Source organism: Mobula hypostoma, chromosome 24, assembly GCF_963921235.1.
Source record: "Mobula hypostoma chromosome 24, sMobHyp1.1, whole genome shotgun sequence".
Lineage (NCBI taxonomy): Eukaryota > Metazoa > Chordata > Chondrichthyes > Myliobatiformes > Myliobatidae > Mobula > Mobula hypostoma.
In genome coordinates this window covers 12,773,213-12,845,301 of record NC_086120.1, presented here as the reverse complement: position 1 = coordinate 12,845,301, position 72,089 = coordinate 12,773,213, and positions in this window count along the sequence as shown.

Sequence of the window (72,089 nt, the reverse complement as noted above, 5' to 3'; positions counted from 1 at the left end):
ATCAGTCAACGTTTATTCACTTAACCAAGACCTTTGTTAAAAACATTGTTTCAAGAATTGATTCATAGGATGAGATGGAGAAACGTCATTGATTTTATAGTCCCTGTTAAGGCACACCATGAAGCTTTCTGCTTCATGATAGTAGTTCTATCAGCCTGCTCGAATAACTGTTATTTACTATTGCTGCCTTTGTTTCAGTAAAATCATGCTGTATTGTTGCTTCAATGTGCATTTATAAAATCACACACTCCTCTAACTAGGAAATGACCAGCATTTTATGGAACCAACACACATCAAAGTTGCTGGTGAACGCAGCAGGCCAGGCAGCATCTCTAGGAAGAGGTACAGTCGATGTTTCAGGCCGAGACCCTTCGTCAGGACTAACTGAAGGAAGAGTTAGTAAGAGATTTGAAAGTGGGAGGGGGAGGGGGGAGGTGGAGATCCAAAATGATAGGAGAAGACAGGAGGGGTAGGGATGGAGCCAAGAGCTGGACAGGTGATTGGCAAAAGGAATATGAGAGGATCATGGGACAGGAGGTCCGGAGAGAAAGACAAGGGGGGGGGGAACCCAGAGGATGGGCAAGGGGTATAGTCAGAGGGACAGAGGGAGAAAAAGGAGAGAGAGAAAAAGAATGTGTGTATATAAATAAATACGGGATGGGGTGCGAGGGGAGGTGGGGCATTAGCGGAAGTTAGAGAAGTCAATGTTCATGCCATCAGGTTGGAGGCTATCCAGACAGAATATAAGGTGTTGTTCCTCCAACCTGAGTGTGGCTTCATCTTTACAGTAGAGGAGGCAGTGGATAGACATGTCAGAATGGGAATGGGATGTGGAATTAAAATGTGTGGCCACTGGGAGATCCTGCTTTCTTTGGCGGACAGAGCGTAGGTGTTCAGCAAAGTGGTCTCCCAGTCTGCGTCGGGTCTCGCCAATATATAGAAGGCCATATCGGGAGCACCGGACGCATTATATCACCCCAGCTCTTCCTTCAGTTAGTCCTGACGAAGGGTCTCGGCCCGAAACGTCGACTGTACTTCTTCCTAGAGATGCTGCCTGGCTTGCTGTGTTCACCAGCAACGTTGATGTGTGTTGCTTGAATTTCCAGCATCTGCAGAATTCCTGTTGTTAGCATTTTATGGAAATTTATAGTAACTTCACTAATGTTGCAATCATGCTATTGTTCATAAAACTCCCCAAAGCCACAGTTCATCTTAATAGTTTTATTTAATGGCACATACACACATTCAACATGCTAGTAAAATGCTTCAAGAGTTAAGCAAGTAACTGCAAAACGAAAAATAAATTTAAAGGAAAAGAACCAAAAACTAACCTCAGGACCAATGTAACAATTTACGCTGGGGTGTTAAAAATACATGTCACACTTTGAAGTTTCGCATGTGAACAGTGCCTCTGGAGATCTGCAATTACGGATAGACCTATATTACCTGATGTTTATGTAGCTGATAAAATGTTAATCTGAGAGAGAGAATTCTTTTTCACTGGAGTTCAATATCTATCTTTATTGTGAGTCAAGTCATACTATAGTGCAGTAAATTTTTGTCAAGATCATTGTCAGAAAACTGTGATTACAGGGCAGCCAGAAGGGCACATTTTATAGCTCTGTTACATTGAATCGCCAGAACTGCTTGAAATGGTTCTACGAATAGGAGTTTACTTTAATTAAGAGCCATGATTGCTAACGTGCAGTCCTCCCACAAACCAGAATACTTCAGAGTAAATGGACCCGTCTTCCGCAGTAGATGAGTGCAGTGCTCAGGGCTCTTCACATCTTCTGACACTTATTTCCATGGCTCATTAAAGGCTGAAAGCCATTTAGATTATCAACCTGTTCATACCCCAAGCTGGGGAAATTGAGCTGGGTGGAATACAAAACAAGAGTCGAAAAACTCACCCAATTTATGGTTCAGTGAAGTTTGAAGAGTGTCCTATGATCAAGAATATCATAGGATAAGAAGCATAATATGATCCTAAATACTACTCCTAATGCTGCATTGTTATTTGGTCTCACCCTATCAGATTTAGCTCCTTTGTTCTTTCTATCCCTCCATCATCTTCTCAGCTACTGAGGCTAAATAGCTTTCTCTCTTTTTGCTAGTCCTGAGGAAGGATTGATTCTCAACCCACAGGTGCTGCCTGTCTAGCATTTATTTTAGTTTTATATCAGGTTTCTTACATCTGCATTTTTCTTCTTTTTTTAAATTTTCATTTATCAAGATGGGATTCCTTGTAAAGGCAACTGAAAGGTGGTGTTCAGAACAGTTCACTGCCCATTCACTGCTGCTTTAAGTGAAGATAGACAAGAGTACTTCTTCATAGCTCTATAAGAGCATTCTGGAGAAAAGGTCAAGTGGGTCCACACAAAATAATATCAAGAAGATGCTGGATCATGTCCTGAGGTTTCATGAGTGAGGTTTCATTGTCTTTTTTGGGTATGCCTCATTACCAAAGCTTTCCATCAAACACATGAGCTGAAGCATCCAACACATCATTCTCTGCAGCTTCCATCACCTTCAAGAGGACTGTGCCACCAAATACAGCTTTATGTTCCCGCCCCACCCCCTGCTTTCCACAGGGATTGCTCCATCCATGATTTTGCTGTCTTCCCCACTAATCTCTTTTCGCTGCAAGTGACAGAAGTACCACACCTGCACATTCACCTCCTCCCTCACCTCCATTCAATGCCACACTTCAAGTGTGAATCTGCTGGAGTCATCTACTGTATCCAGTGCTCCCGATGTGGCATCCTCTACACTGGCGACACAGAACATAGAGACTGGGGGACCACTTTGTTGAGCATCTCAGCTCCATATGCAAAAGGTGCACTTCCCCAGTGGCCAACCATTTCAATTCCTATCCCCATTGTCATCCCAACATGTCAGACCATGGCCTCCTCTTCTGCCACAATGAGGCCGCTCTCAGATTGGAAGAGAAACACTTCACATTCCATTTAGGTAGCCTCAAAATGAAGATATGAACATTGATTTCTCCAACTTCTGGAAAAAATTTTTCTTCCATCTTCCCTCTTGTTCATTTCCTCACTCTGACCTCTTACTCTTCTCTTCACCTGCTTATCACCTCCTCCTGGTGTCCCTCCTCCTTCCCTTTCTTCCATGATTCACCCTCCTTTCCTATCTGGTTCCTTCTTCTACAGTTCTTTGCAATTTCCACATCACCTTCCAGCTTCTTACTTCATCACCTCTCCCCACCCACCTGGCTTCCCCTATCACCTTCCAGTTTGTCCTCCTTCCCCTCCCAATCCTGCTTATTCTGGCATCTTCCCCTTTCCTTTCTAGTCCTGATGAAGGGTCTGGGTAAGAAAAGTCAACCGTTTATTAATTTCTGTAGATGCTGCCTGACCTGCCGAATTCCACCAGCATTTTGGGTGAACTTACATGGGTTCATCATCCATTCAGGAATCTGATGGTGGGGAGAAAGTTATACCTGAAATGTTGAGTGTGTGACTTCACACTCCCGTATCTCCTCCTTGACAGTAACAAAGAGGAGATGGCATGCTCTGCGTGATGGAGGTCCTTAATGATGGATGCTGCCTTTTTTGAGGCATCACCATTTGAAGGTATGCTTGATGCTGGGGAAGCTGGTGGCCATGATGGAGCTGGCTGAGTTTACAACTTTCTTCAGCTGGTTCTGATCCTGTGCATTGGCCACTCCATGCCAGACAGTGATGCAACCAACTAGAATGTTCCCCACTGTAATCTGCAGAATTTTTTGAGAGTTTTGGTGAAATACCAAGTTTGCTCTGACTCCTAATGTATTCTGCCTTCTTTGTAATTGCATCAATTTGTTGAGCCTAGGATAGACCTTTGGTGGTATTGACACCCAGGAATGTGAAACTGCTCACCCTTTGCACAGCTCATCCCTTGCTGAGGTCTGATTTGTGTTCCCTTGACTTCCCCTTCCTGAAGTTCACTGTCAATTCCTTGGTCTTACTGACATTGAGTGCATGGTTGTTTTTGGGACACCACTCAACCAGCCGATCAGTCTCACTCCTATACGCTTCCTCATCTCCATCTGTGATTCTGCCAACAGCAGCTGTGTCATCGGCAAATTTGCAGATGGCATTTGAGCTGTGCCTAGCTACACACTTGTGGGTGTAGAGACATTAGAACAGTTGACTGCTCACATATCCTTGAGGTGAGCCAGAGTTGATTGTCAGAGAGGAAGAGATATTACTTTCAAGCTACACTGACTATGATCTCTGGAGGAGAAAGTCGAGGATTCAATTGCAGTGGGAGGTACAGAGGCCTGGGTTTTGGGGCTTGTAGGTTAGAACTGAAGGTGTGATGGTGTTGAACACTGAATTGTAATCAATAAACAGCAGCCTGATGTAGGTATTGCCATTATCCAGGTGATTCAAGGCTGAGTAGAGAGCCAGTGAAATTGCATCAGCTGTAGATCTATTGTGGCAAAAGGCAAATTGCATTGGATCCAGTTCCTTCCCTAGGTAGGAGTTGATTTTGTCCATGAGCAATCTTTCAAAACACTTCATCACAGTAGATAGACGGTGAAACGACAATACAGGGACAAGTTCCAGCCACAAATCTCCATCAACAACACACACTGCTTACGGCAAGGTCTGCACACCATCGCAGACATCAAAGCTAAATGCAGTTGTGTTTCCAACATCTCTGCCTCTCTCCCAGATGAGCTGAATCTTTTTTGCACGGTTCAATATCACCAACACTGAGGCCCCAAGAAAAGCCACCGAAGCAACCTACACCTTAGTCATCTCTGAGTCTGAGGTACGCAGTTGTTTCCAACAAGGGTAAAGGAAAACACCAAGGCATTCTTCAATTATGTGAAGAGAAAAAGGATGACAGGAGTGAAGGTAGGACCGATTAGAGATAAAGGTGGGAAGATGTGCCTGGAGGCTGTGGAAGTGAGCGAGGTCCTCAATGAATATTTCTCTTCAGTATTCACAAATGAGAGGGAACTTGATGATAGTGAGGATATATGAGTGAGATTGATGTTCCGGAGCATATTGTTATTAAGGGAGAGGAGGTGTTGGAGTTGTTAAAATACATTAGGACGGATAAGTCCCCGGGGCCTGACGGAATATTCCCCAGGCTGCTCCATGAGGCGAGAGGAGAGATTGCTGAGCCTCTGGCTAGGATCTTTATGTCCTCGTTGTCCACGGGAATGGTACCGGAAGATTGGAGGGAGGCGAATGTTGTCCCCTTGTTCAAAAAAGGTAGTAAGGATAGTCCAGGTAATTATAGACCAGTGAGCCTTACATCTGTGGTGGGAAAGCTGTTGGAAAAGATTCTTCGAGATAGGCTCTCTGGGCATTTAGAGAATCATGGTCTGATCAGGGACAGTCAGCATGGCTTTGTGAAGCACAGATTGTGTCTAACAAGCCTGATAGAGTTCTTTGAGGAGATGACCAGGCATATAGATGAGGGTAGTGCAGTGGATGTGATCTATATGGATTTTAGTAAGGCATTTGACAAGGTTCCACACAGTAGTCTTATTCAGAAAGTCAGAAGGCATGGGATCCAGGGAAGTTTGGCCAGGTGGATTCAGAATTGGCTTGCCTGCAGAAGGCAGAGGGTCGTGCTGGAGGGGGTACATTCAGATTGGAGGATTGTGACTAGTGGTGTCCCACAAGGATCTGTTCTGGGACCTCTACTTGTTGTGATTTTTATTAACGACCTGGATGTTGGGGTAGAAGGGTGGGTTGGCAAGTTTGCAGATGACACAAAGGTTTGTGGTGTTGTAGATAGTATAGAGGATTGTCAAAGATTGCAGAGAGACATTGATACGATGCAGAAGTGGGCTGAGAAGTGGCAGATGGAGTTCAACCTGGAGAAGTGTGAGGTGGTACACTTTGGAAGGACAAACTCCAAAGCAGAGTACAAAGTAAATGACAAGATACTTGGTAGTATGGAGGAGCAGAGGAATCTGGGGGTACATGTCCACAGATCCCTGAAAGTTGCCTCACAGGTGGATAGGGTAGTTAAGAAAGCTTATGGGGTGTTAGCTTTCATAAGTCGAGGGATAGAGTTTAAGAGTCGCGATGTAATGATGCAGCTCTATAACACTCTGGTTAGGCCACGTTTGGAGTACTGTGTCCAGTTCAGGTCGCCTCACTATAGGAAAGATGTGGAAGCATTGGAAAGGGTACAGGGGAGATTTACCAGGATGCTGCCTGGTTTAGAAAGTATGCATTATGATCAGAGATTAAGGGAGCTAGGGCTTTACTCTTTGGAGAGAAGGAGGATGAGAGGAGACATGACAGAGGTGTACAAGATAATAAGAGGAATAGATAGAGTGGATAGCCAGTGCCTCTTCCCCAGGGCACCACTGCTCAATACAAGAGGACATGGCTTTATGGTAAGGGGTGGGAAGTTCAAGGGGGATATTAGAGGAAGGTTTTTTACTCAGAGTGGTTGGTGCGTGGAATGCACTGCCTGAGTCAGTGGTGGAGGCAGATACACTAGTGAAGTTTAAGAGACTACTAGACAGGTATATGGAGGAATTTAAGGTGGGGGCTTATATGGGAGGCAGGGTTTGAGGGTCAGCACAACATTGTGGGCCGAAGGGCCTGTACTGTGCTTTACTGTTCTATGTTCTATGTTCTAAGGCTGCAGGACCAGACGGCATCCTAGGATGGATACTCAGGATGTGCACGGCACAATTTTTAATCTCTCCATCTCCCAGTGTAGAGTGCCGTCCTGCTTCAAGACATCCACTGTTGTCCCTGTATCTAAAAAGACCAAGATAGCATATCTGAATGACTGGCATCCAGTCGCACTCACCTCAATAACAAGAAAATGCTTTGAGAGGCTGGTCAAGGACTAGATCTGCAGCTTGCTACAACCCACACTGGACTCCTACAATCCACCTACCGACACAATCGATCGACAGATAATGCAATATCCACAGCTCCACACACCGTCCTTACACACCTGGAGAAGAAGGATGCTTACGTGAGGATGCTGTTCTTGGACTATAGTTCAGCATTCAACATCATATTTCCCTCCAGGCTTGACAAGAAGCTCAGAGACCTCAGCCTTCAACTTGACTTGTGCAGTTGATCCTGGACTTCCTGTCAGATTGCCGGCAGATATTAAGAGTGGGCTCCCTCACCTCCACCCCTCTGACTCTCAACACAGGTGCCCGTCAGGGCTGTGTCCTAAGCCCCCTCCTTTACTCTCTGTATACCCATGACTGTGTCTCCACCCACTGCTCCAATCTGCTAATCAAATTTGCTGATGATACTACATTGATTGGCCTAATCTCAAATAATAATAAGGCAGCCTACAGAAAAGTCATCACCCTGACACAGTGGTGTCAAGAAAACAACCTCTCTCTAAATGTCGCAAAAGCAAGGGAGCTGGTTGTAGAATACGGGTGGAATGAAGACTGGGTAACCCCATTGGCATCAATGGATATGAGGTTGAGAGAGTGAACAGCTTCAAGTTCCTCGGCATATACATCACCAAAGATCTCACATGGTCTGTACATACTGGCTGTGTGGTGAAAAAATCACAACACCACCCTTTTCACCTCAGATGGTTGAAGAAATTTGTTATGGACCCCCAAATCCTAAAGACTTTCTACAGGGACACAAATGAGAGCATCCTGACTGGCTGCCTCACTGTCTGGTACGGGAACTGTACTTCCCTCAATCACAGGACTCTGCAGAGAGTGGTGCGGACAGCCCAGTGCATCTGTAGATGTGAACTTCCCACTACTCAGGATATTTACAAAGACGGGTGTGAAAAGGGCCCATAGGATCATTGGGGACCTGAGTCACCCCAACCACAAACTTTTCCAGCTGCTACCATCTGGGAAACAGTACCTCAACATTAAAGCCAGGACCAACAGGCTTCAGGACAGCTTCTTCCACCAGGCCATCAGACTGATTAATTCACGCTGATATAACTGTATTTCTATGTTACATTGATTGTCCTGTTGTACATACTATTTATTACAAATTACTATAAATGTCACGTTGCTTATTTAGACAGAGATGTATTGTAAGGTTTTCACTCCTCACGTATATGAAGGATATAATAGTAAAGTCAATTCAATTCAATTCAAACATTTACTTGTTTCCATATCCTAAATCCCCATCCTTTCAGTTGTCCTTTAATGTCAGTCCATCAGATGCTGAAATGCTCTACATTTGGGAGATCTGGATATTATGGTTAGATTAATGGAACTTCCCCTCTGCCCAGCAGCTCCTTGTTACTCTCCTAAACCCCAAACAATGGATATAGCTTGGAACTTAACAATCGCTAAACCGAGACCAAGTCTTATTACATCTACATTCGTAATAATAGTTGATGACTAATTCTGGCAACAGATCTCTACCAAATTAACGAGTTTCCCATTCATCATACTTTCTTTGCCAGGTCAAGCAAAGCATGAAAGCTTCACTTATGACCTACTTGAAAAAGGCCCAGATCCTGGAAGACAAAACTAAAATTTCACAACTCCATGCAGAACCATTTTCAAGATCCTTGCACCCAACAATGATACTGAAGTGCAAGGGACAACATGGGAAACAGCAAAGAAATATCTAATTATTAATGCAGAAGTGGGCTGAGAAGTGGCAGGTGGAGTTCAACCCGGAGAAGTGTGAGGTGGTACACTTTGGAAGGACAAACTCCAAGGCAGAGTACAAAGTAAATGGCAGGATACTTGGTAGTGTGGAGGGATCTGGGGGTACATGTCCACAGATCCCTGAAAGTTGCCTCACAGGTAGGTAGGGTAGTTAAGAAAGCTTATGGGGTGTTAGCTTCATAAGTTGAGGGACAGAGTTTAAGAGTTGCGATGTGATGATGCAGCTCTATAAAACTCTGGTTAGGCCACACATGGAGTACTGTGCAACACACATCAAAGTTGCTGGTGAACGCAACAGGCCAGGCAGCACCTCTAGGAAGAGCTACAGTCAACGGTTCAGGCCAAGACCCTTCATCAGGACTGCATCTGCAGAATTCCTCGTGCTTGGAGTACTGTGTCCAGTTCTGGTCGCCTCACTGTAGGAGGGGTGTGGAAGCATTGGAAAAGGTACAGAGGAGATTTACCAGGATGCTGCCTGGTTTAGAGAGTATGGATTATGATCAGAGATTAAGGGAGCTAGGTCTTTACTCTTTGGAGAGAAAGAGGATGAGAGGAGACATGACAGAGGTACACAAGATTTTAAGAGGAATAGATAGAGTGGACAGCCAGCACCTCTTCCCCAGGGCACCATTGCTCAATACAAGAGGACATGGCTTTAAAGTAAGGGGTGGGAAGTTCAATGGGGATATTAGAGGAAGGTTTTTTACTCAGAGAGTGGTTGGTGCATGGAATGCACTGCCTGAGTCAGTGGTGGAGGCAGATACACTAGTGAAATTTAAGAGACTACTAGACAGGTATATGGAGGAATTTAAGGTGGGGGGTTATATGGGAGGCAGGGTTTGAGGGTCGGCACAACATTGTGGACCAAAGGGCCTGTACTGTGCTGTAATATTCTATGTCTATGTCTATGTCTATTGATCTTGTTGAAGATCTAATAAGCTTTGATCGCTGTCAGAATGGCTGGTGAAGATTAACCATATCAATATCTCACAGAAGAGAAGAACAAACTTCTCAAATCAAATAGAAATTGGGGGTCTTTTCTATGACCAATATCCCCATGAGATGTACTTATTATGCTTTTATTCTGAGAGAATACTTGAATTAATTCAAATAAAGAATGAGGCACCTACTTTTGACTGTGAACATCCAGCACGCCGATGCATTGTAGATCTTTCAGCAGTTAACAACTCACTGCTGCTGGCTACCTCACCCAGACACCGCTTTTTAAAGGTTTCTACAGCGACACAGATCACTATGCATCCAGAATGGAGCTGAGGAAACATCAGATTAGAGAGAGCTTTGGAAATTTTAAGCTTACTCTCACGTATTCATCCTGCAAAACTACTTAGAAAGAAGGTGTCAGTCTAAGTAAATTTATTATCAATGAACATACAAGCCACCATATACTACCTTGACATATATTTTCTTGCAGGCTTTCATAGTCAAGAATGGGATCCTAGCAGCTGGCAAAGTGAAGATTTCATGGGAGAAGCAGTAATTAACAGCAGAGTGAACCAAATCTTGCAGCAGTTCGAAGACCTATGGGCGAGAAAAGTATAATCGACCCTCTATAACCTTTATTGAGTGGACAATGGGAGAAAGGAAAGGAAGAGTGGTGCCAGGGGAGGTGATAAGCAGATGAGGGGAAGAGAAGAGGTAAGAGAGGTATTCAGAACCAACACTGAAATAAAATATGCCAGAACTATGAGTATATGGAAACTATACAAATTCTTGATAGCATGGGCACATTCTTTAGTTTACTATATCTGCTGAAAAGCTTCACATGAATAAGAATATCAAGGAATGCCAAATTGAAATCTATTCCAGTGTAAAAGTACTTATGATTTTCAGAGGGAAAGGTTGTGCTTGTATTTTGAAAGAATGCTAGAATTGATTTTCCCTTCTGTGTTCATAGACCACAGCTTGTCTCTGTAATTATTCTCTCTCAGGGGAAGAAGCTAGCTCATCTGCAGCTACCAACTAGTCATTCTGCTCAATGTATTTCTCAAACCACAGTATTCTATGTTCACAGACAGAACCCTCCCCCCCCCCTTAAAACCACTGGAGTTAATTTTCCTTGCTTACATTTGCTCACAAAGACACACAGATCCTTTGTTCCCATCTGTTAAAAGGACAGAACATATGAAGAACATTAGCCAAAATAGGTTGAAATGATTCATCTGTCTGCTTTCCCACCCACCCCACCCCCCATACAGTAATTATGTCTCACATGGCATTCAGGCAGAGGATAAACAAATACTCTTATTAAGGAGAGGAAGTCTAGAAACATCACCTCTGATATAGGCACCTGCCTCAAATATGGTGCAGTTCTGTTTCTGTTAGGAGAACTGGCCCACAACTCCTAATTAAAGATATCCATGACCCAGAAATTCATTCACTTCCAGTTGAGCATTAAAAAAATACAATGTGCTATACCTATAATGTGGTCTGATTTTTCATTGCAATCCCAATGTAAGAGTGTAATGTGCTTAGTCTTGGATATGCTTCCCAAAGTGGAGAAGCAACATGGTTGGTGATTGTTAATGAGCAAACTTATGGAAGCAGAAGACACTTTGTCAGGGAGCTAAAAATTCAGTGGTCTGGGTCTTAAAGGTACCCTCTTCACAAAGCCACTCCCCATGTTGTCTGACATCTGTGTGTATGTGCGTTTGGAGGAAGTGTGCATGTGTGCACGTGTGAGAGACAGACAGACAGACAGGTGAAAGCAAGGTGCATGAAGGTGCCATTTTATTCACCAGGATGTGGTGATCCCGGGGGATAAATCAATGTTATGAAGGAGGTCTTACGTGGCAAGGGCTCTGGCAACATTCAAGCACATAACCAAAGAAGGCTCAAGAAAGTGGCAGGAGAGTGGCCCAGAATTAAAGAGAAGCACTCTAAAGAAGAACCAAACCCCACACTATATAGAGGTTAGATATTGAATACTTTAAGCTAGATTTTGAGTTTTGATTTAATCTTCAGTATTCTCGGATACCTGTCTCTAAATATCCTCCCTCCTTCTCATTCCACATCTCTCTTCCTCTTTTCTTTGTCTTTCTCCTCTTCCTTCTTTCCTCCTCCATTCTCACTTCTTCCTTTTCCTCCTTTTCTTCCTCCTTTGATTCTTCACCTCTCGTCTTTTTGCACCTTTTCTTCCTTCCAAATTGCATGGTTTCAAACATGGCAATCAGCTCCCGGAATGTGAAGCTCTAAACCAGCAGATTGTAGGATAAGTGCCGTAGTGAAAGTCACCAACAACAAATGTGCTTTAAAACACTGGGGACTGATTTCCACCAATAACAGTCTAATGTAGTCTGACGAAGGAATGTTATGGGCCGAAGGGCCTGTACTGTACTATACTGTGCTGCGCTATTCAATGTTCTATGTTCTATGTAAATTCAGTATGGAAAATGACTCACCCACAACTTAAAACGGGAAAGGCTGGTTGAATTTCTAAAGTGATTCAAGTTGACCGAGATACATGGTAAGCATATGCTAATATAGTCACATTTAACATCTTTTTTCCTTAATAATGTGTTTGACTTTCAAAGAAGAAACACTTTGGCAGTTCTGCACCACATGCTACTATGAACATCAATAAAACAGATTACCTGGTCATTATCATACTGATGTTTGAAGATGTTGTGTCCCTGCAATTACACTGGTTACCAGATTATAAAAGAACTTCATTGCCCGCATGGTGCTTTAGATTCCCCCAAGGTTGTGAGAAATCCAACATAAATGCTTTCTAGTGTTGTGGCTTCAGACTATTTACACTGCGGGATGTTTCCACCACATTTCCCAGCATTAGAGAATAACATGATGAATTTTTGTGTTTTCAATCAACCTTGAGAATTACAGAGCAGCAGGAAAATAAAACATGTATTTTCATATTATAGGGAGATGAATGAATTTCAGAATGGTGGTTGTTACTACAAAGGAGGAGGATTTGCCAATGAACAATCAGTGTTCTATACTAAGGCAGATTCTGATTGGCCTGGCATTGAGTTTCGAGTTACTCCAGTTGGCCATGTTGCTTGTATGCCTGACAACAGAATTCCCAAATAAACAATCAATCCCGAGCTCTGCTGTGGAAGGAAATCATCAGGCAGACATAAAGGAAGGTACAAGAATTTGCTGAAAGCTTTCTTGAGCATTCCTACCAATTCCTGAGAATCTTTGGCCCATGATCACTCAAAATGGAAAAGTCAAAGTCAATGTCAAGTTGATCGCCACATACACAAGTACATCTATGCACAGGTGCAATGAAAAAAATACTTGCAGCAGCATCACAGCTACATGGGATCAGATACACAACATTAAAAGGGAAAACATAAATTAAACATCAATTTTATACCTTATTTTATAAGAAAGAACATAACTAATACACAAAAAAGCAAAGTGGTCATAGTGTTGCTGTACTGAGATAGTGATTAGGGTTGTGTAGGTCGATTTAAAAAAACAAATGGTTAAAGGGAAGCACTGCTCTAGAACTGATAGTTTGGGATTAATGTTCCTGTTCATGTGCCCACACATCTTTTGCTATAAGCGCTCAAAAGGTCATCACTCTTTACCTTTCTGGCATTGTTAAGTATATTTCATGGTTTCTGATGCAGACAGTGTTGACAACGTGGAATTTGTGTTGATTTTGTCTGCAAACTTTAGAACTGGTGTTATTTATACTGTTTTATTGAAGAAATTATTGACTACGCACATTTTGTTGCCACTGGGCAAAAAAGAAACTGCACAGCACAAGATTTTTCTGCCCACTGGCCATTACAAATTAGAGGGAACATTCTGTGGGACCTCTGGCTTCTGTATCTTCGATGGCAGCTATTAGGAGGTGGACTGACCTGGATGGTCTTTGATGAAGTAGAGTTTGGAGTGGAAATCCTCAAGCTCGCGCAGTGGGAGCACGCAGATGGAATGAGCCACCCATCTTAGCACTCACTCATCTGCCTCATTAGGCATCTCATTTGTGGAAAATCAGTGCTTCTCCCATCACATAGAAATGCTTACAATCACAATCATTTTGAGGATTCTGGAATGTTCCCTTATTCCCAGATATGAGAGATGTGGCTGCGTATTTTGACTGAAGAACACATTGAAGTTTAGTACTACATTATTCAAGGTCCCAACAACTATATTTCCCAGTCTGACATGCAATCTGTTGATGCCATTCATTAAATTCCAAAGAGTCTGGTTTGCCCTGTCATGCATCATAATTAGAACATGCAAAGAGACTCATGGCTTCTCTAGCAGAAAAACATCAGGACTGGTTTGATGAAAATAAGTATAAGGTCCAAAAACTATTTAATTGGAAACACAAGACTTTCACTAATTGAGAAGCTTGTCCTTCTTCAATGGAAAGCAAGGTGACACTAGATGCACCTGAAAACTGAGATCCAAGAGTAAGAACACAACTAAAGATCAGTTTCTAAGTGGAAAGAGTGCAGGATATCCGGTTGTTCATTCCTAAGTGATACAGCCACACTCTCATTATCTGTGGCCCTCATTATTTAAAAGGCATTCAAACAGGCAAAGTACTTGGATGGGGAAGGTTCAGAGGGATATGGGTCAAACGCAGGGAAATAGGACTAGTTCAAATAGACAACTTGTTCAGTGTAGACAGGTTGACTGAAGGGGCTTTTCCCATGCTGTACAATTCTATGACTCAATATATCTAAGGCCTACCCTGTTGAGAGCCAGAAACAGAGGAGACATTAACAAGAATAATGCCTTTTGGTGATGTACTTGGCAAAAATTTCCTCCCGTGTCTCTGTCATCAACTCATGTTCTTGACAAAAAGTTATATTGTAGCTCTCTGAAACTTTAGTTAGGCTACATAAGGAATTTTTGTGCATTTCTGGTCATCACCCTTTGGAAAGGATGTGAAGGCTTTGGAGAGGGTGCCGAAGAGTTTCACCAGGATATTGCCCGGATTGGAGTGTATTAACTATTAGGAGAGACTGGCCAAATGTGGATTTTTCTTTGGAGTGCTGGACTCTGTGGGCAATATGATAAAAGTGTATAAAATTACAAGAGGCATACGTAGGTCAGGTGGTAGGAGTCTATTTCCTTTGCTGAAAATACCAAATACAGGGGGGAGGGGAATAGGTTTAAGGTAAGAGGACCAAAGCTTACAGGAGTTGTGCAAGATAGATTTTTTTCCGTGTTTGGAACAAGCTGCCAGGAAATCTGGTAGAAGTAGATATGATAGCATGTGTATGAGGCATTCAAACAGGCACATGCACAGAGTGATATGGACCTAATGCAGGCAAATAAGATGAATATGGATTGTCATCCTGATCAGCCCAGAAATAGTGGCCTGTTCCTGCTGTACTGTTCTGTGTCCTATGTGGATCTCACAAATCCCACAGCAAGCCTTCTTGCTCTGTTTCACTCCACCTGAAGCGTGAATTGATTTAAGCATTGAGATCAGCAAGGTGAGGAGGTGCAATGTGATAGCCATGTTTAAAACACATTTAGGCAGACACATGAACAGATGGATCTGGACCTTGTGCAGACAGATTGGAAGAGTATAGACTGGCATCCTGGTCAGCACAGAAATGGTGAGATGCATTCACTTATTTCTTGAGTGGATGGGGAAAACTTATTTGAATGTTAAGTTGTTTCAATACTCCATCCTCAAACATAGTTACCCTTGCCTTAGTTACATTGTGATCTTGTGACAGCAGCATCTCTTGAGCAGGGGCTGATACATCCTTTTGTCCCCAGGTGGAGCATCAGTTACTTACTCCAGTGACCTCCTGATCCCAAGAACATTGTACAAAAACAGTCTCATTATTCCAGCCCAGAGCCCTGCCCTAATAAGAATATAAGAATGTAAGAAATAGGAGCAGGAGTAGGCCATCCGGCCCATTGAGCCTCCTCTGCCATTCAATAAGATCATAGCTGATCTAGGCATGGACTCATCTCTACCTACCTGCCTTTTTGTCATACCCCTTAATTTCCCTACTACGCCAAAATCTATCCAACCTTGTCTTAAATATATTTACTGAGGTAGCCTCCACTGCTTCAATGGGCAGAGAATTCCACAGATTCACTACCCCCTAGGAAAAACAGTTCTTCCTCATCTCCAACCTAAATCTACTGCCCCAGATCTTGAGGCTATGTTGCCTAGTTTTGGTCTCACCTACCAGTGAAAACAACTTTCCTGCCTCTGTCTTATCTACCCCTTTCATAATTTTATATGTCTCGAATCAACCACTCAAATCAACTGATGTGAATATCAGACATGAAGAAGATCAAGAAGATTGTAAGAAAGTTAGTAAAATGCAACCTCACTTGTTCATTCAATTCACCTATGTTTCTTTTTTCTCTATCCATTCATATTACTCAATATAGTTTCCACATCACCCCGTGCTCTTGGTAAATTCTTGCCTCCAGCACTCCGAATAGTCCATTCCCCTTGATACATTGCTTGTTTTCAATACACCATAGTGTGTATATATATCTTGTCATGCTCAGGCATATCTCCTGATTTTATTAATCTTTCTCCATGTATCTCACTTAGTTTCCTTTCAGTCAGCTAGATATCTGATTGCTACATAAACTCAATACATTTAAAACCAGCCCGATTACACAGTCCACACTGGAACATACTCCACTAGCTAAAGCCTAAAGAATTTGAGTAAATATTAGGGACATAAGGATTCTATAGACATTTCAATTAGCTAAAACTATGCATTACTGACACAGAACACTGCCTGGTTCCAGGCAGGTGGGCAGATTACGGAGTATTGTGAGAGGCTAGGGGCACTTTAATCCATAGGCATTAGGAGAGCATCTTGAGTTTCAATCACAGCAGTTTGTTCCTGGGTGGGCTCCTATTGCTTTCACTGTCATTGATACTGTGGCAACAGTCATCAGAAGCCTCACTGTGGTTAGGACACTGAGTGTGCAAGGCAATCTGGCCAGAATTTGCAGAAAGATCTTTGGGAATTCCTATTTGAATTTTGTACCAATTTCAGAGCTGGAAGTTTCAATCGGGCCACAGCCTGTAGAGTTGTGCAGCAGCACTACCTACTGCCGCCCTGTGCCACCTACTTGCAGAACTCTATCCTTTATTCAGGACAGACTCCCAGTAGTAACTACCCTATACTAATTGGTCCCCTCGCTTACCCACCATGTATGTGGAGTATCTTCTGACCTGCTGATGGACCAAGGACACCTCTTCAGCTCTCCTCCTCCCCTAAGGACTTCAGTTCCAATATCATTGCTCAAGACTCACTGAAAAGTGGGTATTGTTAGCAACGTAACTTACCTTTTGGAAAGTGGCAACGATTCACCATTTTGGCACATTGCAGTGTATGTGGTGAAACCACTCGCACAGTCTACTTGGGTCAGGAGTGTCACCAATGAGTGGGAGTGAATGTAAAAAAAATGCAACATCCAAGTCAGAATGGTGTGTACCGTAATTTTTTTTTATGCACTAGCTGCTCTTTCTTTCCTGGTACACATTTTGAAGCAGTCATCAAATATAAGATTTTTTTGTGTTACAGCCAAGTAGCATGTCGTTGGTACACTGCTATTATATTACGATTAAATAGTTCCCTAATACAATAAATTGGATTCAGCCTCACAATTTACCTCATTATGATCTTGCACCTTATTGTTCACCTGCACTGCATTTTCTCCATAGCTTTTGCACATTATCTGAATCGCTATTGTTTTGCCTTGTTCTAGCTCAATGCACTGTGTAATGATCTGATTTCATATGAACAGTATGCAGAACAACACACACAAAATCCTGAAGGAACTCAGCAGGTCAGGCAGCATCTATGGAAAAGCATAAACAGTTAATGTTTGGGGCAGAGACCCTTTTTCAGTATGCCAAACAATCTTTTTTTTAAACAGTATCTTAGTACATATGACAATAGTAGAACAATTCTAATCCCAGTTTCAACATTACGATCAGGTTGATGACTGAGTGGTTATGGTGTTGGGTGGAGGGTCAATTGGTTTGCCTTGACTGGTATCAAACTCTCAGAGTTTAGTGTTTGACTTGTCTACTTCCAGTTTGCATCTTGCTAGTGGGGTAAAGTTTTGGGAGGTCAGAAAATATTTGGAATGTTAGAAAATAGGAAGACTGGCGGACTGAAGATGCAGCTCAGCATTTGCACTTAATCCACTATCTTCCTCCAGCAGGTGAATGAGTGCTTCCTAAAAACATGACCTCTTACTTAAATATCAACAAATCTGCAAGTCATTGATCATCCTATTAAATCGTCCATGTTGTGAAGGGGGATTTGTCCTTCTGCTGAGCCCAGGTTTTCTTCATGTGATTAAACAGAGCATCAGCTGGATTGTCACAGCCCAGTGTGGGACAGCTGGCATCAGTTCAGGATTGCACAAAGATCAACAGCACTGACTGTCTGGCCACTTAATTTCAATAGACTGACACTCTAAGCTTCGAGGGCTCTATCCAATTCGCTAAGGAATGTGTGTGGCAAAAATAAACTGATTAAAGCAGTAAATTGGAAGAGAATGGCACCTGCACACTGAAATAAAACACTATGCAGCCAGGTTTTGTAACCAATGGGAGCTTCTTAAGTTGATGTTGCAGGTTATGTATATAGAAACTCTGCTGAACCTGGAAATACTGGAGTTTTAAAGTAGAGTTGAAATATTGATTGTTTCATGAGCCTTGTCTCTAGTAACTAAATTTGCCAATCCTGTGTTCCCAGCACGGATTTGCAGAATGACTTGTTTTAGAGATAGATCTTTCATCAATTGCATGGCCAAGAGTTCACACCATTACGCCTAATCCATTGGAATGGCATTGAGTAAATATAAAACCAGAAGACGTAGAACTGTAATTAAGCCATTGGACACTTTGAGTCTATCCACCTGTTCCTTCATGGCTGATTTATTATCCCCATCAACCCCATTCCCCTGAATTCACCCTGTAACCTTCAATGCCCTTACTAATCAAGAACCATCAACCTTTGCTTTAAATATAAGACCATAAGATATAGAAGCAGAATAGTGCAGCCCTGTCACAAGTAGTTCCAAATGGCCAGACTTCAGAAACAAGGTCGGAATGTGGATGCACCACATTATTCCCCCAATGAGTGCTCCAGCCTTAGGCAGCATCTTCACTATGCCTTTCTATCTCTCCTTAATATTCAATATGAAAACAATCCATAAACTGAAGAGAAAGAGATGATGTTAGATAGAGGTCTGGATTACCAGCTAAAGGACTAAAAGTGCAGGCTGTCTGAAGAAACCATTCAAGAGGGAGAAATAACCATAGCACTCAAATCTTCCTCCTGTTCTGCGCACAGGCACAGAGACAAATAACTTAATACTGCAACACTATACAAAAAGGAACCTTACACTGAAAGAAACATTGAACACACTCCCCCTCCCCCCTCTGTAGGAAAATACGTCATTACCTTCATCCATTTAATGAATTATTTATGATGCCCAATCTCAAGAGGCAAGAACGAAGAGAATGTGAAGTGTTTATGCATGCAAACCTTGACATTTTTGAAATTGAATTGAAAAAGAAAGAATGAAGTATAAATAAAAATAAAAAAGTTCCTGCATTTGATATGAACTCCAAACGGTACATCTTTTTGATGTTAATGTTTACTGTCTGTGCTCGCCTGGATTCCGGAGATAAGACGAGATATTTGCAAGTGTCACCGTGCAGAATGTGAATTGAAGCAGGGGGGCAAATGGCATCATTAGTGCAAAATATTACACTTTAGTGACTAAATTGAGCTGAAGATCAAAGGAAACTATTCACAAAAAAGGAGGATTTGAAGGAGGATTTGTAAATCAGTAGACAATTTGGCTAAAATAATTCCTTCAGTGCCTGGCAATACCTCAGAATGTTGATTTGTTCCAATCTGTTGTCATGTGGTGTAGATGAAGATGATACAATCTGCTCAAATAATCAGATGGGTTGTTGTAAATTGCTTGACGTGATAACTCTGCCGCAGTTTGCTTTTTGACTGTCCTTTCTACTGAACGAGGATGCACCAGGGTTTGTTAAAAATTTTGCAGAACCAATCATAAGCTACCCCGAAGCCCATGAAGACAGATGGTGAAGGGAAAGATACTGTAACTCCTCACTGAGGATATAAAGGGCTACTTTACCACCAGGAAGCCTGACAGTGAGCCTCATTCAATACAATTAATTTACCTCCTTTGGTGTTGAGCTATCATTAAAGCTGATTATAATAGCGGATCATGTGTTTCTCGGTGGGCAATCCATTGGAAAATGTGGTATTAAACCTCGAAAAAACTCATAGGTTACATTTCTTGCTTCAGCTGAAACTAGCTGAGTTGACATGGATTGACTACACTATAAATTCAATACTATCTTGCAATTCCAGTCAATATTCAGCCTTCAGAGACACAGGAGATCCTACAGATGCTCGAAATCTTGAGCCACACAAACAGAGTGCTAGAAGAACTTAGCAAGTCAAGCAGCACCTATGGACAGAAAGAAACAGACAGCTTTGCGGGCCAAGGCCCTTCATCAGGATCTTGGCCTGAAATGTCGACAGTTTATTTCCCTCAACACACACAAAATGCTGGTGGAACGCAGCAGGCTAGGCAGCATCTATAGCAGCATTTTGTGTGTGTTGCTTGAACTTCCAGCATCCGCAGATTTTCTCGTGTTTGCATGTTTATTTCCTTCCTTAGGTACTGCTTGACCTGCTGAGTTCCTCCAGCATTTTGTGCATGTTGCTCAGTATTCAGCCACAGTGTGCTGCTGAGGAGTTAATGCTTGGAACTCATGGCTGCAAAAATATTGGGGTATACCCTTCATTAACATGCTGAGATTCGAAGTTCCCTCCATTGGCAGTGTCCATCCCTCACTCTGAGGTACAATTGCCAGACCGGAAACCATGGTCTGGATAGCCAATGCACAGAGTCACTGATCCAAATATCACCATAAATAATCACAGTTAGCCTATACCTCCTTCACTTGCAGTGACAGGATTATACCACTACCAGCTCCTGTGATCCAAGCGATGCCTCACATTAGCACAGACTCTACACTTACCATTTACAAATATGTGTTTGCTTAAAGCAAGAAATTTCCCAGAGTGTCCCAGTCCCCCCAGTTCCTGCCTCTTTCAGCCATTGACACCACTCACCCCCCGCCCCCCCCCCCAATTGCTGCAGCTTGTGGCGCTCCCATTAGTCTTCAGTTGCAATTATACAAAAAGTGCACTGGTAGTCTTAACCCTACCCAAGAGGGTTTGTGCTTAAGTATCTAGGACTCAGTCTTAGCTACAGTTACGGTCAGTTTAGACATAAGGAATCAATATCAAGGATAACCCATCTACATCTTTTGGCTGCTGTAACATTAAATAAGACCATCTACAAAGTCTCTGAACTCCTTAGTGCTTAAAAATTCTGAATGTAGTCTATGATGACCCTTGATTCTACTTCTGAGGTACAGAGTTCAAATGATTTAAAACCATAACTAAATAAATTTCATCTAATCTTAATGCTAAGTGGCCAATTCATTCTTTCCATGACTAAGCTCCATAATTTTTGACTTTCCAACTGGAGAAAAAGGAAAATTTCTGAGTATAAGTCTGTTTTTCCCCAAACACTCGGTATAGGTCAACCTCCTCTTCATTGTAGTGAATCTACTATAAACCAACTCTTAGGAAAGTGCAAACACGAGAAAATCTGCAGATGCTGGGAATTCAAGCAACACACACAAAATGCTGGTGGAACGCAGCAGGCCAGGCAGCATCTATTGGAAGAGGTACAGTCGACATTTCGCGCCGAGACCCTTCGTCAGGACTAACTGAAAGAAGAGATAATAAGAGGTTTGAAAGTGGGAGGGAGAAGGGGAGATCGGAAATGATAGGAGAAGACAGGAGGGGGAGGGAAGAAGTTGAGAGCTGGATAGTTGATTGGCAAAAGGGATACAGAGCTGGAGAGGGTGTGGATCATGGGACAGGAGGCCTAGGGAGAAAGAAAGGGGGAGGGGAGCCCAGAGGACGATGGAGAGCAGGCAAGGAGTGATTGTGAGAGGGACAGAGAGAGAAGAAAAAAAAGGGGGGAATAAAAATAAATAGGGAATGGAGTAAGGAGGGAAGGAGGGGAGGAGGGGCATTAACAGAAGCTAGAGAAATCAATGCCCATGCCATCAGGTTGGAGGCTACCCAGACAGAATACAAGGTGTTGTTCCTCCAACCTGAGTGTGGCTTTATCTTGACAGTAGAGGAGACCATGGATTGACATATCAGAATGGGAATGGGACATGGAATTAAAATGTGTAGCCACTGGGAGATCCTGCTTTCTCTGGCAGACAGAACATAGGTGTTCAGTGAAATGGTCTCCCAGTCAGCGTCGGGTCTCACCAATATATAGAAGGCCGCACTGGGCGCAGTATATCACAGCAGCTGACTCATGAGTGAAGTGTCACCTCACCTGGAAGGACTGTCTGGGGCCCTGAGTGGTGGTGAGGGAGGAAGTGTAAGGGCAGGTGTAGCACTTGTTCCACTTACAAGGATAAGTGCCGGGAGGGAGATTGGTGGGAAGGGATGGGGGGGGGGAGTAGGATGAATGGACAAGGGAGTCGTGTAGGGAGCAGAAAGCAGAAAGTGGTGGGGGGGGGGGAAGGGAAGGATATGCTTGGCGGTGGGATCCCGTTGGAGGTGACGGAAGTTACGGAAAATTATATGTTGGACCCGGAAGTTGGTGGGGTGGTAGGTGAGGACAAGAGGAACCCTATCTGGGAAGATGGGATGAGAGCAGATGTACGTGAAATGGGAGAGATGTGTTTGAGAGCAGAGTTGATGGTTGAAGAAGGGAAGCTCCTTTCTTTAAAAAAGGAAGACATCTCCTTCGTCTTGGGATGAAAAGCCTCATCCTGAGAGCAGATGCAGCGGAGACGGAGGAATTGCAAGAAGGGGATGGCATTTTTCAAGAGTCGGGGGGAAAAGGAATAGTCCAGGTAGCTGTGAGAGCCCGTAGGCTTATAGTAGACATCAGTAGATAAGCTGTCTCCAGAGACAGAGAAAGAAAGATCAAGAAATGGAAGGGAGGTATCAGAAATGGACCAGTTAAATTTGAGGGCAGGGTGAAAGTTGGAGGCAAAGTTAATGAAGTTAACAAGCTCAGCATGCGTGCAGGAAGCAGCGCCAATGCAGTCGTCGATGTTACGAAGGAAAAGTGGGGGACGGATACCAGTATCGGCTTGGAACATGTACTGTTCCACAAAGCCAACAAAAAGGCAGGCATAGCTGGGGCCCATGCGGGTGCCCATGGCTACACCTTTAGTATGGAGGAAGTGGGAGGAGCCAAAGGAGAAATTATTAAGAGTAAGGACCAATTCCACTAGAGAGAGGAGAGTGGTGGTACAGGGGAGCCGGTTAGGTCTGGAAGATGTATAGTTTGTCAAGGATGTCCAGTAAAACTACACTCAGTATTACAAATGATGTCATATCAAAGCCTTGTCCAAACTCAATACTTTATGCCAAAATACAATTTGCCATCCTAATTGCTTGTTGTGCCTGAATGTTTCCTCTTGCTCTCTCATGAACAAGTGCATTTGTTCATCTTATGCAAAGAATTATGAGAAACCAACTAGTTAACTACTTGCAATGCACACCTGGGTCTATTGTTTTCATGAATTCCAGACATTTCACTGCATTTCAAAGCCGAGGAATTCATTTTCACACGTAGTCCTTGTTATATGAAATGCAAAGCCAATTTTTGAAGGGAAAGTACTTTGAAAACCAAATCATTGCTGCTGGTGCAGTCCAGTAAAGCATAAACATTTCCTCTTCAGGACATTGTTTACATTCAAAGCATTCAGAGGTTAGGCAGTATCTGTGGAAAGAGAAACGGAGTTAAATCATGAAGTCAGATATCTTTGGTCATTAAACCAAAGTTAAGCCGAGACTTTTCTACCTGAAACATTATCTCTGTTTCTCTTCGCACAGATGCTGCCTGACCTGCTAAGGGCTTCCAATTTTTTTGTTGTTTTATTTTAGATTTCCATTATCTGCAGATTTTCTTTTTACTTTTAAATTCATCTGAGAAGACACAAGAGGTGTTGTTTTATCATTTTGTTCAAGAATACTATCTGGTAATACGGCAGCCTTCAATGCTGTATCCTTGTATCAGACTGGATTAAGGATCTCACAGCCCTGGAATGGTGGAAAAACCCCAGAAAATAAATTGCTGGCTGTATCTGATATTTAGGATTACATCAGAATTCAATAGCTGTCTCCTTTAAACATATGAAGGAGATGGTCCAATCATACATAACTTTAAACTTCTCTTTTGTCGTTGCTTGTCTTGTAACCCACTTTTGATCTTAATCTCTAGAGACATTCCAATCCCCCAGAGTGTTCAATCGGTGTTGAAAGCTGGACTAAGCCAGGTCCAGCCTCGGTGATATTTAAATAGTATTAAATTCCAACTCAATCCATGTCGGAAATTCACCATCAAACATTTAGAATGGATTGTTATCAACATTACATTTTAGCAATGAAATAAGTAAGGTGAGGTGAAGGGAGAAGAACCCTTGTGAAAACTTACTGATTTAAGAGACTTATACATTGATCTCACCAAGCAAAGGGATCAAGGTTGCAAAAAGATCTTCAGTGTGTGCAACAGAGCGTGAAGAAAATACCAACTTCAGTCTGTTTACTTAAATCATACAACCAGTGGTTCTTCTGGATTGTTCAAAGTCATTATGTTTGCAACCACAGAGGGATAGTTGCTTCAAGTTTTAATTTTTCATGTTCTCCCAATCAGCAAGAGTACACATTTGAGCCAACAAACCCAGCTAACTGTGTCCGGACTTGGTCATGTGTACATTCCTTCAAAACACGTGGCTTCAAGTTGGATTGTGCGGACCCAGCTTAGCACCTAGATCAGTCTGACTTGGTGTCAGTAGATCACTGGTGTGTTAGTTATAGAGCAGAGCAGTGTCAATAGTTCAATGGTTCAATTTAATATCAGAGGATGTATACAACATACAACCTGAAATTCCTACTTTTTGCAGACATCCATAAAACAGCGGAAGTCTCCATAGAATGAATGACAGAAAATGTTAGAATCTCAGAGCCCCTGTTCTTCCTCCCATGCACAAGAAGCAGCAAAAGCATCAACTCTGCCCCCTCCTCTGCCCCCATCTCTCTCCAGCAACAACCCCCACCACCAACCATGCAAGCAATAGCAAAGCCTCCACAGGCCATGATCTAGAGTCCATCAAAACTATTGTCCATTCTAAATCTTCAAGATTTCAAGTAGACTTTCTCTGTCACTAGTGAGGGAAGGAGAGAGAGAGAGAGATATCGCTCCTGCAACAGTGAAAGGGAAGACCTACAGCTTGCTGTTTCGATGTTGCAATCTGCCGCATTGCTTATCTGAGTTCCCCAAATCGAGGACCAGACTCTCACTCAATATCGGGGGGGGGGGTGGTAGAGGGAGGGAGGGAGGGAGAGAGGGAGAGAGAGAGAGAGAGAAAGAGAGAGAGAGAGAGAGAGAGAGATCACTTGAATGCAAGGGCCTTCTTTTGACAGCAGTGTGCACTGCCTGCGATCTAGATGTTTCAATCTCCCGCGACGCTTCAGTGAGCGATACTGGTGAGGAATTGAGTCGCCATTCCGAAGGCACACATCTTCCAGGCCACACCTGGAGATATCAAAATGCCAGGCTGCTCAGTGGGTGTAAGAGCGAGAACCCACTGCCTGCCGTCTTCACCCAAAATCGGAGAGCTATTCAGGTGATTTCAAGTGTGATAGTAAGAAATGCTGCCTGGTTTCGGTGAGTGCTTTCCTGAGTATGCCTCAGAATACAGTTAGTGATGTCTGGCCATGGGCGTTGAATGAAGGACTTAATCTCAGCTCAGGATAACCTTTATCAGTCAAATCTGACAGCACCGATGTCCAGGTGGAATTCTGCTGATGCCTCTGTCCCAGGTCAGCAGCATCAAGTAAAGAGAAAGATAAGACAACTACTTGGACAGGACTGTTTAGCCAGCCCCCTGCTCTACTTGCTCTACTCCTATGACTAAGCACAGCTCCAATGCCACTTTCAAGTTCACTGATGACCCCAGAGTTGTGGGCCGAATCCACATACAGGAGGGAGAATGAAAATTTGGCTGAGTGACGTCAAAACAACATCTCATTCAATGTCAGCAAGACCAGGGAACTGATTATAGACCGGGAGAGGTAAACCAGAGGTACATGAGCCAGTCCACATCAGAGGATTAGAGGTGGGGAGGGTTAGCAACTTTAAATTCCTGGGTGTTATTATTTCAGAGGACTTGTCCTGGACGAGCATGTAATTGCAATTGCGAAGAAAGCACAGTAGCGCCTCTACTTCCTAAGGACTCAGTGGAGATTCGGCAAGATATCTAAAACTTTAACAAACATCTATAAAAGTGTAGGGCAGAGTGTAGTGACTGGCTGCATCTCAGCCTGGTATAAAACCACCAGTGCTTTTGAACAGAAAATCCTACAAAATGTAGTGGATTTGGCCCAGTACGTCATGGGTAAAGCCCTCCCAACCATTGAGAACATCTACATGAAACACTGTCGTAGGAAAGCAGCATCCATCATCAGAGATTCCTACCACCCATGTCATGTTCTCTTCTCACTGCTGCCTTCAGGTAAAAGGTACAAGATCCTCAGGACCTGCACTACCTATTTCAAGAACAATTACTACCCCGAAGCCATCAAACTCTTAAATAAAAGGGGGTAATTACACTCACTTACCCCATCATTGAAATGCTCCCACAATCAATGATCTCACTTCAAGGATTCTTTATCTCATTATCTCATGTTTTTGTTATTTACTGCTATTTATTTATATTTGCATTTACACAGTTTGTTGCCTTCTGCACTCTGGTTGATCTTTCATTGATCCTGTTATAGCTACTATCCTATAGATTTGCTGTGTATGCCCACAGGAAAATAAATCTCAAGGTTGTATAAGGTGACATATATGTACTTTGAATATAAAATTTACTTGGACTTTTGACTTTGACTCGATTGGGCTTTGAATTGGATGTGGTTGAGCCCAGTTCAATTCAGGCTTTAATTTTATACCTGAGCTGACTTCGAGGAAAATGAATGCTAGCTATCATGTTTTATCCTGTCAATGCCATTTCCAATGACTGTGACTGCAACATCTTCTGTTATAGGAATTTCTTTACATTGATGATCAAGTCCTATTTAATACAATATTGTCTGAATCACTGCCAAGCTTGAACTTCTTTTAGACTTTTTTGTTCCGTTGTAATCAATTATGTTGACGTATAATCAACCGATGTGCAGTATATAAGCTAACTTATGTATTTATATTTATGCATTCTTACTTATAGTGATTTTATTATTATTATTGTGTTCTTTATCTTATTGTGTATTTTTTGTGCTGCATCAGATCTGGAGTCACAAATATTTTGTTGTCCTTTTCACTTATGTATTGGAAATGACATTGAACAATCTTGAACTTGAACAACTTGAACTTCTCAATTCCTGTGTTGTCTGCAGAAAACACAAGGGAGTTCCTTCCTCCCCTCTTCACTCTGTTTCTTTCCTCTTTCTTTCTCTGGAAACGAAAGGGTTAACATATAAAGAATGTTTGATGGCCTTGGGCCTGTACTCGCTTGAGTTGAGAAGAATGAGTGGGGATCTCATTGAAGCCGACCTAGTGTTAAGGGGCCTAGATGGAGTGCATGTTGAGAGGATGTTTCCAGAGGTGGGAGTGTCTGAGACTGGAGGACAAAAAAATCAGAATGGAGGGATGCCCCTTCAGGGCAGAGATGGGATGGAGTTTCTTTTACCAGGGCTGGTGAGTGTGTGGAGTTAATTGCACAGAGAGCTGTGGAGGCCAGGTCATTGGGTGTATTTGAAGTGGAGGTTGATCGGATATTGATTGGTAGAGACAACAAAGGCTACAGAGAGGGACAGGAGGGTGGGGTTGAGAGGGATAGTACATCAGCCATGCTGGAATGATGGAGCAGATTCAATGGGTTGTATGGCCTAGTTCTGCTCCTGTGTCTTATGATCTTGCAGATCCTAACCCTGGCTTGCTACATTCAGTAATATCCTGAAAGAACCTGTTTGAAACTCTATTTTGGTATTCCTATGACTAATTCCTCCCTGGAAGATCTTCTCCCACATGGTTCCCAGTTTCTCTATCCTCTCTTGTTGCATTCCTCTTTTAACTTGGCATTTCTCAAGACTTCTGAACAGTTTTTCATTGACATTAGACATCTAAGTTTGATGACATCTAGTTATATCTTGTGTTCTCATTCAGTTGTGGTTCACCATAAACATTGCAATAAACAAAGTTACTTTTTAAAAACCTAAATTTGAAATAGAAACTTCCCCATTTCATCAGTATTGAGTTAATTATCGCTGATATGTGCGTAATGCCCTGGCTCACATCTTTTCTGTTATGCTGTAGGTATTTCATTTAGCAGCTCTGTAAGAGCTGTTTGTTCTGTTTTCTGCCTGTTTGGGTTATTGTTGAAGATAAAGGATGATGTGCCATCCAATTAGCGGGAGGTTTTTCTTGGTGAGGGACAATAAGGTTGGTCTTGGGCTTTTGTTCCAGAGGAAATGAAGAGAGAAGATGCTGGGGAGAACTGGTCGTAGCATACAATCCGGTGGGAGGCCCATTTGTTCAAGATGGATTGCGAGTGACATTCGGAGGGTGGTGTGTGCTTTCATGTTGATCGACGGCCCAATGCGTGAGTGATGGAGAAGTTCAAGATGAGCTCCAACATGTGCACATTTGACTGTTTAATTAGGATGGGTCCTTTTCTTTTCGTTATTCTTTACTAACCCTTTAGTTAAGATTCATAACACAGCATCCACACAGACAAGGGGTTTGGGGTTGGGGGGGGGCTCGAGCCTCAATCCCACGTTTGTTGGGGCTGCAGATTGTCTTCCCTACACTTACATAGCCTAGGAAACCAGAGTGTTTCATGTAACCTGATTTTTTTTGTGACAGCAGTGCAATGCAAGCCATAAAAATTACTATAAGCCACAAAAATAAATAAATAGTGCAAAAGAGAAATAATACGGTAATATTCATAGGTTTGTGGCTTGTCATGAATCTGGAGGGGAGGAAACTGTTCCTAAAATGTTGGGTATGGGTCTTCGGGCTTCTGTGCCTCCTCCCCGATGGTGGTGGTGGGAAGAAGGTGTGTCCTCAATGGTGGGAGTCCTTTGTGATGAATACTGCCGTCTTGAAGCAATGCCTGTCGAGGAAGTCCTCAGAAGAGAAGATAGTGCCCTTGATAGAGCTGGCTGGGTCTACACTGCTGTACAGTCTCTCTTGATCTTGCACATTGGAGTCTTCACAGTAGCTGGTCAGAAATTTACATGAGTCATCGGTAACATACCAAACCTTCTCAAACTCCTAATCAAGTAGAGCTGCAGGAATACCCTCTTAGTGTTTGCATTGATGTGTCTGGCCCAGGTCCTCTGGGATGTTGACACTAATGGGCTTGAAGTTGCTCACCTTTCCCACTACCAGTCAACGAAGACTGGTATGTTTTCTCATTTCTTCCCCTTTGTGAAGCCCATAATCAGTTCCTTGGTCCTGCTGATGTTGAGTGTGAGGTTGTTGTTGTGACAGCACTCAGTCAATGGTGGAGCACCTGTGGAGTTTGTTGCTCTGAGTGGCTGTGGATGCATATATTTTAATCAGAGGTTGATAGTTCTTGATTAGAAAGGGCATCAAAGGTTAAGGAGAGAAGGAATGAGAATGGGACTGAGAAGGATAATAAATTAGCTATAATGAAATGACAGATCAGACTTAATGTGCTGAATGGCCTAATTCTGCTCCTGTGTCTTATGCTAAATGTACTTTGCCATGTGGAACAGATCCATCACAAACTGGTTCAGGAAGGTCCCATGTGTTGTATTCGGTTTATTTTTATTTAGTTAACCTCAGGAGCCCAATTATTTTTAACAACATTCGTTCACTTTGGCTTAGAATGGTAGGAGTGTGTTTTCTATTTCTGGGGTATATTGTCTACCTCCTAATTCTGCCCAGATCACAACTGGCTGGCTACATTCCAATAGAATGGACTATAGGATTTGGGATTTTAAAACACAATATTCTGCAAACAATCAGCATGTAGAGAGAGGTAGAATTAACATTTCACATCCAAGACTTCTTGGAGAATATGACTAATCACCTAGGCTAGGCCTACTTTCTCTTCCATCCATCCTTTTCATTGTTCCCCAGGGTGCTGAGGTGAAAAGTGGTGTCTGTCTGGGCTAACAACACAATAACCAAGTGTTGGGCTGAATTTGAATCTTCCTTTCCCTTACAATTTAGTGTTACCCCTTCATAGAACTCCTCATACCCATGACACCACCAACAATCATTAGGCCCCTGTTTCAAATACCATCACAGATCCCACCCTTTTCCATAACCTCCATCCTGATAGTTCACCAAACTCATGTTTCGCTTCTATCACCAGCCCAAGCTGCACAAACAAGATGCCACGTTAGACTCATTGCTTCTTGTTCTTGCTCCACTGAACTTGTTACCCCCTTGCCTAGTCCCTTCTCACCTATTTTGGAGATATCTTGCATGCTGTCCGTCACTTTAACAACACCCAATTCTCTGGCCCACACCATCTGACCAGGCACTCTCATACAAACACTTCCTTCCTACCACAACCTGAATCTCAATTTGTATTTTCTGCACCAATTCCCCTAGCTTCCTATCACCCACACTCTGAGACCCATTCCTGCCTTATTTGATTTCTCGTCACCTTCCTTTAATATCAACTTCCATTCCAATGTAATACTAACATTCCAATGTCATTTTCCAGTGGTCCAATATCCATTGGTTCTGGAAGAAAATGGCACCAGAGAACAATGCTATCAAGGGTGACATCTTCAAGATGGGTCATGGAGCAACTCCTTCCATTTCTTTTATATCTCCTTTTTATTTCAGCTGTGGTTCAGCCACAATTGGAGCCTGTTATCTGCATTCTAGCGGTGTGATTTCAGGCTGATCGGGTGATCTGGTACATTGCTGTCTCTGAGAGGGTACCATGAGGCTGCAAGCAAAGCATGCAGCATGGAGTCCAAGAAGCCTGGAGTTGGGGCATGAGCTCATGAATGATTCCATTTCTTGCCAACCTTGCCGATTAAAGCACTGAGGAAGGTTGAAACAATCGAGGCGTGCACAAAGGTGAGCGAATGTTTAAAGCTATCTACTGGCCTCTTGCTTGCTGCTGATGGAGGAGGGTGTCTGCGTGCGATGGTCTCTCTCTCTCTCTTCGCTCAGTGTTCCTTGCATTTGACTGATTTCTCTCTTTCCCTTGACGCCTTGAGGATGGTGCCAGAACAACATTTCATTGACTCTTTTTGTGGATTGTGGACTCTAATTCACATTTATGATGTGTTCTGTTTTCTGGTTACTCCTTTTTTGGTTGCTAGTTTGGGCGATTTTGAATCGGGATAGCCTGCAGATAATAGACACAGAGCTGAACTGCAATATCCCTTTTGATTTTTGTGCTTCATAGCTTGTGTTTTTGCTTGGTTTTTTTTGGTGCTGTGAGCACAATTTTTTTTTGCACGTGGGAGGGAGGGGGGTTGATTTTTTTTCTTTGATGGGTTTCATGGTTCTTTGTTTCGTGGCTGGCTGTTGGGAAGATGAATCTCAGAGTTCTATATTGCAAAATACTTTGATAAGAAATGTACTTTGAATCCTTTAAATCAACTCGTGCCTCTCTTTTCCTCGGTATATAACTGATAAAACTGTTGGTATCTTCCTTGATATCATTGGCAAGCTTACCTTCATAATTCATAGAAACATAGAAAACCTATAGCAAAATACAGGCCCTTCGGCCCACAAAGCTGTGCTGAACATGTCCTTACCTTAGAACTACCTAGGCTTGCCCATAGCCCTCTATTTTTCTCAGCTCCATGTACCAATCCAGGAGTCTCTTAAAAGACCTTATCGTTTCCACCTCCACCGCTGCTGACGGCAGCCCATTCCATGCACTCACCACTCTCTGTGTGTAAAAAAAACACTTACTCTTGCGATCTCCTCTTCATCTTTTACCACCTTATGGCATTTTTAGTTGCTTTCTGTTGGTTTTTAAAAGCTTCCCAATCCTCTAACTTCACAAAAATTTTTGCTCTATTATATGCCCTGTCTTTTGATTTATGTTCTTTTTGAGTCATCCTGCCTTTCGAATATTACTTCTTCTTCGGGATGCATCTATCCTGCATCTTCCAAATTTGTCCCAGAAACACTAGACATGGCTGTTCTGCTGTCATCTCTGCTAGTGTCCACTTCCAGTCAATTGTGGCCAGCTTCCTTTTCATACCTCTATAATTCCCATTACTCCACTGTAATGCTGATATATCAATTTTGGCTTCTCCCTCTCAAATTGCAGGATGAAGTCTATCGTACTTTGATCACTGTCTTCTGAGTGTTCCTTTACCTTAAGCTCCCTAATCCAATGCCATTCAGTACACAATCCCCAATCCAGAATAGCCTTTCCCTTAGTGGGCTCAACCACAATCTGCTCAAAAAAAAAGCCATCCTGTAAGCATTCTACAAATTCTCTCTCATGGGATCCAGAACCAATTTGATTTTCCCAATCTACTTGCACATTGAAATCCCCCATGACTATTATAACATTTCCCTTTTGACACATCTTTTCTATCTCCCATTGTAATTTGTAGCCCACATGCTTGCTACTGTTCAGAGGCCTGTATATAAACTCCCATCAAAGTCTTTCTAACCTAACAGTTTCTTAACTCTACCCACAATGATTCTACATCTTCTGATCCTATGTCACCACTTCTCAAGGATTTAATCTAATTTTTGCCAACAGAGCTACACAATTCCTTCTGCCTACCCGCCTGTCTTTCTATATAATGTGTATCCTTGGATGTTAAGCTTACAGCTATGATCTTCTTTCAGCCACGACTCAGTGATCCCCACAATGTCATACCTACCAATCTCTAATTGTGCTGTAAAACCATCTACCTTATTCCATGTCTGCATACATTAAAATATAACATCTTCAGTCCTGTATTCGACACTCTTTTCAATTTTGTCCCCACATAACTGCAAATCATCCCACTGACTGCAATTTTGCCCTATCATTTGCCTGTCCTTCCTGACACAACCAGACAAAGAATGAAAAAGAAGAAACTTACCAGAAATTTATTTTGCTCAAGCCTGTTGAGTCAAAGCTTCCCCACTCTGACCTTGGCCCATTCCAACAGTGGCTGCTCTGCTTGTCTCGACCTTATTTTTATTTGCCCTTGAATCGTGATTCGATTGGGCTGTCAGATAAAGCCAAAAGCCCACAAATGCTCCTTTTTAAATCTTTCATCCTGACCCATGTGTAGCCTTCTATCCTGATCTTGACTATCTCCCAATCTCCATCACTATCTCCAAGCCTCCTCACCTGGATCTATCTATCACTTTTCTGTCCTACTCAACTCTTTATACTGCCTATCTCCCTTTTATCTTTAACCTGGAACATGAACTGTCCATTTCCCTCCTCAGTTGCTCCCTGACCTGCTGACTTCCCCCAATAGATCATTTTCACTGCAGATTTCTGCATCGGCTGTCTTGTATCTCAACATTAGCATTTATATAGCACTTGTAACAAAAAGGTTTAAGCAGCATCACAGGAGTGTTATCAGATGAAGTTTAACACTCACTCTCATTAAGAGTAATTAAGAAAGCAGTCAACAAGGTTGACCAAGCTTGATTTTGGGAGGAATTCTAGATTGGGGGATACTTATTTCTGCTTGAAGTCTGAATTCACAGAAGCATCTTGGTCAATTCCCAATCAAGAGTGACAGACTCAGAAAGGCTAGTGGACTGGAGCTATGTGGATGGCAGTGTAGCGGCTTTGACAAGTATGGGTTTCACAGAGGAGGAGTTACTCTTTTCATTCTGCTTTCTGTTGCTAAGGTTGGCCCTTTGTGAGCTTAACCAGATGTGTCTGATAATTGGCTGTTAACTATGGAAAGCAAATGGAAAGAAAATCAATACTTATATTTCCTCTCAATATAGCACCAGCTGAAAGAAAGTAGATCTACATGAAAGTTGTGAAATAATATTTATCAAATCTTGATTATTTTCATATTTTCTTGTTACAGGAGAAGCCATTTCAGCTCATAAAGCCAATGCTGGCTCACAGTGCAACCTCCTCCACTCTTTTCCCTGGAAAACTATTCCATTTCACAAGCCCAGCAACCCCTCCCTGATTCTCCTATGATCCACCTGTTTGAGAGGTGACTTGAAATCAGGATGCAGCAGGAATTCAGAAGAAACTACAGGAGTAGTGGGCTCAGTCCAATACGGAACAGGCGCATCCCTCTCCACCATCGAAAGCTTCTACATGAGGTACTGCCTCAAGGAGGCAACATCTATCATCATACATCCCCAACATCCCGACCAAACCGTCACCTCACAGCTCTTATTGGCAAGAGATAAAGCCTGATGTCCAACACCACCAGGTTGAAGAAGAGCTAGTTCTCTTCAACCATTGTGTTCTTGAACAAACCAGCACAACCCTTCTCATAACCTCAGTATAGCAACGCTATGATCACTTTGCACTACAATGGATACTTTTTTGTTCCAATTCTGTTCCTTCTTGTATAATTTTGTATAATTTATGTTTAACCTATGCTTTTCTTGCAAATATTGATTTTCTAGTGCTATCTGCCTGTGATCTGCTGCAACTATTTTTTTCTTTGTACCTGTGCATATATAGACTTGTTTATAGGACAATAAATTTGACTTTTACATTTCATATTTGAATCTGAGAACCCAAAGGAAAGACCTACAACCATAGGGAGAACATGCAAGCGCTACATGTACAGTACTGCAGCTTGTGGTTGAACCCAGGTCACTGGAAATATGGGCTGGGAGGCACCCACACCACCTGCTGCGCTTTTTTGAGCTTTCCAAATTATTAACAATTTGTATTTCAGGAAAGATACCAGTTTATGAGTTTACTCATAGCTGAACAAAACGTATTCGCACTGAATGTCGAAAAGATGAGAAATCATCACATCAAGAGAGTGAATAATATACCTTAAGTCATACCATTGAGCCAAGACACCAAGCCAGCAGTAAGCACAAATCTCTTCTTAGGTTACAAGAGCCTAGCAAAACTCTTTCCTCTTTATATGTGTTGCAAAACAACTCTTCACTCTATAAGCATCGTTTGGCATGCTTTATTTGGTATCCATAAATCTTTTATGGGGTTCTTATTAAAGAAAATATTTCCCTTTGGTCATTCTGCCTTTAGTGGAAAAGAAGTCAGTTGTGTTGAACATTTTCACCAAAAAGACCATTGTAATACTATCAAGGTGATTATTAATAAGGTTGTAAGTCCGGTCTTCAGATTTTCAATTTGTAAAGCTAATACGCTTTCAGTGTAAGGTAAGGGTGACCTTGTTACAGTTTGATTTTTACTAAGCACAACTTTAGTTCCAATTTCCATTCAGCAACCATTCTTTCAAGGTATGGTCTTTTTTGGTTGTAATTGCCTGATTCTGATTTCTCTTCATATTGCTGTCCTCCAAGATTGCTTCCTTCTGTGATTACATGAGTGTCATCCCATTCCTGTCCAATTGATTGAAACTTCAAAGCCTTCAAAGGTACTTTTAACGTCAGAGAAATATACATCCTGAAATGTTTTTTCTTCGCAACCACCTACGAAAACGGAGGAGTGCCCCCAAAGAATGAACGACAATTAAATGTTAGAACCTCATAGTGCCCCCCCCAGCTCCCCTCCCTCCCATGCGTAAGCGGCAGCAAGCAACAATCCCTCCTCCCCCCACCCGCAAAAAAAAACATCGGCACCCGCCACCGAGCACTCAAGCATGAGCAAGGCAATAGCAAAGACACAGAATTGCAGTACTCAAAAGACTACATTGATCACCCGACATTCGACATACCACAAGCTCTCTGTCTGTCTCTCTCTCTCTCTCTCTCTCTCTCTCTCTCTCTCTAATAAGGGAGAAAGAGATGTCTCAGTTTCACAGCGAGAGGGGAGACATAACAAACAACTCGCTGGTTTATGATGTTAGAAGTCCGTTGTGTTGCTTTTTCTGAGCTCTGCATCCAAAGATCTCGGGTCTCTAGGCACACAGCCTTAGATCTTCCATCTCCCCCGACACACCGGTCTTCTTCTCGGACACTGATTTCCGAACCCCCCCCCCATCTCTAGAGCATTGAAAACTCAGTCCTCTGAAGGTGAACAGAGCTCTTAGGCCGAGCCCTTGGTGTGTCGAACAATGGCCAGTTGTGAAACCCCGACAGAGGGTCCCATTCCCACAAAGAACCATAGTCAGCGTGTAACTCCAGGTCAGGATCTTCAAAAGAACCCTAAAAGGGGAAAACAGAGACATTAAAGATAGAAATAGTGCTGTTTCCAAAGATGCAAGCAGAGGAGTCGCTGTTAGTTGCCATCAACCCTCCTCGGCTCCGCCTTCTTTGACATAAAAGTGAATAAATCATGCCATTAACCTATTTTCTTGAAAATTCAATTTACCACAAATGTATAAAGCCACTGTTTCTAGTATTTTGAATGTGTTGACTTTGTAATTGCTGGTATTCTGTTCCTGATGAGGGAAGGCCTGCCCAATCCTTGTGATCTTGTCTGGTATCTGCCTTGTACACCATCTCATCTACAATGGGACTGGGCTTGTATAATGTTAGCAGTCCTGCACACAGCTTGTATTTTGAAAGGATAGTAGAAGCAGAAGATAGTAGGAGTAGAACTTGCAGCCATTCAAGTCTGATCTGAATTTCAGAAGGATTATGGCGTCACTGATTTTCATCCCTGCTTCATGCTCCTGCCTGATCCCCATCATTCTTAATCCTATATAGTCCAAGGATTTTCAGACCTCAGTCATGCAGTCATAGTCATAGAGCAATATAGCATCCGTATAGGCCCTTTGGCCCAACCAGTCCATACCAACAACAATGCTCCCAGATAGTCCCAGTTTCCTTTGCTTAGCCCATATCCCTCTGAGCTCTGCCCCCCATTTGCTATCCAAGACCTTCTTAAATGGTACTATTTTTCCTGCCTTAGTGACGTCCTCTGTCAGTGCATTCCAAATATTCACCACCCCGTTCATGAAAATGTTGGTGCTCAAATCGCTATTAAGCCTTTCTGCACTCACCATAAAACTGTGTCCTCCAGTGTTGGACTCCCCTACCCTGTGGAAAGGTTATCATCCAAGTTATCAATGCCTCTCATAATTTTAAATAGTTATACAAGTCCTAAGTGTATTGACTCAACCTGGACAGCCCCCTGGAAGAGAATTCCAAGATTCTGTCTGCTAACAAGTGAACTATACCTTACTTGGATACTTGATGACTGTGTGGACCCTATTGTCCAAAGGTGCTTGTTTCTGTGTTCAGTTCTGGTTGTCCCATTATAGGAAGACTGTGGAAGCTTTAGAGAGGGTACAGAGGAGACTTACCAGGATGGTTTCTGGATTACAGACCATGTTTTATGAGAAAAAGTTGAGCAACCTAGGGCTTTTCTCTTTGTAGTGAAGGAGGATGAGAATCAACTTGATAGAAGTGTATAAAATGATAAGAGGCATAGATAGACTGAACATCCAGCGCCTTATTCCTAGGGCATAAATGACCAATACAAGACACTCAAAGCTACTGCGCAGGTTGACAGTGTTGTTAAGAAGGCGTATGGTATGTTGGCATTAATCATCTGTGGGATTGAGTTCAACAACCAAGAGGTAATGTTACAGCTATATAAGATCTTGGTCAGTCCCCAGTTCGAGTACGATGTTCAGCTCTGGTCACCTCAGTACAGGAAGGATCTGGATACTATCGAGAGAGTGCAGAGGAAATTTACAAGGATGTTGCCTGGATTGGAGGGCGTACCTAATGAGAATAGGTTGAGTGAATTTGGCCTTTTCTCCTTGGAGCGATGGATGAGAGGTGACCTGATAGAGGTGTATAAGATGATGAGGGGCATTGATTGTGTGGATAGCCAGAGGCCTTTTCCCAGGACTGAAATGACTAACATGACGGGGCATAGTTTTAAGGTGCTTGGAAATAGGTACCGAGGGGATGTCAGGGATAGGGTTTTCACAGAGAGTGGTGGGTGTGTGGTATGCACTGCTGGCAGCAGTGGTGGAGGTGGATACAATAGGGTCTTTTAACAGCCTCTTAGATAGGTACATGGAGCTTAGTAAAATAGAGGGCTATGCGCTAGGGAAATTCTAGGCAGTTTCTAGAGTAGGTTACATGGTCGGCACAACACTGTGGGCCGAAGAGCCTGTAATGTGCTGCAGATTTCTATGTTCTATGTTCCAAGACAGCGTGCCTTTAAGGTGATTGGAGGAATGTCAGAGGTAGGTTTTTTACACAAAGTAGTGAGTGCATGGAATGCAGTGGTAGCAGTGGTGGTAGAGTCAGATACCTCAGGAACACTGAAGGGATTCTTAGATCATGGATGAAAGAAAAAGGAAGGACTATGTGGGAAGAAAGTGTTAGATTGAAAGGTTGGCACAATATTGTGGGTTGAAGAGTCTGTGTTGTGCTGTAATGTTCCATGTTCTATGCTTGTCAATGGTTTCCTCCCTCAGTTGAAAGAAGCCATTCCCCGGGCATTTATTCTCCAGATTATATGTTTTAATAAAATTAAAATTTAGTCTTCTATACATTCTTTTGAATCACTCAGGGTAAGATTTTTTGGTCAAACTTTTATTTAATTTTGCCATTTCCAGTTACAAGATCCTGAAATTCCATATATTCATTTGAGTCATCATGATATCATGAAAGGTTTAAATGAATGAGGTTAAAACGATCTCAGAGGACAGTCCAAGAACCACACTGGATGCAACCATTTTTATTAGCTGATCAATTAGTAAATCTGTTTTTAAATTCTCTAAATAACTCTCAGACCTTTATCCCAGTAATAGAACATGAGAGGTGACACCAGGCAAAATCCAAAAGAGGAAGACATTCTCATCAGCATGGTTAATCCTAGTCACTTTTGAATGATGAATTTGTTCTTTGAATTCCAGGTTATAAACGTTTTTGGAACAAACTGGGGACCATTCCAACACTTCCAAGCCAAAAAAAGAACCTTGAAAATCTTGCTGATCAATTCAAACTTGCACCAGTGTTGTAATATATAGTCCCATGAATTATGATCTCAAGAACAGCTACCCAGGAGAAGGGATTTATCTCCAGAAGCCATCAGTTAAGGTGATTTCTTTCCCTCAATAAATACTGAAAATTGATGGATGATATCACTGTGGAAAGTTTCACCAAGTGATATCATACTGACCTATTTTAATGGAGTTGAATATCCAACAGAAACAAAATAAAACAAGGAGTCAGCATTGTAAGAGAAATAACCAAGTGCGGTCCTTGAGAAACAGCTATCTTCATTTTCCACTCATGAATCAATGGCAACACCCTCACTATGACTATTAGTACTGGCACTCCACAAATTTGTGTCACCACACCCCCTTCACTCTACTCCCTGTACCCTGATGACTGTGTGGCCAAGTTCTGCTCCAACTCCATCTACAAGTTTGCAGATAATAGCACTTTAGTGGGCTGCACTTTGAATAATGGATCGAAGTGCAGGAGGGAGATGGTGAGCTTAATGTCATGGTCATATCGAAAAGCTTTCCCTCAATGTCACCAAAATGAAAAAAGCTGCTTATTAACTTCAGAAAAAGGATTGGTGCTCATTTTCCTGTCTACATCAACAGTGCTGAGGTTGAGAGCTTGAAGTACCTATATGTGAAAGGCTGTCCTGGTTGAATTCTACTTCATTGGGAGGCTGAAGAAATTTGGCATGTCTCCGTCGACTCTTCCCAGTTTTTATCAATGCACCACAGAAAGCATTCTCTCTGGATGCATAATGGTTTGGTATAGCAACTGCACTGCATGTGACTACAAGAAAATGCAGAGAGTTTGGGCACAGTCCTGCACATCACAGGAACCAGTCTTCCCTCTATGGACTCTGTCCATACTTCTTGCTGCCTCAATAAAACAGCCAGCATAATCAAAGATCCCAGCCACTCTCCTTTCCCCTTTTCCATTGGGCAGAAGATACAAAAGCCTGAAAGCACATACCACCAGGTACAAGGACAGCTTCAACCCCACTGTTATCAGACTCTTAAATGGATCTCTTGTATGTTAAGATGGACTCCTGGCCTCGCAATCTACCTCGTAATGATCTTGCACTTTATCGTTTACCTGCACTGCACTTTTCTAGTAGCTTTTACACTCTACTCTGCATGTTATTGTTTTATGTTATTCAAGTTCAAAGCACTGTGTAATGATTTGATTTGTATAAACAATGTGCAAGACAAGCTTTTCATTGTAAACACAAAATATTCTGCAGATGCTGGGGCCAAAGCAACACTCACAACATGCTGGAGGAACTCAGCAGGTCGGGCAGCATCCTTGGAAACGATCAGTCAACGTTTCGGGCCGGAACCCTTCGTCAGGACTGAGAAAGGAAGAGGCAGAGGCCCTATAAAGAAGGTGGGGTGAGGGTGGGAAGGAGAAGGCTGGTAGGTTCCAGGTGAAAAACCAGTAAGGGGAAAGATAAATGGGTGGGGGAGGGGAAGCAGGGAGGTGATAGGCAGGAAAGGTGAAGAAGGAATAGGGGAAAACACAATGGGTAGTAGAAGGAGGCGGAACTATCTCTGAAAGCAAACTGTCCACTGACATCTTCTATAAGCCCACTAACTCTCATAACTACCTCGACTATACCTCTTCCCACCCCGCCACATACAAAAATGCCTTTCCCTATTCCCAGTTCCTCCATCTCCACCGCATCTGCTCCTAGGATGAGGCTTTCCGTTCCAGGGCATCTCAAATGTCCTCTTTCTTTAAGGATCGTGGTTTCCCTTCTGCTGTCATCAATGATGCCCTCACCCGTATCTCCTCCATTTCCCGCACTTCGGCCCTCACCCCATCCTCCCGTCACCACAACAGGGGCAGAGTTCCCCTTGTCCTCACCTACCACCTCACCAGCCTCCGGATCCAGCACATTATCCTCCGCAACTTCCGCCACCTTCAACAGGACCCCACCACTAAACACATCTTTCCCTCTTCACCCCTCTCCGCTTTCTGCAGGGGTCGGTCACTCCGCGACTCCCTGATCCACACGTCCCTCCCCACGGATCTCCCACCCGGCACTTATCCCTGTAAGTGTAAGTGCTACACCTGAGCTTACACCTCCTTTCTTGCCACTGTTCAGGGCCTCAAACAGTCCTTCCAAGTGAGGCAACACTTCACTTGTGAGTCTGTTGGGGTCATCTATTGCATCCGGTGCTCCCAGTGCGGCCTCCTCTACATCGGTGAAACCCGACGCAGATTGGGGGACCGCTTCGTCGAGCACCTCCGCTCCGTCCGCCACAACAGACAGGATCTCCCCGTTACCACCCACTTCAACTCTGCTTCCCACTCCCATTTGGATATGTTCATACATGGCCTCCTCTACTGCCATGATGAGGCTAAACTCAGGTTGGAGGAGCAGTACCTCATATACCGTCTAGGTGGTCTCCAGCCCCTTGGTATGAACATAGAATTCTCCAACTTCTGGTAATTCCCTCCCCCTCCCGTCCCCTATCCCTATTTCACTCTGCCTCCTCCCCCAGCTGCCTATCACCTCCCTCATAGTTCCGCCTCCTTCTACTACCCATTGTGTTTTCCCTTATTCATTCTTCACCTTTCCTGCCTATCACTTCCCTGCTTCCCCTCCCCGACCCCTTTATCTTTCCCCTTACTGGTTTTTCACCTGGAACCTACCAGCCTTCTCCTTCCCACCCTCCACCCACCTTCTCTATAGGGCCTCTGCCCCTTCCCTCTTCAGTCATGACGAAGGGTTCCGGCCTGAAACATCGACTGATCGTTTCCATGGATGCTGCCCGACCTGCTGAGTTTTTCATTGTATCTTGGTAAATGTGACAATAATAAACCAACACCAACACAAACTCTACACAGAGAGCTAATGGCACAACATTATTCCATTTCTTTTCAATAGATTCGAATGATGATTTACATTTAGTATATGTATAAAACAGCAAAATTTTCCAATACATTTTCCTATTTGCTGTCTATCTGACTCTGGAAGATTTTCTACTCATTAAGAATAACAGTGGTTGTTCAGGTTTTCATAAATAAAATGATGTGAGGCATTTTATGTTTAAGAAAAAAATCATACCTTATTTATTGTACTCCAGACACTGAGCACTAAAAAGCACAGTAACAGAACTTCAAGTAATAAGTCATTACATCCGACCAGCCTCTTCAAGTCAACCATGACTCAATGTCGGTGGTTGTGAATTAAGCATGTTTTAATTAATTACATTACCCTGCAGTTGTTTGTGTTGGAACATCAGCGGTGGATAATAACATTTCATTTCAGGATATATATCCTCGTTCAATATAAAGATTTCATTAAGTGAAAAGTTTGTAAATCTGTATCACAGATGATACAGTCTGCTCCTTCATATTCTAAATGTTAGATACCTCCAACCAATCAGATATGGTTGTTGATCTAAAAATATCAAAAAAGGTTCGTGTTTCACTTCAATCACCTGTGCTTTCACTTAACACATCCCTTTCAGCAATTATTTCCCCAGGTCAGTATAAATGAGAGAAACATAGAAAACCTGTAGCACAATACAGGCCCATTGGCCCACAAAGCTGTGTCAAACATGTCCTTACCTTAGAAATTACCTAGGGTTATCCAAAACTCTCTACTTTTCTGAGCTCCATATACCTATCCAGGGGTCTCTTAAAAGACGCTATCATATCCGCCTCCACCACCATCACCAGCAGCCCTTTCCACACACTCACCACTCTCTGCGTAAAAAACTTACCCCCAACATCTCCTCTGTACCTATTTCCAAGCATATTAAAACTGTGCCCTCTTGTGCTAGCCATTTCAGCCCTGGAAAAAAAGCCTCTGATTATTGACACATTCAATGCCTCTCATCATCTTATACACATCTATCAGATCACCTCTCATCCTCTGTCGCTCTAAGGAAAGAAGGCCAAGTTCACTCAACCTATTCTCATAAGGCATGCTCCCCAATCCAGGCAACATCCTTGTAAATATCTTCTGCACCCTTTCTATGGTTTATACACCCTTCCAATAGTGAGGCGACCAGAACTGAGCACAGTACTCCAAGTGGGGTCTGACCAGGGTCCTACATAGATGCAACATTATCTCTCAGCTCATAAACTCAATCCCATGATTGATGAAAGCCTATACACTGTATGCCTTCTTAACCACACAGTCAACCTGCGCAGGATCTTTGAGTGTCCTGTAGACTCGGACCCCAAGGTCTCTCTGATCCTCCACACTGCCAAGAGTCTTACCATTAATACTATATTCTGCCATCATATTTGACCTACCAAAATGAACCACCTCACACTTACCTGGGTTGAACTCCATCTTCCACTTCTCAGCCCAGTTTTGCATCCTATCAATGTCCCACTGTAACCTCTGACAGCCCTCCACACAATCCACAACACCTCCAACCTTTGTGTCATCAGCAAATTTACTAACCTATCCCTCCACTTCCTCATCCAGGTCATTTATAAAAATCACAAAGTGTAGCGGTCCCAGAACAGATCCCTGAGGCACACCATTGGTGATTGACCTCCATGCAGAATATGACCCGTCTACAACCCATCTTTGCCTTCTGTGGGCAAGCCAGTTCTGGATTTCACAGACCAATGTCCTCTTGGATCCCATGCTTCCTTACTTTTTCAATAAACCTTGTATGGGGTACTTTGTCAAATGCCTTGCTGAAATCCATATACTCTACATCTACTACTCAACCTTCATCAATGAGTTTAGTCACATCCTCAAAAAATTCAATCAGGCTCGTAAGGCACGACCTGCCTTTCACAAAGCCATGCTGACTATTCCTGATCATATTATACCTCTCCAAATGTTCATAAATCATTCCTGCCAGGATATTCTCCATCAACTTACCAACCACTGAAGTAAGACTCATTGGTCTATAATTTCCTGGGCTATCTCTAGTCCCTTTCTTGAATAAGGGAACAACATCCACAACCCTCCAACCCTCCAATCCTAGGGTTTTCCTTAATGCTGTCTGCCGAGGCCTTCTCACGGCCCCTTCTGGCTCTCGTAATTTCATCCTTAAGCTCCTTCCCGCAAGCCTTATAGTCTTCTAGATCTCTATTATTTCCTAGTTTTTTGGACCTTTCGTAAGCTCTTCTTTTCTTCTTGACTAGATTTACAACAGCCTCTGAACACCATGCTTCCTGTACCCTTTCATCCTTTCCCTGTCTCATTGGAATGTACTTATGCAGAACTCCACTTAAATATCCCCTGAACATTTGCCACATTTCTTCAGTACATTTCCCTGAGAACATCTGTTCCCAATTTATGCTTCCAAGTTCTTGACTGATAGCCGCATGTTTCCCCTTACTCCAATTAAGAGCTTTCCTAACTTTTCTGTTCCTGTCCCTGTCCAATGCTATGATAAAGAAGATAGAATTGTGAACACTGTCTCCAAAATGCTCTCCCACTGAGAGATCTGACAACTGCCCAGGTTCATTTCCCACTACCAGATCAAATACAGCCTCTCCTGATGGTGGATAACTTTTTGGGTTTCACTGTATCATTTAACAGTGTTGTTAAAACTCTTGCTCCTGAATCACTCATAGTCCAGCACCCGTGTCAAGATCTATTGACACGCTCTGCTTCATTGCGGAAGAGAAAGCATGGACCACTTGGACCAAAGGATACTTTTCAATGCTGTCTGACTCTACGACCCTATGCTACTGCTACGTCAACTCTATGACCTTATGACAAAATCCAACTGCTCTTTAATACTTTTAAGGATCTTACCATTCATGATATATACCCTAGTATTTAACACTGCAAAATACAGCCCCATCTTCCCCTTCTTTAGCTTACCTGCTCTCCATCTCAGATATTAGCTATTTCATCCACTTCATTTATACATGTCTTTCACATTTCTTCTGAAAAGCTTTTGTACTGCTCAGAGGTCAATTAAAGTTAAAGTCTGTCCTGAGCCTTATGGCCTGTCAGGCCAGTGCTTATGCCAGTTTCTGTGATGTGAAGTGATTAAGAGTATGAGACTCTCCCCCCACCCCCGGATAGGACACCAGTCTATCACAAGGTTAACCCCCAGCATTTGCCGGTACCCATTTTCAGCTGGGTGGACTGGAGCAGTATGTGGTGAAGTGCCTTGCTCAAAGACACAACACGCTGCCTTGGCTGAGACTCGAACCCACGACCTTCAGATCGTGAGCCCAACGTCCTAACCACTTGGCCACGCGCCACACGCTCAGAGGACAATACTTGAAACATTCTTGTTTTATTTCAAACAAATTATTGCTAAACAACCCTTGCTACCACATTATGATAGATAGTGTCAGCACTGGCAAAACAATAAGGTCATCCCTTTAGGTAGTTCTTCCTTTTTCCTATAGATGCCATAGTGGCGTGCCCCAACTTTGACTCTCAGACCTCTCTAAATGACCATTCCTCACTTATTTGAGAACTGCCTTCAATGTCAGAATTATGTCATGTATTTGGTAAAAAATCAACTTATTTTTATTGAGCAACCGTCTCTTAATACACAGATCTCAGATTTCATGAACTATGTGATCCCAGCACTATCTTTTCTAAAAGCATCATTCTCAAGGTATTTAAAATTCCAACTTAGGCCTTCAATATTAGAACTGGTCGAACTGTCACCACTGAAAAGCTGTGATGCCAAATGCAGGGAAGGAGTCGACTCCTGCAAGCTTTAGTGAGTTGAAGAATATCAGCTATAACTGTAGATCAGGCCCAGTGATGTGCCTAATATTGAGTACTATAGGCATCTGCATAACCACAGAGAAATCAAGATAATTGATTGAGGTCTATATGCCTTGGAGCTAGACTATCATGTTGCCTCTCTGGGAAACCACACTCTTCATCCATCTTCTCAAGCAGCTTGCATGTTCTGTGAATGCCTTTGTTTTGGTCTATGCTGTGATTCCTTCCTTTCTAAGATAATGGGACGATGCAGAAGGTAAGTGGACTGTTACATAATGAGTCATCCATACAAAATGCTGAAGGAACTCAACAAGCCAGGCAGCATCTCTGGAAAAGAATAAACAGTCGACGTTTTGGGCCGTGACCCTTCATCAGGACTGGGAAAAACAGGTGAGAAGTCAGAGCATTTTGTGTGCATTACTTTCATTGTCAGCATCTGCTGATCTTTTCATGTTGTGATGTCACATAAGGAGTGATGCACTGGCTGCATGCATTGTGCCTCAGATTTCCATACCTATGCAAATCATGAATGAACAAATTGCACTGGAGGACAGATGTGGAAGCATCGAAGTTCTATCTCCATTCTAGATCCACCATTGAGAATGTAAGGGCATCCTACAATGTGCTGAGCTGTGGGACCAGGTATCTGACCCCTCACCCATAATCCTATCAGAATTGTGGACCCAGCATGACCTGTTCATTTGAATGGGGTTGCTAACCTTCATTAAGAAAATACTTCTGAGTGTTATTTATAAAACATTGCAACACACACACAAAATGCTAGAGGAACTCAGTAGGCTAGGCAGTATCTATGGAAAAAAGTACAGTTGATGTTTCAGGCCAAGAGCCTTTGACAGGACGGAAGGGTCTTGACCCGAATCGTCAGCTGTACATTTTTCCATAGATGCTGCCTAGCCTGCTGAGTTCCTCCAGCATTTTGAATGTGTTGCTTGGATTTCCAGCATCTGTAAATTTTCTCTTGTTTGTGACATAAAATATTATTTGAATTAATATATATTTTTTTGGCATCCGTTAGTCTTGCGAGACCATGGATCTGTGCCTGGAAAGTCTTCACTCTCCAGGGCGCAGGCCTGGGCAAGGTGGTATGGAAGACCAGCAGTTGCCCATGCTGCAGGTCTCCCCTCTCCATGACACTGATGCTGTCTAAGGGAAGGACGTTAGGACCCATACAGCTTGGCACCAGTGTCATCGCAGAACACTGTGTGATTAAGTGCCTTGCTCAAAGACACAACGCGTTGCCTCGGCTGGGGCTAGAACTCTCGACCTTCATATCGTTAGTCGAATGCCTTAACCATTTGGCCACGTGCCCACAGTAATTAATATTACTGGTTTCATTTATTAATACATTATTGTTTCTGAGTAATTTTAGATTTAAAAATTAATATTTTTATTATATATAACAATATTATATGGGCCATCGGTTAATTGGAGCAGCCATTTATTTGGGACAACTCTTAAAGAACATAAACTAATTGAGAAAGTAGCTGGGATTCCCTTCATTTATTTTGAGACACAGTGCCACTTGAATGGGGCAGGAGACTGTTGCCAGTTTCTAACTAGCACCAGTCACATTCACGTGTAAGGCTGTTGGACACCACACCTTATGTAGAGTGAACAATTTTTAAGTAGCATCAGTTGCATGTGTCTGTGTTCAAAAAGCAGTGATTTTTGTCACGGGTAGTGGCGAGAAATAAGCAGAAAGACAATTCAGAAGGGTTGTGCTCTCTGTGGTTTGAAGCATTCAGGCATGGAGATGCCAGATACTGCTGGAAGTGACAGTGACATGATTTCACTACTTCAACATATTAGGAACTACGAAAAATTTGAAGGTATTGCCAATCATCTTGAATGTTACAATGAAAAAGAAGATTTAGTGGATGCAGTCGTCGAGAGCATTGTGTGAAGGCAGTCCATTATCTGCAGTAGGTGTCTGTGCTGATTATTTATTTATTTATTGTGATACAGTGCAGAACAGGTCCTTTCAGCCCTTTGAACAACACTGCCCTGCAGCCCCGAATTTAACACTATCCAATTCACAGTGACCAATTAACCTAACAACCGGTACATCTTTGGACTGTGGGAGGAAACAGAGGCATCCAGATGAAACCCATGCATCATGAGGAGAATGGACAGACTCCTTAAAGACAGTGGAAGGAATTTGTTCATTTACAGTCAATCAAAAGAACATGGCAGCACGTACTGGATGAATTCCTCCAAAAATATCTATTAGAAACGAATGCACATTTTATTAGAACTATAGTAGTATTGATAGTGTTCTAATTTGTTCCGTATTTCATTTAAGCACCTAATTTGTTACTCCGTTAAACAGTAGTTTGTCATTTTAAACTTTTTAAACTATTTCCATGGAACTTCAGCTAATTGAGGCAGCCACTTAATTGGGCCAAAATACATTGTTCCTGACATGTCCCAATTAATTGGAATCCACTGCACTTGCAGAGAAATGTGACAGAAGTATTACAACCTGATAAACAGTGTTATTTATAAGAAAAACAACAGGAATTCTGCAGATGCTGGAAATTCAAGCAACACACATCAAAGTTGCTGGTGAACGCAGCAGGCCAAGCAGCATCTATAGGAAGAGGTGCAGTTGACGTTTCAGGTCCTGACGAAGGGTCTCGGCCTGAAACGTCGACTGCACCTCTTCCTACAGATGCTGCTTGGCCTGCTGCATTCACCAGCAACTTTGATGTATGTTATTTATAAGACTTTGTTTCCTTTGGCATTTCTTATAGTGGAATGATACATTGATTTATTATTGTAGTTTCATCCAGTCTGATAAGCAACATGTTATCTTTCTTGGCTGTAACTTTCTACATCCTGCAACCCTCTGATATTTTTGCAATTCTGACACATCTACCTTGCACGTCCTGTTGCACATCCATCTCTGGAGTGGTCCAGCCTGCTGATCTCTCCCATATATCACAGCTTGCTGCTCACGGCTACAACAGGGAGCTCATCCAAAGTCTGAACTCCGGGACAGACCTGATAATTTACCTTTGTCCATAACAGTGAACATAGGCATTTGCTTGCATTGCTTGCACTGCAGGCTTCCCCAAAATGTAGCCATTCATTAATTCGTTTTAGTAATAACAGGCTTCAATTGGAGAAAACTGAAAGTGAGTTATCAAGGAGAGAAGACTAACACCTTTCCATATTTAATATATGGTATATCAGTGTAAAGAAGTGCATTCTTGAAGTTTACAGTCACTGCTAAGCAGTGTTTATAACAGATCATTAATTGAAATCAGACTAGGGATTTTTAGTAAATGACAGAGAATGAGAATCCTTATTCTGTAATGGAATAACAAAAGAGAAGTCCTTATAATGTAATTCAGGCCTTGAGATGGAGAAATCACAGTAACCTTGACAGGTTAATAACTGATACCTCCCTTTCTGTCCTTTCCTTCCACACCAGTAGCTGAACATTAGATATACTCACAATCATCCTAGGGATCAATCTACTGACAATCTAATGAGGCAGAACTTTTGATCGCTGGCCACACTTCTCTATTCTGCTGCAGGATCTCAGTGGCAGAGAACTAGCATCAGAATCAGGATTAGGTTTAACATACCAGATACATGTCACGCAATGTGCAGTTTTGCAATACAAGTATAGTCCCATGCATAAAAATTACAATAAATTACAATAAGAAACACATGAAAATCAACCTAATGGTGCAAGAAGAGAACAAAATAGTGAGGTAGTGTTCATGGTTCATGGATTCCTCAGAAATCTGATGGCAGCAGGGAAGAAGCTGTTCCTAAACTTTGGGCATGTGTCTTCAGGCACTTGTATCTCCCCCCCCCCCCATGGTAAAAATGAGAAAAGGGCATGCAGGGTCAATGATGGCGTTACTTTCTTGATGCACTATCTTTTGAAGCTGATCTCAATGGTGGTGAGGATAGTGCTCATGATGGAGCTGACTGAGTTGACAACCCTCTGCAGCTTTACTTGATCCTGTTCATTGGAACCTCCATACCAGATGGTGATGCAATCAATCAGAATATCCATGCTACATCTGTAGGAATTTGCTAGAGTCTTTGGGGAGATATTAAATCTCCTCAAGCATGCAATGAGGTATAGCCACTAGTTTGCCTTCTTTGTAATTCTATCAATATGTTGGACCCAGGATAAATCCTTGGAGATGTCGACACCCGGGAATGTGAAACTGCTTACTCTTTCAACGGCGGATTTCCTTGATGTGTTCTCCTGACTTCGCCTTCCTGAAGTCCACAATCAATTCCTTGTTCTTACTGATGTTGAGTGCAATGCTGTTGTTGGGACAACACTCAACCAGCCCATCTATCTCACCCCTGTATGCCTGCACACCACCATTTGAGATTCTGCAAACAACAGTTGTGCTGTGCATAGGCATACACTCATGAGTAGAAAGAGAGACGAGTAGAGGGCCAAGCATATAATATGAACGTGTTACACCCCATACCCAGGTTATGAGTGGGATCTGTTCAGACATATATGAGTCAAATTTCTCCTCAAGTCTGAAGATAAATAAAATCACTAGATACAGTTACCTTCGCAGTTATTGTCATGAATGATGTTGATAGAGCCAATAAATATGGATATTTATTCATGTGATATTTATTCATTTTCTTCCCTGTCGAGTTACAATGGTCCAAAGTCAGGAAGTCCCACGCCCAGGAGCTGGATCTGATGGGTTTGAAGAATCAGATCATATTGTTTACAGGGTATCGTTGTAGATTGCTTGGTAATTTCCAAAACAACTGCCTCAGGGTTCTCCCTAATTGAAACTGGCAATCCATCTTCTTAGAAGACAATGTTGTCCGATTATTGCAGAGAGGTTACCTGTAAGCAGATTTTCTTTTGGAGATTGGTTCTCATTTGGATTTAGTGATATTGTAGGAGTTTTTTTTTATATTTAGGGATGTCCATATGTCAGGCGTTCATAACCCAGAGATGATGTGCAGATAAAACCTCATTTGCCACTGAGAGAAGTCATTGTTGTTTACATTACAGCAGTTTATATACCTCTGCGGGTCAACACCGACACCAGCTCATCTGCCTGCTGCTATTGTTAAACAACTGGCTGCTCACCCTGATGGTGCCTTCATTGTAGCTGGCGATATTAATCAGGCCAACCTTAAAATGGTATTCCCTAAGTTCCCTGAATTTGAATTGCCCTACAAGGGAGAATAACACATTGGACCCAGTGTACACCAACATCACAAGTGCATATAGGGGCTTCCCATGCCCTCACCTGGGATTGTCCGATCATTTGTCTTTACAGCTGATCCCAGCATATAGACTAGCAGTAAGGAAGGAGAAAACAGTCTCCAGGATGGTAATGATGTGGTCTGAGGGTGCTACCTCCAATCTACAAGATTGCTTTGAGAATATTGATTAGAGTCTGTTCGCACGCCAGGCTATGTATTGATTTAGAGGAATATACAACTACAGTTATGCACTACATCAAATTCTGCGTAGGCAATGTCAACACCACCGAAATCATCCAGGCATTCTCAAACCAGGAGCCCTGGATGAACAACAGGGTATGGAACCCACTGAAAGCTCATGATGCTGCTTACAGAGCCAGTGATGCCAAAGTTTACAGTGAAGCCAGATCGAATCTTCAGAGAGGCATCATCTTTGATAAGGACAATAAGAATCTGCTGATGAGGGCGTGAACATCAGAAGAAGGAACTGCGCTGACACTGAACATACATAAGGTGAGGCATGTATTCCATAATGTCAACACAGACCAGACAGAGCAGTGGGACCAGGCAGCATACAGTAACGGCTCCTCAGGGACTGCACCGATCAGCAGGTGAAAGCTCTGATGGGTATTTGCAACCTCTTGCTGTCCCAGGCTATGATTCTGGCCTGCTTCAAAGCTGCAACCATCATACCAATCCTCAGGACATCAGCAGCAACATGCCTTAATGACTACAGACCAGTTGAACTCACTCCCATAGTTGCCATGTGCTTGGAAAGACTGATCATGTCAACATCTAGGATATAATCCTGGCTACCTTGGACCAGCACCAGATGGCTATAAGGCAAAGAGATCGACTGAAGACACCACTTCTTTTGCCCTTATACTGTCTTGGAACAACTGGAGCACAAAGACACCTATGTCAGGATGCTTTTCATTGATTACAGCTCGGCCTTTAACAACATACTCCATGCTGACCGTCAAGCTCCACAATCAAAGTCTTGGCATATCATCCTGTAATCGGATCTTGAACTTCCTCACTAGTCGTACTCAGACGGTGAAACTGGGCAAGTGCCTATCAACCCCACTAACCCTGAGCACTGGTGCCCCGCAGGGGTGCGTACTGAGCCCATTTCTCTACTCTCTCTTCATCCATGACTGCACTCCTGCTCATGCTACAAACTCAATCATCAAATTTGCAGACAGCATAACTGTGATTGGCCTAATCACAAACAATAATGAACCTGCCTATAGAGAAGAGGTGCTGAAACTGTCCGATTGGTGCAGGAACCACAACCTATCACTCAAAAGCAGGAAGACTAAAGAAATGATATTTGACTCCAGGAAGGCAAGAGGTCCCGAACATGCCCCACGATTCATAAATGGTGAGGTAGTGGAAAAAGTCACCAGTCACGAGTACTTGGGGATGAATGTTACAAGGAGCTGTCTTGGTCTGTCAGCACAACCTCAACAGTAGGGAAGGCACCACAGTGACGATAATACCTGAGTTGCTTAAGGAGAGTTAATCTTCCCCAAAAGTAGCCGGCCAGCTTTTATCAATCTGTGGTAGAAAACATACTGTCATAGGGAATGACAGTGTGCTACTCTAGCTGCAGCAAGATCACAGAGCACTCTAACAGGTGGTTAGGATGGCTCAGCTCATCACTGGGACTCAACTACTGGACCTGGAGACAACCTACAACCCTTATTGCCTATGGCATGCTCGTAGCATCATTAAAGACCCATCTCATCCTGGACACTCCTGCCATCTGATACGAGATACAGAAGCATCTTAGCCAAGTTAGAAAGACTAAAAAACAGCTTCTTTCTGAGGGCTGTTATGCAGCGGAAAAATGCTACACCCTGGCTTGCCAAAGGCCTTTGAATGCTATGGACTATCAAAGTCACTGGTTTCATGTAAATATGGGAACCTTTTTTTATTATTAAGCAGTACTACATGCATTGTAATTATCTGTTTTGCACGGACTGGAATAGCACCACAATCTCATTGTCCTGAGCAATGACAATAAAGTTCTTTTTATTCTATAATTATGTTTCTAGTTTTCATTTTGATCTAACACTGTTTCACACTTGCCTTCTCCACACCTGGCCAGAGGAAACAGATTTACTTTCTTTTCTCTTTTGTCTATCTGTATCTGCTATTTGAATATACAGTATATTTTCCAATTGTTGTCGTGGAAAGAATATTGAGAGCCAGTAACTAGTAAATAGGGATCTGGATTGTGCTAATGTGGTAACAGATAACCACAGACAAAGTCTAGAAGTAGAGACATGGAATGTAGCAGTGATGATGTCCGAGATTCAGGAGTTTCATTAATTACATTATAGCGTGCAACTATTGTGTAATAGAAAATTGAATTTACTGTTAGACCTTCGGACAATCATTTTACTCTGTAATCAGGGCCTAGTTCATTACTTAATTAAGTCTTTCTGTAGCCACCATTCTGTTATCAAAATGTAGTTTTACTGGTAATCTCATCAAATGAGAATATAAAAGCTGTATCAAATTCACGCTCAGGTAGATCAGCTTTGACTGGTCTCCTGGTGCACACCAGCATTTTTTAATAAATCGCCTGTTATTTCAAACACCAACTCTATGTTCAATTAGCTTTTACAACAATGTTATGAAGTCACATTTCTGAGTTACATTCCACATGGTCAAATGCAATTTCAATTCTGACATCAGTATTCCACTTTTCACCTCAACAGGATTACAAAGGAGAAAGCAGCATCAAAGGACATAGATTTATACCATGGAGTCTGGTGAGTAAATAAAAATGTTGATAGTTTTCCTTGCAACAATATTCCGTTCAAAACAGACTAACAGGATATCAATTATTGAAGCGACCATCTGTAAAGGCAGTGCTTTACAGTGTGTGGTTTCAAAGTGAAGTCAATGATCTTAGGGGATAATGCTCCAATGGTTGGAGTCATCTTCACACAAAGGTTGGTGGTTGTGAATTTTTCCAGCCCCAAAACATTACTGCAAGAAATCCTTGGGGAAATATCTTCGATCCATCCCACTCTGTCTGCCTCATGAATGACGTTCCTTCAATCAAAAGGCTAGAATTGAGGACTTTCACAGACTATTGCACAATGCTCACTTCCATTTTCAACTCCACAGCAGTTCATGTCTGCATGCAACAAGGCCCAGCTAATAACATCATTGCCACAGGCCTGTCAGACAACAAGGGAGAACAAAAGAGGCAACCATCAGCCACAAGAGAGAATCAAACCACCTATCCTTAACAGTCAATGCAATTCACAATGTTAAGTCCCCATCAACATCCTGAGTACTAGTCACGGGGATGTCATCAGTTACTGGGGAACAATGGTCACTGGGTCAGTGGTTGCTAGGATGCCACTGGATCATAGCTATATTTGTGATCGTGGCATGTCAATGATGACAGGGGTTTCTTTCCTTGTACTGTGCATTTAGTGATTAGCCTTGCGGCAGGAGACCTGGAAAGATAAAGGGTCAGAACCTCAGTGTGAGTTCAGTAAAGATAGTAGGATTTGGATTCTCACTTTTGGGGCTAATTATGGTAAAAGTCCTAAAAGGAGAACTGATATATATTTATATTAAAGAACCTCATGCAAGTCAGATTCCCAGTGCAACCATGAGACCTCCACAGCCGGGTTTCATTTAAGTTATAGTGAAGCAAACTTAGAATGGCCATATGCATCATTGAGCATCATAAAAGTCTGGCCCAAGATTCCTCCATACCTGCTGAATGTTTCCCATATACTGTCACATTAAACACACAAAGGCCAGAGTCCTAAACCTTTGATTTCAAGTTACATTTTAATATGAATTGAAACTGGATTGCTTAGTTTACAAAAGTATGTTACAATACAATTCATTCTCAGCTCCACCAATCCCAAATGGTGACCTAATTTACCAATCTTAAACAGTCCATATGACTTCATAAAGGATTTATAAGCAACTAGTATTTTATATTTTAACAGTCTAACATCTAAAATATGTGCACTTAATATGCAAGTGCTTGTAACTATAATCATAATTAATAATTAAGAATACAATGAAAGTTAGTTCTTATTCAGCAGGGTAATCCAGTCTCATACAGTTAAGGAGGAACAGAGCCTGGAACTAACCCCACACCAGCCACCAAGCATTGTTTAACACCAAAACTTCACTCATCCTATTATATTTTCCCACATTTTGTTCAACTCACTCCAGATTCTTCCTCTCGCCCACACATTTGGAGCAATTTATAGTGACCAAGTACATTACCAGCCCACACTAGAGGGGAAAGTGGAAGACCTAAAGGAAATGCATGCAGTCATGGGGAGGGATAGTGTGCAGACTTCACACAGCCAATGATCCTGAAACAGGAATACTACTTTGTTATTCCTTTTTCTCTACACTATTCTTTTTTGTTATTTATAGTACTTTAATGTTTTTCTATTGCAATGCTGTTGCAAAGCACCAAATTTCACATCATTTAAGTCAGTGGTAACAAAGCTGATTCTAGTTTTGAAATCAGCATTGAACCGGCTTTTTCAGAACTGTGAAGCTGCATCTCCCTTTTGCAGTGCCGCCCTTCGGTGTGGTGGAGAATTCCAGCAACAGATCGGAATGGGGAGGATGAAGTGATCTAAAACATCAGTTTCTGGTGCTCAGGAGTTTTTGAAGGAACTTGAATGGAACAACAGTTCCGTGGAGGAATTAAGTCACATGAAAAAAAAGTTAGGGATGGAATGTGACTGAGGTGCAATTTCAATTAGATTAGATTAGATTTGGATTCAACTTTATTGTTATTGTGCTGAGTACAGATACAAAGCCAATGAAATGCAGTTAGGATCCAACCAGAAATGCAAAGAATCATGTTATTTACAAAATAACTGTGAATAAAAAGTAAGTACTACAGCACACAAATATAAAAGTACTGAGACAGTACAATATGACTGCAATACTACTTAACACTGTGATGTGAGGTTCAGCAGGGTCACAGCCTCAGGGAAGAAGCTCTTCCTGTGCCTGCTGGTGCGGGAGTGGAGGCTCCTGCACTGCCTACCGGATGGGAGGAGAGTAAAAAGTTAGAGTGAGATGCATCCTTGATAATTTCAACGCTGCCAAAGTTTCAAAAGTAGCAATCTAAGTCCTTGCCTTATTTCCCACCCCAGTTTAATGCTGTTGTCAATGACTCCATAATTCATGGGGCTTGTGGCAATGAACTATTAAAACCAAACCCACCCTGAACACTTGTTCTATCTCATGCCACCCGTCTCCACCTGAACCTCTCCCAACAGATGCATGGTTACTTCAATAGCATTATTCCCACAAAAATATTGCTATTTTGACCCCAGTGAGTGAAAGTGACTGGTTAATGTTCATTAAAGGAATTAAACTGCAATAATAATTACTTAAACGATGTGCCACAGTAGCATGGAGGTTAGTGCAACACTGTTACAGCCCGGGGCCTTCTAGAGTTTGCAGCTGAATTCCAGCGCCATCTGTAAAGAGTTTGTAGATTCTCCTTGTGACCACATGGGTTTCCTCTGTGTCTCAGTTTTCTAGCACAATATAAAGATGTACTGGCTGGTAGAGTAATTGGTCTTTCAATTAAACTCTTCTCGGGCTTCCAGTCGGGTACAGGTATCGATTGTAACTGACATTTCAATGACAAACTCTGCATTCTTCATCAGAGATAATGCCTGGGCATGTCTAGTCCCGTGGTATTTATACCCCCATTATCTGTCCCTCCTGATTAATTAGTCCTTGTCCAATAAATTTTCTGCTCTCCTACTTTGTTTACAATCAAATTCCAATTCTTACTTACAGCAAGATCTTCATCTTGTTAAAATTCTTTTCCTCAAGTTTTTGTTCCAATGGCTTCCTTTACCAGATAGTCTCAAAAGCCATTGTTGTGGCACAGTAGTTTTGTGTTATCAAAGTCAATCCTATTGCCATTGCAAATGCAATGTTCTGCTACTGCCGATTTCTCCTGGTAACCCAAACGGATACACCTCCGGTGCTCTTTGATGCGGGTTTCCACCATGGGTCCAGTCTGGCTGATATATGCTGCTCTGCATTCACAGGGAATCCTGGAAACGCCAGCCGACCTGAGTCCAACTCATCTTTGACCCGCATAGGCTATGATCTGAGCTTGCTTACGGGCTTGTGGATGGTCCAGTATTTCTTCAGGATCCTGGCAATACTTCCAGAAACCATGTAAGTATAGGGAAGAGAGGCAGTAACAACGTTTCCTCCTCATTGATGGTTTCCTAGTTTTTCAATTGGCTGGCATTTACGGCATTCTCTGTGAATACGGAGTAGTGTAAATCAGCTAGACAGGATGCATGGTAGAAACTTGCAACAAAGAGCACAGGACATATATCTGTTTGGGTTACCCAGAGAAATCAGTGCTAGCAGAACATTGCATTTGCAACGGCCTTAGGATTGACAAAGATGGCACAAAACTACCATGTAGCACCAATGCTTTTGGGACCACCTGGTAAAGGAAGCCATTGGAATAAAACTAGAGGAAAACTATTTCAACAAATATGAAGGCCTTGCTCTAAGTAAGAATTGGAATTTAATAGTCAACAAGGCCGGAGAGCGGACACCTTGTTGGTTGAGGACTAGCCAATCACGAGGGATGGACAATGGGGGGTGTAAATACTACCGGACAAGACATGCCCAGGCATCATGACTTATGGAGGTGGTAGAGTTTGTCATTGAAACGTTGTTTATAATTAATACCTGTACTTGGCTGGATGCCCGAGAAGAGTTTAATCGTCATATATGCTTGAAGAGCACTAGATCCTAACTGGTCATTGTTAGTTGTACTGTGATTAGGCTAAGGTTAAATCGGTGAGTTACTGGGTGGTGTGGCTCATTGGGCCACAAAGGTCTGTTTCACATTGCATCTCTAAAATAAACAAGAGTCCTAAGTTTGCCATTTTTAGTGTGACACCCAATTTGTTTTTAACAATGTATGTAGCATTCATGGTGCCCCAGAAATCAAGTTTATAGTAAGATTGTTTTTAGCATCCTAGTCAAGCACAAACCTTGTCACTTTCTAAATGGTTAGAATGTCCTCAGATAGTTAGCATCAGAAAAATTTAAGGCCAGCTTCAAACAAGAATCTCCTAACCATGTGCAGAGGGGAGTTGTAATGGGTGGCATATATACAGAATATGCTGGTTTATTCCTCCAGTGTCTGTGCTGAGAAAGAGCTTTCTATGTCTCACCTTTGGAGGTGAGATTCTACTGATATTCAAGTGTGCTGAAGATCACCTAAATTATCTCAAATCCTTCTGTGAAGCATATCTGTAGTGCTGAGTTTTCATTCTCTTTAACAAAATGGAGGTGATAAGACAGATGGGTGGAGCTGTAAACAATACATCAGCACACTCGGAACTTTAAGTTTAAAGTGTTGTTAGATAACTAGCAGCACTGGGCGATGAAATAGGCTGCAGTTCAACATCTTGAAGCACAGAGCTGGGATAATCAGAGAACTTTCTAATGTTACAAGGTGCATAAACTCCTATATTTCTTCATGAAGTGCTTCTGTGACTTAGTCAAATATTGTTTTTATTCCTCAGGGAGTAATATAAAGGAACTTGCACGCATAAAGTTGAATGATGCCTCTGGACACATTTCATTCTTTCTTCCCTATTGGTTAAAGTGTCTTGCTGATATATGCATTCTCAACGCCTTTATGTGGATGTGTCTATTGTAAGTTGGAGCATTGTATTATTTTAGCTGCACAGCTCTTCAAGTGGTCCAGTGCATTACAGAACTAAGCAGTTTGGAGTAATGTTCTCAGTTTGAAATTACTTTGGCATATCTTCATGAGCAATGACTGAGGGAAAATTGAATGACTTGAGGCTTAACTTGTTGTACAGAATCTGCTTCTATTTTCAATGAACTGGCTTTCATGGTATACACCAACTTGTTACCTAGCTGATATATTGTCAATCATGCATGGGTGAGGTTCTTCTTACATTGCACACCTAAACTTTCATAAAGGATAATGAGGTGGGCTGGGTTGGGGATTGGTGAGGGCGGATTTAGTCACAGAGTCAGACAGCATTGAAGAAACCCTTTTGACTCCTGAATCTGATCACCTGGCTGTATTTCTACTGAAAGTCCAGTCACCTGGCTGTACTTCTAATTAATGTCCAACCACATGACTGTTCTTCTACTCCCAGTACACAGGCAAGACTAAAGACTGTAGCACCAGTGTGATGACGAAGAAGGTGTGGTCAAGGGAAATGGAGGAGTGCTTACAGGACCGCCATGAATCGGTGGACTGGACAATATTCAGTGATTCAAGGGTTCAAAGGATCATTTTTTTGTCAAAATATGCATGTACAATATAATTTTGATATTTGTCTTCTCCAGATAGCCACGAAATACAGAAAGACCATGGTAGTTGTTGAAAGAAAAGACATCAACTCCCCCTAGCATGAAAAAAAAACTTGCAAACCCCCAAATCATAAACACAAGGAAATCTGCAGATGCTGGAAATTCAAGCAACACACATCAAAGTTGCTGGTGAACGCAGCAGCCCAGGCAGCATCTCTAGGAAGAGGTACAGTCAACGTTTCGGGCCGAGACCCTTCGTCAGGACTAACTGAAGGAAGAGCAAGTAAGAGATTTGAAAGTGGGAGGGGGAGGGGGAGATCCAAAATGAAGGAGAAGACAGGAGGGGGAGGGATGGAGCCAAGAGCTGGAAAGTGAATTGGCAAAAGAGATATGAGAGGATCATGGGACAGGAGGCCCAGGGAGAAGGAAAAGGGGGAGGGGGAGAAAAACCCAGAGGATGGAGAAGTCAGAGGGACAGAGGGAGAAAAAGGAGAGAGAGAGAAAGAATGTGTGTATATATAAATAAATAACAGATGGGGTACGAGGGGGAGGTGGGGCAGTAACGGAAGTTAGAGAAGTCAATGTTCATGCCATCAGGTTGGAGGCTACCCAGACGGAATATAAGATGTTGTTCCTCCAACCTGAGTGTGGCTTCATCTTTACAGTAGAGGAGGCTGTGGATAGACATGTCAGAATGGGAATGGTTGTGGAATTAAAATGTGTGGCCACTGGGAGATCCTGCTTTCTCTGGCGGACAGAGCGCCCAAATCACCTACATCTCCCCTGCAAAAAAAAAGCAACAATAGCAAACCCGGACCCCCTCACTCACAGAAAGGAACAGCGACAATAGCATCAAAACCCCCAACCACCCCTTTGACACACAAAAAATTTAACAGATCATCCCCCACCAATCGGCCACTAGAAAGAAAACACTGAGACACTGAAGAAGACCAATGTGAAGTACAGTCTAATAATCACATAAATCTGACAATATCGAAAACATCGAATATCAAAAACTGAATAGCTGCACTCAGTCCTTCTCTGAAAAATGAGCGCCACATCAGGTCCAAACGTCACCAACCTGGCTGCTAACTGTCGTCACCCTGATGACTTCCATTGGGTTCAATCATTGACCGCCTCCACGTTCACCACAATGCGTCATTCTTCCTCTCCGCTTTGCAAATGGAGTCGTTCATGACCCCGCTCCCTGTCTCTAGTTTTCTCCACGAGTCAGCTCGTGATCTCAGTCCTTTTCATGCTCCCTTCTCTGATCTGCACAAGCTTTTCTCTGGACACAGCAGAGTGCCAGAACATTCGATAGAGTTCCAGCTGCACGTCACAGGCTCCAACAGTCTCTGTAACACTAACACGGCAAAAAGAACAAGCAGGAGGCAGAGAAAAGTGAATAAGTGATTCATCTTCCAATCTGAGTGAACATACCACAGTTGTCACTAACTTTATCAAGACCTGTGTGGATCAGTGTATTCCTTCAAGAACAAACTGGACATACCTAAATCAAAAGTCATGGATGAACCTAGAGATTCACAGTCTGCCGATGGCCTATGGTGCCACCTATGGAAGCTTATCTTCAGAGTGGAAAAACAGAATCAGATGTACATCAGCTCTGCAGGATTTCCATGGCAATACATCCTACAAAATGGAATGCAACATCATGGATGACTATAAGACCACAAGACCATAAGAAATAGGAGCAGAAGTAGGCCATTTGGCATTTTGAGTCTGCTCTGCTACTCAGTCATGGGTTGATCTAATTCTTCCAGTTATCCCCATTCCCCTGCCATCTCCCCATACCCTTTGATGCCCTGGCTAACCAAGAACCTATCTATCTCTGCCTTAAATACACCCAAAGACTTGGTCTTTACAGCTACTCATGGCAACAAATTCCACAGATTTATCACTCTCTGACTAAAGTAATTTCTCTGCATCTCTGTTCTAAATGGATGTCCTTCAATCCTGAAGTTGTGCCCTCTTGTCCTGGATTCCCTTATCATGGGAAATAACTTTGCTATATCTAATCTGTTCAGGCCTTTTAACATTTGGAATGTTTCTATGAGATCCCCCCTCATTCTCCTGAACTCTATGGAATACAGCCCAAGAGCTGCCAAATGTTCCTCATACGATAACCCTTACATTCCTAGAATAATTCTTGTGAATTTTCTCTGAACCCTCTCTTTCACATCTGGGGGTGAAGACTACGATCTTCACTCCCAGATGAGTTCAACACCATTTATGCATGCTTTAAAACAGGGAATAAAACTACTATGTGAATCCCTGTATTCTCTGGTGACCCTGTGATCTCAGCCCAGGAGGCCAACGTCAGAGCATCTTTCAAGAGGGTAAACACTCACAAGTTGTCAAACCCTAATGGTGTACCTGGTAGAGCTCTAAAAACCTGTGCCAACCAAATGGTGGGAGTGTTCAAGGACACCATCAGCTCTCACTTCTGTAGATAGAGATTCTCACCTGCCCCAAAGGGCAACAATCATGCCAGTGCCCAAGAGGAGCAAGATGAGCTGTCTCGACAACTATCGCCCAGTGGCACTCACATTTATTGTAATGAAGTGCTTGAGAGGTGGCCGTGGCCAGAATCAAAGCTTGTCTAAGCAAGGTTCTGGACCCTCTGCAATTTACCTTTTGCCACAGTAGGCCTACTGCAATTTCACTGTTCCTCCTCTCAGCTTTGGATCACCTAGACAATAGCAATACCTATGCCAGGCTCCTGTTTATTGATTACAACTCAGCACTCAACACAATCATATGCTCAGTTCTTATCAACAAGCTCCAAGCCCCGGTCCTCTGAAACTCCCCCTGCAACTAGATCCTTGATTTCCATTTCAGGAGAGGATGGTCAATGTGAACTAGAAATGACATCTCCTTCTCATGACGATCAACATGAGCACACCTCAAGGATGCATGTTTATCTCACTGCTCTACTCTCTGTTCATCCATGACTGAGTGACTAAGCGCAGCTTAAACTCCATCTGTAAATTTGCCGAATACGAAAATATTGTTGGCAGGATTTCAGATGGTGATGAGGCGTACAAGCGTAGATAGATCAACTAGCTGAGTAATTTTGCAACAACAACCATGCACTCCACATGAGTAAGACCAAGGAATTGATTGTGAACTTCAGAAAGAGGAAGTTGAGAGAAAACATACCAGTCCTCATTGAGGGATCAACAGTGGAAAAAGTGAGCAATTTCAGATTCCTGGGTGTCAACATATGAAGAAGCCACTGCACAGGATTGGAAAAAGCTGCAAAAAGTTGCAAACTCAGCCAGCTCCATCATTGGCACCAGCTTCCACAGCATCGAGACCATTTTCAAAAGGTAATGCCTAAAAAAAGACTGCATCCATCATTAAGGACCCTCATCACACAGGAGTTTCCCTTCTCATTGTTATCATCAAAGGGAAGGTACAGGAGCCTGACAACATTCACTTAATGTATTAGGAACATCTTCTTCTCTCCACCATCAGCTTTCCAAATGGGCAATAAATATTAACTATTGTTTGAGACATATTGGGACCAGTGTAGCCCATTTAAGCAGTTGGCCCAATTAACAAAAGTATCATAGAAATAGTTAAAAAGGTATAAAAAGACAAACTACCATTTAACTGAGTAACAATTTATATATTTAAATGATTTACAGAATGAATTAGAACACTGCCAATACCACTACAATACTATAAAACTGTGTATTAATTCCTAATAGTTATCAATGGAAGAATTTATCCATTATACGCTGCCATGTGTTTTTGATTGACTATAAATGAACTAAATCTTTGCAGACGCCTCATGCAGATAATAGACTGCTTTCATATAATACTTTCAATGATTGCATCCTCAAAATCTTCATTTTCATTGAAATATTTGAAGATGATTGTCAATATCTTCAAATTCTGTGTGGTTCTTAACTTGTTGAAGGGGTGAAATCATTTTATTTTCACCCCGGGAAGTTTCTGGCATATCCAAGCTTGAATGTGTGGAACTGCAGTAATCAAAACATTTCTGAATTGTCTTACAGCTTATTTCTCACCAACTATCAGTGACAAAAATCACTACTTTTTGAATACAAACACACACAACTGACAATATTTTAAAATGGTTTGCTCTAAGCACAGTGGAATGTCTAACAGCCACACAAGTGCATAGGACTAATGCTAGTTAGAAACTGTTCAGCAAAAGTCTCCTATTCCATTTAAGTGGCATAGCATCCCAAAAAAAAGAAGGAAATTCTTGCTATTTTCTCAATTACTTTCTGTCCTTTAAGAGTTGGACCAAGGAAACAGCTGCCTCGATTAACTGATGGTGCAATTAACCAGAATCCACTGTGCTTGTGTTAACTGTCACTTTCTAATCACTGAAAGTTGTGCATAATAGCAGCAGATTTAGCAATATGCCACTGTATATATAATATATATATATCTCTCGCAGGGTTTTTTTATCATACACAATATCTCCACTGTACCGGTGCCACAAAACAGAACAAAATCATGAGGTACTCTATGCCAGTGATATTAAACTTGATTCTGATTCCGAATCTTTGCCAACATTACGAATCCCTTTGCAACAATCCTGCACCAATTGCATTTTGTGAACCCCACATTCCCAACAGCACCCCAAAGATTCAAACTCCCATCTACACACAGACATTGGGCCTCTGACCTCTGGACAAACCGACTCAGGGCTTCGATTTTCAGGCATCTTCCACCAATGCTCGGACTTTGGTCTTTGACCTTTGGATTTGCCAGCCTCTGGGTATTGACCTCAGGGCTCACTGATCACTGGTTTTTGACCTCCAGGCCTTGACCCCAGACTCACTGATCACGGGACTTTGACCTTCAGTCCTCTATTTCCGGACTCGCATGGACCACTGACCCTGGGACTCACCGACCTGTGAGGTGACAGCTCCACCTACATGTACCTCTGACTCAAACTTGCTGGTGTCTGTAATTAGGAGCAGCTGACAACCTGACTTCCGATATCCACTGTGGAGCACTCCAAAATGGTTCTGAATGCTGTCTCTTGCCCCTGACTATTCATTTACTGCCCCCTGACCTCCAGCACACTCTCATGCCCGTATCAAAACACTAACCTGACACCTAACTACTCAATCTTTCCCAAAGCCATCTTGCGAACCTAAAACTAAATTCTGTCTGAGCATGACTTCGACTGATATCCAACTTGACTGGAACACATGGAATCAGCTTCCTCAAAGTAAACTAATCTTGCAACTAGAACAAAGCAGGAATAAGCTGATTATGGCTGATACAATCATTGCCTCCATCTCCACCTTCCTACCGGATCCACATGATCGTGAACTCCCAGTTGTCCATTGAAAACAAAAGGAAAGAGTTTATCAATGATTTAAGCAAAGATGCAGAGGGAGATCAAAACAAACACTTGATGATACCACAATTAGGCTTATGATTGAGCACCAAACTACAGTTCAGGTGTCCCTTAAATACTCAATTCTTTGTACTCGAAACAGGATTACCAATTTGCGGGACCATCTTGAAACCTTAAAGGAGCCGTGTCAACTATCCGTACTCCGGGAAGTTTGAGTGTCTAAATCCTGGAAGCTGGCATGGTTGGGGGTGTCTCATAAGAGGACCCCTCCCCCACAGCCAACTCCTGATGGCCAAGGCTGCTGGGAGAGTTGGTGATGGTAATCGTGGATGTCTCTTTCGGACACCCAGCACCTCTCCTCAGGTTCGAATCCTTCCTAACCTATGAGATATTGCCGAACCCTTCGAACAGTACATGTGTCCAAAAGTTTTTTCACTGTGAAGACCTGTTGCCCCTTGACAAACCTGGGTGGGGTGGCGCTAAGGAGTTGGTGAAGGCAGGTTTTAATTTGGAAGGTGAGATTGATCTTTTGGGTCTTGGGGAGCTTCAAGGTGTAAACTACAGGGGTTTACTTTCCTCAGGATTTTATAGGGTCCAATGAACTTGGGTGCCAACTTTCTCAATTCCACTCAGAGAGGCAAATCATAAGTTAACAGCCAACCTGTTTCCAGGCTGTAAAGCAGGTCCCTGACTTCTCTTTTGGTTAACCTTGGTCGCCGCTCTCCGGGTAGAGTCCAGCAAAATTCTTATTGCCCAAATCCATCTTTGCTTGCAGCGTTGGATGAGAGCTTCGACCACAGGGACCCTAACCTCAGCCTCTTGTTCTGGAAAGAGAGGAGGATAACCATACTAACACTCAAACAGTTTTGAAGGGTAGTGGGCAAATACTGGCAAATAGGACTATCTTGGATGGGGTATCTTGGTCGGCATAGAGCAGTTATGTCAAAGGGCCCATTTCTGTGGTTTATGCCCCATGGCACGAATATAAAACATTATATTTTGATTGCTCCGCTGTCCCATCGGTAAGGTGGTGCACAGAGGAAATAACAGGCCAGATAGACAATGGACAGCCTATGGGTGTTGTTTGTTCACTTTTTAAAAAGGCTTTGCCAAAGTGCCATGCCTGAGGCTTCTAAAGAAATTCAGATACCATGGTAATTCATGAAAAGTGCTAGCATGGATGGAAGATTGGCTAACTGGCAGGAGGCAAAGAGTGGGAATAAAGGATTTTTTTTCTGGTTGGCTATCAGTAACTAGTAATGTTCCACGTAGTTGGAACTGCTTCATCTCACTTGTCTTAAATTGTTTTCAGGAAGGGAGACTGTTGACATCAATGGAGCTGAGTCAAGAGGATTGAGAGGTTCAGACTCTCAGATTTGGATGATGGGACTTATGCCTTTGTGATCAAGTTTATGGAAGATACCAGGTTAGGTGGAGATGCTGGTAGTGTTGAGGAAGCAGGGAGTCTGCAGGAGTCTTAGACGGGTTAGTAGGATGAGCAAAGTGGCAGCTGGAATATACTGTAGGGAAGTGCATAGTCATGCACTTTGGAGGCATAGACTATTTTCTAAACAGGAAGAAACTTCAGAAGTCAGAGGTGCAAAGGGACTGCTAGCATCCATTTCAAAAGGATTAGAATATAAAAACATAGATGTTATGCTGAGGCACTTTAAGGCATCGGTCAGACCACACTTGGAATATTGTGAGCAGGTTTGGGCCCCTTATTAAAAAAAGGATGTGTTCACATTGGAGAGTGTTCAGAGGATGTTCACAAGAATGAACCCAGGAGTGAAAGCATTAATGTTTGAGAATTTGATGGCTCTAGGCCTGTACTCACTGGAGATTAGAACAATGAAGCATATTTCATTGAAACTTATGGAGTATTGAAAGGCCTAGATAGAGTCGACATGGAGAGGATTTTTCATATAGTCAGGGAGCCTAGGACCAGAGGGCACAGCCCAAAATAGAAGGATGTCCCTTTAAGACAGAGATGAGGAGACATTTCTTTAACTAGAATGTGGTGATTCTGCAGAATACATTGCCACAGATGGCTATGGAGACAAAGTCATTGAGTTTATTTAAAGCAGAGATTGATAGTTTCTTAATTAGCAAGAGTTTCAAAGGTTACTGGGAAAAAGCAGAAGAATGGGTTTGAGAGGGATAATAAATCAATGATGATGGAGCGGCAGAGCAGACTCAATGGGTCAAATGGCCTAATTCTGCTCTTATGTCTTAAGGTCTTATGGTCCACATCAATATTTTCAAATGAATCTATGAGTTAGTTCTATAGAAGACAAAGGGAAATGGAATGGGAGTGGGGTGGTTTTTTGATAAATTGGGAGGTCAGATTAAAAGTCACATATAGAATATAATGTCAGGAAGTGAAAAAAGAATTATAGAACTGTTAACTGTAAACAAGCAAAAAATAGTCAAGTACCTCAAATGGGCAACAATTCAGTTAAGGAATTGATAAGTTATATAATATTTAATATGATCTTCCAATGCAAAACAAAAAGCAGGACCTCGGGGAGGAAATGGATATTAAAATAAACACTCTCTTTCTACGATAAGGTAGAAATAGCCTTCTTGTACTTAACAAAAAGACCGCACATTGTGACCATGCTACTGCCAAAGTGATGATAACTATCAATCCTCTGTCAACCGAGCTTGCTGACCACACTGGTTTAAATGTCCATTATTGTGCTAGTGTACAGAATTCACATGTAATTTCCTTAAATTGATGATCATGCATTTTCCAGAGAGATTGTTGATTTTACCAAGTAAACTGATCCAACTCAGTGCACCGCCTGACAGATGAGACAGTGGAGCAATCAAAATAAAATGTTTTACAATAGTGTCACGGGACATAAAGCACAGAAACAGGCCCTTTGCATAATTACTCCATGCCGATCTAAGATAGTTCTATCTGCCCATACCCTTCAAAACCTTTCCAATCCATGTACCTGTAATTGCCATTTTAAAAGTTATTGTACTTGTCTCAACCACCTCATCTGGTAGCTACTTCCACAAGAACACAACCCTTTGTGTAAAAGAAGTTGTCTGATTTACTGGCAACCACAAAGGCTGCCAATTAATTATTTCTGGAGAAACCAAGACTCAGAAATAATGTGTGGTACAACATTATGAATGGATTCTAGGGTAGCTTCCATTTGCACACACTTCTCACCTAATTCTATTAGTCTGGGAGTTACCAGGTCTGCAGTTTTGAGATTCTGGAAGCTCATAATATTTTGTCTACCAACATTTAAAGGGCTTCCATAACCAAGAAGATCTGGTCGCCCTAAGTCCAGGAAAAGCTACTGAAATCCAGGTACGGGCTTCTGAATGGATGTTCAAAAATTGGAACTTTACTGTTGCCAGATAAACCAATGGCTCATGAGGCAGAGAGTTATATCGAAATGAATGGAACAGGTGGAGGGCAGAGTTCACAGGTGAGCTGAGAGAATGGGAGCATATTGGATCTCAGATGTTAGAAAGGAGCCGACTGCTGCAATTTCTCAGGCAAATCCTATTCCATTTCTGTAAAATACTCCTGCAACAATTGCGGAAAAATTATAATGCAACTGAATGTTTCCTTCTAATAGAAACACTAAGTAGATTTACATCATAATAATACAATAGTATTTGTTTGGTTATATAAAACGTTTCCCGGTGTTAGTATCGAGTGAGAAAATAGGCACTTTATCTCTTACATCAGGAATATGATTTCCACCTTGTCATTTCACTGCAGTGCTGTTAATGCTGAGGCAGCAGGACTGTGCCTTCAAACAAGGTGCAAAACCAAGTTCTCACCTGTAGTTATAGTGATTCGCGAGAGTAGTTTCTGAGCCATAGTTACAATACAGAATACATGGCTGCCAATTTGTGCACATCAAGCTTCTCCAATTAACAATGTGGTAATAATCAGACAATTTACATTAATTATGTTGCGTGACTATAAATTATTAGCAAAGAAACTGAATAGTGATATGAAATCTTTTACATCAGTTTATGGGGCAGACAGAGCCCAGGTTTAACATCTTCAGCAGATTTAGCAAGATATACGATCAGTGGTCACTTTATTAGGTACATCTGTACACCTGCTTGTCGCTACAAATATCTAACCAACCAATCATCTGACAGCAACACAATGCACAAAAGCATGTAGACATGGTCAAGAGGTTCAGCTGTTGTTCGGACCAAACATCATTATGGGGAAGAAATGTGATCTAACTGACAATGACTGTGGAATGATCGCTGGTGCCAGACGAGGTGGTTTGAGTATCTCAGAAACTGCTGCTCTCCTGGGATTTTCACACACAACATTCTATAGAGCTTACAGAGAATGCTGCAAAAAACAATAAGCATCCAATGGGTGGCAGTCCTGTGGTTGAAAATGCCTTGTATTGAAAGAGGTCAGAGGAGAATGGTCACACAGGAAGACGACAGTAGTTCAAACAGCCACACATTACAACAGTATGGTGTGCAGAAAAGCCCAACACATCTAACCTTGAAGTGGATGGACTATAGAAGCAGAAGACCACACACATATACTCAGTGGCCACCTTATTAGGTACTTTCTGTGCCTATTAAAGTGGTCACTGAGTGTATTGCTAAACTTTCAACCCCAGAAATATTGCTAAATCTGCTGGAATTATGTACAACCTTCAGTGATTTGAAAGTGACAGTTAATCAGGGCTAATAAAGTTTCTAACTAGTGTCAGTCATGTGCATATGTGTGGCCATTAAACACTACACTGATCATGGAGCAATAAGTTTTTAATTAGCATCAGTTTCTTGTGTTTGTGTTCAAAAAACAGTGATTTTTGTCACTTATTATTGGTGAGAACTAAGCAGCAAGACAATTCAAATCTGTTTTGTTCACTGTGATTTCAAGCATTCAGGCTCAGAGATGCAAGAAACAACCAGAACTGAAAATGAACAATTCCACTACTTCAACAAGTTAGTAATTACAAAGGTACCGATAATCATCTTGAATCTTACAATAAAAATGAAGATTTGGAGGATGCAATTGTCTAAAGCATTGTATGAAGTTAGTCCATTATCTGCACTAGGTATCTGCACTGATTTTGTTCAATTACAGTAAAAAAAAGTGTTGTGTATTTAATATTTCAGTAATTTTGCAAATATATTACTTGATTAAGCATTTTGCTCATTTAAATAGTTCATTACGGGTTTAATGTAAAAATAAGTGAATTGCATCAGATGTACATGCCTCGTTTAAAGTAAAGAACAAAACTAAGACCCATTCCCCTGGGCTCCCATCTTTTCTGTTAAATTAGTTTTATATTTGAGAGTTACAAATCATAAGAGTGGCACAAGGAAGTTTTAAATGAACATAAGATATCTATCTGTTAAAGTGCAGCGAGTCATTCAAGTTAGAAAAAAGCATCACAGTGAGAACCGTTTGAGTAAAAACAGCACAGCTTGTGCTTCGTTGAGAAGAGAAGACAATCGAGTTTAAAAAAGGCAGAAAATGCACAAATTCACAGGTTCATAAACAGTGAGTACTGCGTGATAATAATCATAATCATAAAAAGAGCAGAAGTGGCTCGTTACATCAGAAAGATTGACCCATTTGATTACACAACAGACAACTGGCTTTGGTATACTGAACAAATTGAGCAGTATTTTAGATCAAATGAAATAACCAGTGAGACACAAGTACCAATTTTGCTGAACGCATTGGATTTAAAAGCATACAGCTTGTTTAGGAGTTTGACTGTTCCAAGCTGAAATAAGCTTTTCTGATTTTATGAAAGTGATACAGAAACATTTAGAACCACAACCATTGTTGATTGTAGGTTTCATAAGCAGAAGCAAAATGAAGGGAAGTCCATTTCAGTGTAACTGGCTGAACTGAGGAGATTGTCTGAGCATTGTCAGTTCAATGATTAGCTTAATGATGCACTGAGAGATCGTTTTGTTTGTGAAATCTTACAAGAAAGCATTCAAAAATAGCTCTTAAGTGAAGCATAACTTACATTTTAAAGAGCAGTCGAAATTGTTGTATCAATGGAAACCGGAGACAGAGATGCAGATAAGCGGCAGTCAGGAACGATAGGGCGCACAACAAAATTGCAACTTCTAAACAGAAACTGGTGTGGCTGAACAAATTGTGTTACTGTTTTGGCAGAACCTCACATACACCAGACCAATGCAGGTTTAAAGGCAAAACTGGCAGAAAGTACAACAAAATAGAACACAGAGAAAGAGCATGTCAGGCAGACAAAAGAAATGGACTGCACAGTGAAGAGAATAAGTTAAAAATTTAAGCTGAAGTTTCAAAAAGATTACTAATCTGCATACTGTTGATAAAAAATCTGATAACAATGAGAGTGTCACAGGACTAGGTAGCCGTAAGATTTACTATGTGAAATTTAGCAATCGGCAAGCAATATGGTTTGCACAAGATGTGAACAGCAAATTATTTAAAATGAAATTGGACACTGCCTCAGCTATTTCAGTCACTCCACAAAATGAGTTTGAACACCATTTCAAAGATAATGAAATAAAGCCTGCAGAGGGCTAACTAAGAAGTTATACTGGAGAAAAGATAACTCCTGTGGGAATGACATTCATAACAGTGAAATACAACAACCAAAAAGCCAGATTGGGCTTTTACATCATAAAAACAGAAGTGCCAGCATTGTAGCTTCATGACTGGCTGAGACAATAACTTGATTGGAGATCCATCAACCATTTGCATGCCACATCTCCTGTAAAGTGACAAATATATGGGAATTAAGAAAGATACTGGATGATGCCATAACTACCTCCACACTGTAGACCATGAAACATAAGACCATATAAGAGCAGAATTAGGCTATTTGGCCCATCACGTCTGCTCCGCCATTTCGTCATGGCGAATCCAATTTTCCTCTCAGCCTCAATCTACTGCCTTCTCCCTGTATCCCTTCATGCCCTGACCAATCAACAATCTATCAACCTCTGCCTTAAATATACATAAAGTCTAAGTCTCAACATCTGCCTGTGGCAAAAAAATTCCACAGATTCACCACTGTCTAGCTAAAGAAATTCCTCCTCATTTCCATTTTAAAAAGATGCCCTACTATTCTGAGGCTGCGTCCTCTGGTCTTAGACTCTCGCACCAGAGGAAACATCCTCTCCATCAAGGCCCTTCACCATTTGATAGGTTTCAATGAGGTCAGCCCTCATTCTTCTCAATACTAGTGAATACAGGCCCAGAGCCATCAAACACTCTTCATATGACGAGCCATTCAATCTGGAATCATTTTCGTGAACGTCCTTTAAACCATCTGCAGTTTCAGCACGTCCTTTCTAAGATAAGGGGCCCAATCCTGCTCGCAGAGCGCATTACAAATTATACATAAAATAAGTGAATTCCGTACATCATGATGCAACCGCGTTATACGTGTGCATCTTGTTTAAAGCAAAGATCAAAACTAAGACCTGTTCACTTGGGCACCTTTCTTTTCAATTAGTTTTATGTTTCAGATAAATTCCTCTGTCAATATCTTTTAGGAACTAATACAGTTTTATAGTACAGTACTGTAGTAGCACTGGCAGTGTTCCAGTTTGTTCTCTATTTCACTTAAATACATAAACTGTTACTCAGTTAAACAGTAGTTTATCCTTTATATAAACACAAGGAATTCCTTTTTTACGCCTTTTAACTATTTCCATGAAAC